General features: G+C 34.9%; 5 protein-coding genes across 6 annotated transcripts; 3 read left to right on the top strand and 2 right to left on the bottom strand.

Annotated features, from left to right (window-relative positions):
- Positions 1-23224: 23224 nt before the first annotated feature.
- LOC104825795 (growth-regulating factor 1-like) lies at positions 23225-26617 on the top strand. Its single transcript, XM_010558183.2, has 4 exons — positions 23225-23969; positions 24490-24666; positions 25293-25623; positions 25719-26617. The coding sequence occupies exons 1-4, from the start codon at positions 23525-23527 to the stop codon at positions 26383-26385; spliced, it is 1620 nt and encodes a 539-aa protein (XP_010556485.1). The 5' UTR covers positions 23225-23524; the 3' UTR covers positions 26386-26617.
- Positions 26618-32253: 5636 nt separating this feature from the next.
- LOC104825794 (phytosulfokines-like) lies at positions 32254-33029 on the top strand. Its single transcript, XM_010558182.2, has 2 exons — positions 32254-32426; positions 32693-33029. Exons 1-2 carry the CDS (start codon positions 32304-32306, stop codon positions 32816-32818), a joined length of 249 nt encoding a protein of 82 aa, XP_010556484.1. The 5' UTR covers positions 32254-32303; the 3' UTR covers positions 32819-33029.
- A 1473-nt stretch (positions 33030-34502) lies between these two features.
- Positions 34503-36350, bottom strand: LOC104825793 (protein PHLOEM PROTEIN 2-LIKE A10-like). Its single transcript, XM_010558181.1, has 2 exons — positions 36285-36350; positions 34503-36042 (listed from the first exon to the last, which is right to left on the bottom strand). Exon 2 carries the CDS (start codon positions 35980-35982, stop codon positions 34777-34779), a length of 1206 nt encoding a protein of 401 aa, XP_010556483.1. The 5' UTR covers positions 35983-36042; positions 36285-36350; the 3' UTR covers positions 34503-34776.
- A 662-nt stretch (positions 36351-37012) lies between these two features.
- LOC104825792 (protein bfr2-like) lies at positions 37013-39584 on the bottom strand. Of its 2 annotated transcripts, XR_773666.2 has the most exons (4): positions 38800-39584; positions 38068-38255; positions 37350-37968; positions 37013-37250 (listed from the first exon to the last, which is right to left on the bottom strand). XR_773666.2 is itself a non-coding variant. In XM_010558179.2 (3 exons), exons 1-3 carry the CDS (start codon positions 39485-39487, stop codon positions 37468-37470), a joined length of 1377 nt encoding a protein of 458 aa, XP_010556481.1. In that variant the 5' UTR covers positions 39488-39584; the 3' UTR covers positions 37013-37467. The 2 variants fall into 2 exon arrangements, 1 of the variants encoding a protein (XP_010556481.1); XM_010558179.2 differs by having other exon boundaries at positions 37013-37968.
- Positions 39585-47099: 7515 nt separating this feature from the next.
- On the top strand, positions 47100-53309 carry LOC104825791 (serine carboxypeptidase-like 1). Its single transcript, XM_010558178.1, has 14 exons — positions 47100-47267; positions 47379-47524; positions 47598-47674; positions 47746-47868; positions 48926-49028; positions 49256-49293; positions 49382-49483; positions 50652-50738; positions 50815-50895; positions 51017-51088; positions 51464-51585; positions 51718-51831; positions 52476-52521; positions 53134-53309. The coding sequence occupies exons 1-14, from the start codon at positions 47137-47139 to the stop codon at positions 53212-53214; spliced, it is 1323 nt and encodes a 440-aa protein (XP_010556480.1). The 5' UTR covers positions 47100-47136; the 3' UTR covers positions 53215-53309.
- The last annotated feature ends 6512 nt before the right edge of the window (positions 53310-59821 follow it).

Here is a 59821-nt window from a genome sequence, read left to right as displayed (position 1 = left end):
GCTTGAAAAATGAGCGACCGCCTGAAATCAAAATCGGCCCAAAAAGGAAAAGCCCATGTTTTGAGGAGAAGACCTAATTCTGAACATTCACAAAAAGGGGAGTTTGAGGAGAGAGAAAGGGGGGCTACACACTTTGGAGAAAAATCACCTTGGAGAGGAAGAAAGGAGGGATTTTGGAGATCAAGGAGGCTAGGAGAAGAGGAGGACCACCATTGAAGACCATCTTGAGCATTTCTTCTCCTTTTTCATGTTTCTTCATTTTGCTTTCTGTTTTGAAACCCTAGTTATGGAGTAGTGACTTTGTTGTGGGTGAGGGATCCCCACTTTTGTATGGACACCTATGCTTATCTATGATGCTTTTGAGTTTTCTTCCATTGGTTTGATGTTTTGTGCTTAATGCTATTGATTTGGTTGAAACCCTAATTGATATGACTGTAGAACACATTGATCATAGGGATATGGGAATGATGTTTGGAACCAAATGTCAAATGAGTGAGTTATTCACATTGGGAGATGGCTTAGCTTGCTTAGGGTTCATGATGGGATACATTAATGCATCTAGAGATCATTTGGATCATTGGGAAATGGGTGAATCGATTCTCTAGGTAGTGAGTTTAAGCTCGGGAGAGACAAGCTCTAGAGGAAGTGCTTGAAACCCCCAATTGGAAGATAAACCCATAGGTATTGTAGCATCACTAACCGTCCACGCGAATCTTGAGGGATCCCGAACCTACAGCGCCTTAAATCATCGTTTTATAAACCGTTAATTTTACTTGCTTTCTTGTATTCCGACACCTACTACAAACCACATTTTTACTTGACCACCTAATCTAGCTTAGAGAATAGACTAATACATCCTAGTCCTCGTGTTCGACCCCGGTACTACAACTACCGTATACTTGCGGATAGTGGTACGAATCGGGTATTAAATATAAGACTCGGTGCGTGCGCATCACTTCAGCTTGATATCTGAGTACAAATATATATATATATATATATATGAAGAAACGAAGAAATTTTCAAAGGCTCTTTTTTTTGTGAAATTGGAGCATAGTACAAAGGGGTAGGGACACAAAAACAGCAAGACCAAACTGCAAACGGGTCTTTTGTGAGAACAGGGTTCCAGAAGTAGACAAATGTTCTGTTCTGAAATCTAAAGATTTAAAAGGCCCAATGCAGATTTATACATCCATTGTGAATTAAAAGAAAAAGGAAATTTTGTTTCTAGAGAGAGAGAGAGAGAGAGATGAGATAAGCAAAATCCAAGAGAAAATCTAAGCAAAAATACATCATAGAGAGAGAAATCAAAGAGCCAATTATAGGAGGACAGGTGTCATCTCTGATTCTTATAATCAATGAATGCGTAAGAGAGAGAGAGAAGAGGAGAGAGAATGGGGTTTTTTGTTTGTATGAACAGTGAAAGGTCTTTAATTTGGTGCTCATTCCTTGTTGCTTATGGCTACTTTGGAATCTATAGCTCTGTTTCCTTCTGCACGCACAGCACCTTTTCTTCATAGCCCTTGACCCATTCCACGTCTCCATTAGAAATTTTGCTATTCTCATAAATATTTTTAATTAAAGATTTCATATCATATTTAGTGTATACTTTACTCTCGTGCACTCTCTCTCTCTATATATATACACAACATATTTGAAGTACATATACGAATCTAATGGTCTATTACACCATAATATATTATATATATAGTAGATATTTGAAAGATGTTATATAATCTCATCAATGAGAAAGGTTTAACAAATATCAAAGAGATATATGATTATCATATGTGATGATGTATTGTTTTTAATCAAAGGAAACATGTTGCGAGACAATACAAAGACTATGGTTTTGATTGCTAAATGATTTGGTTAGATTAGTTGATTGCAAATCAAATTTTGAATTTTAATCCGTTATCTATTTTATGCTATAATCTCAATATTTTCACTTTCGTAAACTAAATTCCCGAAACTCACTAAACATGGATATTATAAAAAATACTCTTACTTTACTATTTTGACTTCAACATATACCCTTCTTGAACTGTGATCATGTGACTCATGTAACGCGAAATATAGTGTGGTCACATTTTGATCTCATTGTTTATAACGTTAAATTTATGATGTTTTAATCAAATGATTAGTAAGATATATAAGATATGAATATAATGAATTAGTGTGATCACCATAAATTTAACGTTATAATCAATAAAATCAAAATGTAACCACACTATATTTTGGATCACATGGTCACAGTTGGAGAATTGTGTGTTGAAATAAAAATAGCAAAATAAAGGTATTTTTTATATAATGCCCACTAAACATGTTTTAAAATTTTATAAATTATTTGACTATCTTTTCAATTCAATTGTTTTATCTATAACTTTTTTAGTCATTGGTCGGGCTTGAATGTACAATTTTGGGAGGGGGGATTGAGTTAGTTTTGCGTGTTCCACATAAATATTACAAAATTATAAGAAACTTAAATTAAAAAGAATCCATGAAAACTGTCCTTTAAAGACAGAGTTGCATGCATCACATTAATCCCACCTTAACTCCAACCTCTCCAACCTTTGTCCTCACTCTCTCTCTAATTCATTGTCATGTCAAAATCTAAGGCCTGTGTTATGTCACTTTCGCCATAGATTCTCTCTCTATCTCTTGTTTCCTCAGTAGGGTTCTTCATTGGTTTTTTTTCCTTCACAATTTTAATTTTAATCATTTCTTTTCGATTCAAAAGGCCAAAGAATGACCCAAGACAGCTCTAAGAGTAGGAGCTTCAGTAATGCCCTGAAGCATAAAAGATGATTCCATCATCTTTGGCTTCTCTTTGGTCATACTCATACATACCTATAGCCACAAACCCTAGTATGACATAACGGACCATCACTACATATTCACATGCCTCCCTCTCCCTCTCTCTCATAAGGAATTTAATTTAATAACAGCCAAACGGAATCTAATCACAAAGTCCTAGATGATTTGAATAAAGTAATGAAACATGAACGTCATGTCACTTATGCATATGTTTTTTTTTGTAACGCCTAAATATACAAGTTTTAATTTTGAACTTAGCCCGGAATGAAGATGCAAGAGTATTATATATCCTTACAATCATGATTTGACAAATGCTAGCGAAACACATACCCATTAAGGTCGATTGTATACTTCGGTTGGAATCACATCATTCTTCGTTTGTCTTCCCCCTATCGTCAGAAATCAGACTATTAGAGACAAAAAACATAATACCACGACCCAAATATTCTATAACGAAATTTTGGTATCGACCGTATTTTATGATGTATGTATTCAAATACGCGCCTCAGGTTATCAGAGTTAGAGAGTCATCAAGGTAATAGTTGCATCTTTTCATCAAAAGACACATTCTACTGTCGCACCCTTTCAGGATGTTCATAACCTTCAATATATATATATATATATTATGTTGTACGGATAGTCGCTCGGGAGGATTTTGATTGGAGATTTTGAATAGTAGTAGATTGAGATTGTACAATTAATAAAACGTCATATATGATTACACCGAATCTCATGAAATATTTAGAAGTGTTATATGCTCTTATTGAGCTCAATTATTGTTCTACATTAATGTAGCTTGGAATTTATCAGACCCATCCAGAGGAATCCTAACGAATGGCTTTTGGGACTATAAAAACATGGTGTGTCTTCCTTTGGACAAACACATCTTAATGCCATCGGATGCTCTCATATTAAATGTCCATGAAGGCATGAAATGGGAAGAGTGTAATGGAGGTGCAAACATAAGGGCAAAAGCAAGAGTGTAAAAAAACATGCAAGTAAGTCTCTCTCTCTCTCTCTAGTTTACATTTTAGGGTTTCGTTTGTGGGAGAAAAAACACAAAAGCAAGGATTTCCATTTATAGAAACTTGAGGGTTTTTTAAGGGCAAACACTTAGCTTTTGACCTTTGTGTATATTTGGAGAAATGGAAACTCCTTCAATGTTTCTCCCCACTCTCTTATTAAATATTAATACTATTGATTTCATCCATCTCTCTTCTCGTCCACTGCACAACCATTAGTGACAAGTTGCTTTATTTTTATAATGAAATATGAATATGTATTTCATCAAGTAATGATCTTTTTGGAACCAAGAAAAAAAATCCAAGATCAAGTGGTCAAGCAAGAGATTGATCCAACTTGGATTTTTGCGTTTGATCTTTTTAGAATAGAAATATCGATTTATCATATATTTTAGGGTAAATCTCATTAAATATCTTGAATTTGTAAAATGATGGAAAACTAGTTTTTAAATTTTTCGCGTGACAAATTTATTTACAAATGTGCAAAATATATCGTTATAATTCTCAAATTTGTTAGAAAAACTTTGATGATGTTGATATACAAAATGACATTTAGAAAGTTTGTGAATTATAATAAAATATTTGTAAGTTTAAAAAATTTTAATTGGATTCGCCGTATATTTTATTATGTACGAAAATTAGAATTCTAACTAGGGTAAGTATAAAAGTCTCACGATTTATCATTATTCTTTTGTAATATCAGAACAAAACAATTGAATAAAAATACTAAATATTACCGTTATCCATAAAGATGAAGTATTTATTATCTCGTACATATTCTTACCAATTCTTGTATATGCTCAAATAAAATATTCTTTTTTTAATAAATAATACGTTATATTCCTCTTCAATTGAACAATTCAGAAGAAATGTTATCCAACGAACAGCTCCCACGTGGCATCTCGGGGTCCAAAAAACTTAATTTAACCACAAAGTTTAGTTTTACTCATATTCATATGAGTTTTGAAATATTTATTTGTATAAGGGAGGCACGGTCACGGACTAGTTCCATAACGCCGTACCATTCGGCTACGACACAGCAACTTATGGGTTATTTTTATTATTAACCGAATAATCGAATCGAATCGAATAAACTATAACCGTAATCGAAACGAATTTGGTATAAAAACTAAATGGCTGTAATTTTTCTAAATGCGAAAAACTAGAACCGAATTGAATAAAAAATATTGAAAAACCGAAAATTCATTTGAATAATTGAGTTTTATATCAATAAACAAGCGAATCCGAACCAAACCACAATAAAATCGAATCGAACCGAATCAAATCTCATATAAAAACCGAATGATTGTAATGTTTTTATAACCGATATAACTGAATTGGAATATAATCGAACCCAAACCGAAATAGTCACCCTACAAGTTAAGAAAAATGGGTTAGAGAAATACTCCACCTGTAATGACATTTACGTTGGAAGAAAGAAAAAACAAATACAAATACTGAATAATGAATACCATACGCTTGATTTTGAATAATTATTGAGGTTTTCAAAATAAAAGAGGAGTATCCAAATAGACAGTCGTCGAAGGGTCCACTTAGGTTTTGTCCTAATGCAAGGCTGGACATCACACTGATCCTTTGTCCTAACAGATTTCCACTTCCTTTATATTTTGGCCCCAACAATGATCCTTTGTGCCCAACTTTGATTCCCATCACCGAATTCTTTCTTAAACCGAATCTTAACCGAATTAAAATTGTCGTAATGGTGAGTCGAATATCAGTGGCAGATTTAGAAAGAAAAATAAATATTGAAAAAAAAACACAAAAATAAAAATTGATTGGTATACAACAACATATTTTAATTTATTTTTATAAAGAAATTAATTTTAAAATCACCAAGAAGACGAGATGTTCGCCACCCACCCAGGCCCAATTATTTTCAATTTTCATTCATATATATTTTTTCAAACAAACAAACAAACATTGTTTAACGATGATAGTCCATGGGCCTACACAGCTAGTTTACGGGAACACACTTTGGGCTTTTAGTCAATGATGGGCCCTTAATGGGCTGAACCAATAGATATTAACTCCACTTGTAATAAGATACAATCTGTATTGTTAATGGATTAGGGGTGTTAGTGAATCACATTTTTTTTTTTCTTTGTTACCACATTTTCTTTGATAGAACAATATATTATTAAATATGTAAATATATTCGGTATACTGAAGTGTTGTACATTCAGATATTTAATTATCAGGATCTACCAATCTTGATGGCAAAAACATGAATGGCCAGTTAATTAATTATACACGCACAAACGAGGGTACAACACAAAAATCCTAGTTCATTATGTGTAGAAATTAGAAAATATATATGTGCATTTTTTTTAATATGAAATGCTGGTTTATTCATCAAAAGAATGTACAAAAGTTTCTCAAACAAAGTTATAAATTTATTTAAGGTGCTAAGGTTCGTCAATTATATATATAGTGAATATCTCTAATAAGTTTTTCAACTAGATAGTTACAAATTATTCTTTTTCCCTTCTTACAAATACAAATATGTTTATGGAACAAATTCGATGGTTTTTATTTCCGTAATTTAAAAATCTATCAAACCATTTTTTTTATAAACTATGCATGTGAGGTAGGCTTTTGAATGGTCTAATCTCGTAGATATGATCTTTAGAAGACCAAGATAAACTATTTTAAAGTTATACTAATAACATAGTTAATTACATGACACTCACGCATAATCATGTTGTAATAATCTAATGGGGTCAAGGTTAGGGTTTGAAAGTACCGAAAATTACAGTTATACCCTCATTAACACACAAAGACTAGTCATAGAATGGATAAATTGGGGGTTTCAAGAAAGTTTTATTTGGTCCAACAGTCGTGCCATAGGCATGTGGACCTTAGGGTCCATCGAGATGACACAAAAATTATGGAAAGTGAAAAAAATTTAAATACAATATAAATCATGAAGTGAGAGGCAAAGCATGCATCTCTAGGTATTATGTGCAGAGCTCATCCTCGTTGGGTTTCGTGTTTCTTGTTTTCTTGTCATGTTTTGCCTTTCCAAAGACATCGTTAACCTTTGTTATTGCAACAGCTTCTTTTAATTAGATACCATGCAAACCCAATTATTATATATATATATATATATATATATATATATATATATAATGGTTGCTTTTTTAAATATAAATTAAATTTGGTGAGGTCTGAGCCAATAAATCTTCTGTGTTTGTACAGAGAAATCGCATGTTTTCCTCGTAACCCAACTACAAAAAACACTTGCCCGGTCCACTAGTTACTTTCATTATTTATTTCATGTAGGTTAAATGCTATATATGTCGATGTTAATGGCTCTTTTGTCATAAACTTTATTTTGGGTATAAATTTTACCCTACCAAAAACATGAAAATGGGTAGTGTGTATATATATATATATATGTAGAGTGTCTTCTACAAAACCTCTGGATGAAGTGGAGGCTTTTGAAGACTCTGCATAAAGCAGAAGCTTTGGAAACGCGGAGGGGCAATTCTGTAATTTGTATGGCCGAAAACATTAGGTCGCAAATTAGGGTTTCGTCATTCGACGAGTGTTGTTGAGGTTTGCTCTCTCTTTTTCTCTCTCACGGCGATTTTTCGATCCGTGAAGATCGGAACCGATTCCGGTCGGTTTTCCGGTGTGTTTATCTTCTGTAACCCTAGATCGAACACTTCCTCTTCCCGAGACGTAGGCACCGAGCGTTAGAGCTCGGTACCGAACTCGTATATCTCGTGTCTCCCTCATCTCTTCTCGATTCTTGGCTCAAACGAGGGTGAAATTCGGAGTGAGTCTGTGAGGGATCGAAGGCCGGGAACCACAACAAGTGGTATCAGAGCCCGGTTACGGGCGAGGCGCGGCGAATCGGCGGCGGAATCGCGGCCGAGGTAAGTCAAGGTTCCCTGGGTCTCGAGTCTGAGCGTTCTAATCCGTTATTCGAGTCGCTTCAGGCAAGAAACGATATCGGGGAGGCCATCGGTGACAAGATCGGCGGCCGAAGACGGCGGGAACGGCTCAGATCGGCGGCGAGAACTTCGAAGAGGCTCGGATCTAACTCGGATCGAAGATTCGGACGAGTTACGAGGTGACTCAGGTAAGTTTTCGAGTTTGCGTGAGTCGATCTAGGGTTGGGTGGGGAGAACCGGTGAAAAACCGGCGGAAATCCGGCGGAATCGGCCGTAACTCACCGAGTCACGGCTGAGTCGGATTCCAGGGCTGAGTCAACGACCGAGTTGACCGAGTTAACTCGGCGGCTAACGTTTCCGAAATTAGGGTTTTCGGTTTAGACCGGTTTAGCCGGTTTAAATTCGATTTGGTAATTAAACCCGGTTCAATTTAAAATTGAACCGGTTTAGGTCGGTCTGGTCAAACCGTTGACCAAAATTGGTCAACAGTTGACCGGTTAGGTCAAACCGGACCGGTCCAGGTCAATTGGGCCGGTTCAGGTCCGGTTTGGGGTCAATTGGACCGGTTCAGACCGGTTTGGGTCAGTCCAGGTCCGGTTTAGGTCGATTGAGTCCGGTTTGGGTCAGTTCAGGTCCGGTTTAGGTCGATTGAGTCCGGTTTGGGTCAGTCAAGGTCCGGTTTAGGTCGATTGAGTCTGGTTTAGGTCATTCTAGGTCCGGTTTAGGCCAATTGAGTCCGGTTTAGGTCAATTGAGTCTGGTTTAGGTCAATCTAGTTCCGGTTTTGGTCAATTCAGGCTAGGTTAGGCTGGTTTTAAGTCTAATTAGGGTCTGATTTGTTCGGTTCTGTCTAATTCAGACTGGTTTAGGTCAATTAAGTCCGGTAGAGGTCAATGTAGGCCGGTTTAGACTTGGTATAGGTCTGACTTAGGTCTGATTTGTCCGGTTAGGGCTAGAATTGTCCAGGTTTAGGTCAATTGGGTCCGGTTTAGGTAAATTTAGATCGGTATAGGCTGAAATAGGTCTGATTTAGGTCTGGTTTATCTGTTTAGGACTTGTATTGATCATGTTAGGGTCTGAATTCGTGGTTAGGACTAGATTAGATCTGTTTTAGGGTCTGGAGTGTACAATTAGGACTAGAACTAACTGATTTAGGGTATGATAGGGTCTGTAGTGATCGGGTTACCCTGTTAGGACTGTTTAGTATCCAATTTGGCTGGGTTTAGTGAAATTCACTAGGGTTAGACCTGTTTAGATCTCGGTTTAGCTGATGTGGGTCATAGATTCCGGTTCTTTCTGTTCAGTATAGGTCTAAATAGGTGGATTTGACTACGTTTAGTTGGGTAAGAGGTCGGGTTAGACTTAAATAGGCTGGTACAGGTCTGTAATAGACGAGTTTAGGTCTGATATAGGTTTGTAAGTGCTGTTTAGGTCTTGATTAGGTCTGGTTTAGCCAAATTTGGATTAGTCTAGCTTAGTCTAGGTCTGATCAGTAGGTAATTAAGTCAAAATAGGCTTGGTTAGGTCTGATTAGAGGTTTAGAATGTCTATAGAGACATTGTCTAGGTCTGATCAGATTAGAATCTGATTGTAGACTTAGGTATTATCTAGTTTAGGACTAGATAGGACTCCTAAGTACCAGTTTTGAGTCATAGAGTCCGGTACATTGACCGATTAGGTCTGATTAGTTGGGATTTGACTAAAACGGGTTGGTTTAGGGGTTGGTTATATCTAGGATCACTAGATATAGGTCTGTAGGGGTCGGTTTAGATCAGGGCAGGTCTGTAGGAGTAGATTTTAGGCATATATAGGGTCTGATCAGAATTAAATTAGATCAATTAGGCTTAGTTTAGGTCTGATTAGGGTGCTAAAAGTCTAATCAGGGGTTGGTAAGTCAATAGGGTTGGCTTAGGATTGTTGATTAGGACTTTTTTAGGTGACTAACTAGGACTTAGGTAACTAATCAGGGGTTGGTTAGGTCAATTAGGATTGGCTTAGGTCTGATTAGGGTTTTTCCAGTCTAGTTTGGGCTTTTGGTTGTCTAACTAGGGCTGTTAGGGTCTAGATAGCACTTGGGTAGGTCTGATTAGGACTCTGTGAGGGACCGGGTAGACTCGGGATCGTAGGACTGGTTAGGACTTTGTTGGGGGCCATGTAGACTCGGTGTTATAGGTCTGATTAGACGTAGTCAGGTCCGGTTAGCCTTAAGTTAGGTCTGGTTAGACGTAATCAGGTCTTAAAGTAGGCTGTGTTTCGAGTCTAATAGGTCGGTTAGGCAAAATTATGCCTAGGGTAAGTCCAATCAGGTTTGTGCGAGAGTCTAGGAGGTCGGTTAGGTAGTAATATACCTTGTGTTAAGTCCAATCAGGTCTGGTTTAGAGTGTGTTAGATCCGTTTAGGTAATATGTACCTAGGGAGATGTCCGGTTAGACTTGGTTTAAAGTCCGTTAGATCGGGTTTAGGTTGAGTGCCTAGGTTAAGTCCAGTTAGGTCGTGTTCTCTAGATCTTGTAGGTCTGATTAGGTAGAGACGTACCTAGGTTTAGGACCGATAGACTAGGGTTGGAGCGTGTTTAAGCACGGCTAGGTAGAAATATACCTAGGGTTAAGTCCTCTAGGATTCGGTCTCTTCCCTTAGGTCATGGTTTAGTCACTCCTAGGGTCAGTTAAGTCACTTCCAGGTAGAGTCTTTTTTAGACTCAGATTATATCATCCTAGGATACTTCTAGGGTTACCAGTTAGTCCCCGGTTAGTAGACACGGTAAGGGATAAATCATCCCTTAGGAGAAAGTCGGTGAGGTGAGCCAAGATACTCCAGCTCGGGAAACCGAGGTTATGGGAGGCCACACGATTCATTTCTCTTGGTCAATAGGACCAAAGGTTAATGCATCGGGTACTCCGGGTCTCAAATAAGAGACAAATAAGGAGTCGAGTGCTAGGAACCTCATGTTTTGTAATTCTCCAGTAGGATGTGCCTTGTAGTGAGGTCTCGGATGCAAATCCGAACCCTAGGTGTCGGTAGAGGAGAAAAGGGTAGCGGTTAGGATGATGGAGTTAGATTTTCTAACTCGGGATACCCCGAAAGGGGTATGGTGGAAGGACTAGGGGTCTCGGGCAAACCCGAGAAATCGGGTTGCAGGAGTAGGCCAAGGACCAGGTGGAGTGAGTGGTTCCGCGGGTAGGTAGGGATACTACATGGAGGATTTGTAGATCCCGGATGATGAGGTAGGGAGAGTCCGAGGTAGAAGGACGTGTTGACCTCGGAGGAGTAACCGAAGATGCTTCGGTTCTCGGTGGTAGGTCAGGAGGTGAGGACTCCACATTTAGCTGGAGCTTCCTCGGGTAGGATGCTCAAGAGATGGTGTGAGCTGGGAGGTGTCGGGATTCACCGGGGTAGAGTCGGTGTAGGTTTGGAGCGCTAGAACACTCCCTCTCGAGGTGGAGCACGTGCACTCACGTGTCTCATTCTCGGTGGAGCATCATAGATGACTAGGATCGTTTTCACGGGACAAAACCGTGAGACAATTCTAGTTGGCAGGTTAGGGTCCGTGGGTAGAAGTCACTAACTCATAGGTGGTGTAGACTCTACGGGGATCCAGGGCTAGGTTGTCTAGCAGGTTCGATAGTATGACTCAGGTTAGTCTCAGGGCAGTCGGGTTAGACTCGGGAGACGGGTAGATGTCGGGGTTAACTCTCGAGGGTGCACAGGTGAAGTTTTAGACTTCATCGGAGAGAGTTATGTAGACGGTCTAGAGAGTCATATCTATTCGAGGTCATTTCGTTAGTCTTCGGAAACGGGAGGTGTCGAGGGATACTCGGACACTCGTTTTTTGGGTAGACTAGGATTTGCGTGTTTATATTGTTTATTCACGCTGAGACGTACTTATGGTACGCTCGGTAAGAACTCTCCTAATAACGGTGTTCCAAAACGCCTTGGATCATGCCGGGAGGGAGAGTTGAATGGAAGTAAAGGGAAGTGCTAGGGTTTAGGTTTGGCGTAGTTTTCTTCGTGTTTTTACTTTTGCAGGTTTTGCAGAAGAATGTGGAGATTTGTAGAGTGTCTTCTACAAAACCTCTGGATGAAGTGGAGGCTTTTGAAGACTCTGCATAAAGCAGAAGCTTTGGAAACGCGGAGGGGCAATTCTGTAATTTGTATGGCCGAAAACATTAGGTCGCAAATTAGGGTTTCGTCATTCGACGAGTGTTGTTGAGGTTTGCTCTCTCTTTTTCTCTCTCACGGCGATTTTTCGATCCGTGAAGATCGGAACCGATTCCGGTCGGTTTTCCGGTGTGTTTATCTTCTGTAACCCTAGATCGAACACTTCCTCTTCCCGAGACGTAGGCACCGAGCGTTAGAGCTCGGTACCGAACTCGTATATCTCGTGTCTCCCTCATCTCTTCTCGATTCTTGGCTCAAACGAGGGTGAAATTCGGAGTGAGTCTGTGAGGGATCGAAGGCCGGGAACCACAACAATATATATATATATATATAGATAGATATATATAACTGATGTGAACAACTCAAGTGGTATTCTTCGGTTCAAAAGGGTTTTACACTCACCTCGTATTGAAATAATAATTTATGTGCTCATATGCTCATTCAATTTTATTTCGAAAATTTAATTAGAAACTTAGTAAAGCAAGAATTATCCGCAACATCGATGATCATGTACGTATATACATTAGCAGCACTAATATCAAGTCTCTTCAATACTATTAAGTTTTAGTTTTATTTATTTAAACTAATTCATATAAATCAATATTAATTTGATGGATGTATCTATAATAAAACAAAATCAATGTTTTCTATAATTTTAATATTGGTATCCGTGTATCCAATATTATTCTGAAATAGATCACAAAGCTGTTCTCTTTAAAAACCCACCGGTTATAGAATTTGATCATCGGGTATGTTAGTGCTGAACCATGGTCATTAAACATGCGTTCGTATTATAAAGTTTCAACAAATATTATCTAAAAAAAAAAAGATGCAACAAAAATTTCAAAACATAAAAAAAAATTACTGTGGGTAAACCCTAGAAGAGAGCATTAATTTTTTTTTTTTTGATGGGGTCTCGGGAATGTTATAGAGTGTGGTGAGAGAAATTAAATTAACCGATGGCGTGAGTCATGACTGTTTGTGCATGGATAGTTTTTTCACTAGGGTTTTCAATATTATAATCGTAACATTAGAAAATAATATATTTTTTTCAAGTTTAATAAATAAATAAAAATACGTATTTTTGGTCTGCTATGTAAGCTCGTGCTTATGAGCCTTGGTTCTCGTGAAAATAAAAACAGCTACGTTTAACAAATCCCTTGAGCCATGTGGGAGCAAAGAGCACCTTGAACTACGTGTCACAAGTTGTCAAACATATTAACCCCTCTCTCACAAGCCAAAACCCTATTTATCATCTATCTATATATATATATATTCTTTTCATGTTCAACCACCTAAATTTAATCCGTTTGTTATTTAATTAATATATTTTCATTTTTATACAACATTAAGTTTTCACCATCTATGATGCTGAAGATAGTTATTTAAATATGCAAAAAGTAATCAAATTACACCAAATATCATGTAATTATATCTAAAATAAATCTAAACTAAACATTATATAATTTCGATTACTGTATATCAAATTAACTAAATTTAAATTTAATATAAAAATAATTTAAAGAATAGAATAAAAAGAAAAATATTTCAAAAAAATATATATTTCAAATAAAAATTAAACTTAAAAGCTAATCAAATGAAATCGAACAGAAAATGATATAAAAACTAAATTGATAATTTCTTTAAATAGAAAAACCGAAATCCAAAAATGAACCTACCAAAGGAAATGTCACCTCTAATATACCGTCTTAATTTTGTCGTCGTTATCTTAGGCTTTGATTGATCTGTGTGGTAACATGTTTTACATGATTGCAGCTATTTGAACATATTTTGTATTTTCTTATGATCGATGTTTAATATAATTTGAAAAAATGATATATTCTTCTGGTTGTGAATATAATTTGGAGGATAAATCACCAAAATATATATCAACTATATAAAATAATTGGATGGTTTCAGATTATAGTTTTACATAGTTTTTTAGTAAGCAAAAATTGCAATTCAAAAGAATTTGTCTGTATCACTACAAAAATCATAACCAATTTCTTGGTTATAGTGAGAAAGTACAACATCATATGAAACAATATTGTATTTTAAAATTATTATATATTATCATACGAAGATAACACTATGATCGTCTTGATTCCCTCTTACTCAGTTATTATATATTTTTCATGTTCATACTATACTATATATTAAACAACTTAGGATTATAAGAGACAACCATATATATGAATTTCTATGGAGAATATGATGATTTATTCTTTTGCAAATGATATATATATCCAATATGATATAATGTGCTGTTGTTAGTTGTTAGCTAAAAATTTGTAAGCTGTGCACAAGTATATTAAACTCTATTTTATATATAATCGGGTTAGAGAATGTGTATTCAATTGACCTATAATGTATACACGTGAGCTTATACGGCCAAAGATGCTGAAAACATGATGTATAAACCGTTATTACATATTAATACCGTTTATATATTTTCCAAATTTAAAAATCGATGTATTTTAAAAACCATTTTTGAAATTGCTAACGAATAGAAAAATACGTGGACGAGCCTATGTTTTCATCGCATGTAGACTGATTTAATATTTGCATGGCACGAACTTCAAACGAATGAGAGGAGAGGGCCTCGACCCGAAGACAGGACGAGGCGTAGATGGGCTTTCTCTATTTTCATAATATGTATAAATAATAATAATAATAATAAATAATATTTGTTATAACATTTATTATAAATTATTTTTGTTTTGTATCGGTGTTTGACTATCAACTCTCACTTGACAAGACATGTCTTGTGTGCTAAACCATCGTAGGCTGACGTAAACTCTTCCCACTTTTGTTCTTATCATCCATCCATCACTTTCTTTTTCAAACACTAAAAAACCAAATAAATATTTATTTTTTCGTTTTTTTTATACATTTTCATGATTTTTATCTTATGAATTATGATCATGGAGAAGAGAAACCATCGAGAGCTTCTCGACGTAGATTAATACGATTTGATTGTTTGATAAATCTAATCAATATATTTTAGAAATGAATTTTCAAACAAATTTTAAAAGTAATTACGGTTATATGAAAATAAAATAAAACCACAAACTAACCGATTAGCACAAGATGTCTAAACAATACATTAGAAACATTTCATCATAGATTTTTTTTTCTTTCTTAATTTTCTCTAAATCTTCTTCGGTCGCTCTCCCTAATATGCGTTCTTATGTTACATTAAACTTTGTTGTCTTAATTTTAGTAAAAACAAATTATGGTTCTAGATCGAATTAGGGCATTTGACCTTCATATAACTTGTTGGTTGAAAATCTTTTTTTCTTTCATGCTAATGAAATGGGCAGCAAGGAAAATAACGGTTAGGAATTTGCATATTATAGACAACAATCTAAAAATTTAATAATTTTTTGTAAAAAATTTTTAAAAGTTTACTTATAAATGTAACGAATTATTATTAATGTGTTTGTTCTTGACAAAATTAAGAGGATTCAATGATAAACAAAAGACAAACAAACAAAATTTCGTTAAGAAAACATCATCAAATTGAATAATTAAAACGCCACAAGAGTAGTTCACAAATCACCAATCTCATGCAATTCATGTAACCGAATGTGTTTAAATCTGTAAATAAGATACTTATTACTCCCTCCTTTTCAGATTAGATGACGTTTAAGAAAAATAATATTTTATCCCAAATAACCTTATTTATTGTATAGATAATTGTTAAATCTATTGTATAAGTATTATTAACTAAGGATAAAATTGAAAAAATATTAAAAATTACATTAAAATCTGAAAACGTTATTTATCTAAAATGAAACAGAACAATTAGTTATTAACAAGACTATTTTGCTTATTCTTCTGTTTTCTTTGGCACGAAATATTTTCTTCTCCTTTTTTAAAATATTCAATATTTCCAATGAATTTATTAGATTACCTCAACGAAACGAGAAGATCCTTGTAATAAACTAAAAAAACACACTCGAGCATATGATTTTAAAATAATTTCGCGGAATATATTTCAATTTTATGGTTCCAAAGTTTCCTCTCGGAAACACGCATCATAGACGGAGATAGACGCAATCATGCGTTATCCTAGGCTTTTTTGTTTTGTTATATTCGTATAAATATTGTGTATACATATATATATATATACATATATATAATACAAGTATTATGTATAAAAGATTGTGTATAGTGTATCTTTTATTTTCTAAAAAAAGACAAGTTTAATAAATATGAGAGGGGTTTGGGGGACCAATTTGAGATTTCGGAATCAAATGGGTAAAGTCAAGTCCTCTAATAATTAAAGGCTCGAATGGACATAGCCGAGTTTGTCACGTGACTCTCATTTATTTATTCTATTCCTTTTTTTTTTTTATTAAATTGATTTTGTAATATATTTTCAATTTCACAGCTGTTTTTTTTTGTTTTTATAAATTCAGGTTTTTTTTTTTGTGAAAAAAGATATTACAACAATCCCCATCCCATCAATGCGAATAGTGTTATTTTTGCGTAGTCAACAGAATTTCCATGCAACTCATTTCTAAAATTTAATTTTATTTATGATTTATAATGTTAATATTAGTACATTTTTAATTCTAAAATTTTTTCGTACGTAGAGTTTCATAGATTTTTTTTTTTATAACGCAATCGTTGTTGACGCCAAAACTATAGATATGTAGTATATGGTTTCAAATTTTATAATGTGGTTGTTAATTTTGGTGAAGCAGGCATTTCCTTCTCAAAAAATAGGAAACAGCCACCAAAAAAGAATAGAGATTGTTGAATATTGTAAAATTGTATATCTAGATACCATTTAAAATGTTGGCCATGATTCCAATCAAATATTAGATTTATTCATGTCAATCAAGTGAAATAACATTTTATATTGTTTTTACGTAATGAATTTACTATAATATTTATACAATAAGCTTAATTAATAATCTTAAAATTAGGGGTCAATCGACCCGACCTTAGCCTGCACTCGTTCTGAAGGTTCTGGATCCGGGTTCATATTGACCCGATTTTTTTGGGTTTATATAACTAAATATGAAACTTAACTTTATAGATTTCAGGTTCGGTTTGGATCGGATCGGCCCAATCAAAATAATTCATAAATATATATTTTTTTCTTTTTTATTAATATTTTTAAAAAAATATCGAGTTTTTGGGTCAATTCGAATCGGACCCGAATACCGGTTTGAGAATGATATGAAAATATGAATTTTTTGGACCAAAAATCTTAAACCAGAAATCTATTATTTTTCGGATTGAATTAGACCGGACTTCAAATTTCGGATCTAAATTGACATTCTATTTAAAACTCTGATATTCACAAATTTGTACGCAACTGTATATATATCTGGTAATTCCATTAAATGTAACATAATGTATTTGAGTTATTATTATATCAGATATGCATAATAATTATTTTATTTTCAAACTTACAAACTAAAAGTGAAATACAAAATTCTCTAAAAGCTATGGATAATAACCAATAATACGATACCACGAAGATCAAATGATTCTGTCTCGAACCAAATAACTCAGGAGCAATTGATTTTTCTTTTCTTTTCTTTTTTTAATTTTTTTACTCGAAGTACAAAACTACAAATAATTTAAGAGGGAGACAAGGAACGTGTACGAGCGCGAGGACGAAGATAAGGTTAAATTGGACGCTTGGGAAGGTGCCACGTAGGCAACGGGTCCCACATTGGCGGATGAAAGTGACACAAGAGCGTGTGGGTCCCACGGAGCCTTGTGTCGGCAAATCGGGGACGAAGAGTTCTCTTCTCTTCTCTTATCTCTTTCTAGCTAAAACTGTGCCGTTTCGCATTTCCCTCATTATTTATTTACTTTGTATCCAAATTCTCTAATAAATTCACTCTTTTGTAATAATGTTTCATGGAAAAGATGGATAAAACGGATAAATTTACAACAACAAAAAACTCCACAAAATGACGAGATCAATTATTAAAATTATAAAGATATTTTTTTTAAAAACATTAGAAATGAATCTAATAACATATAAAATGTATATATACTATAAATACTTGGATTAAATTTTATCATAAAGTTTGTTTTGGATGGAAATAAGTCACCCCACAAAAGCAGACAGAGAGAGTGGATCCACTTGGGATTTTTATTTTCACCGCACCAATTTCTCGACTTGTCAACATCGTTCATCTCTCTCTAAAGTTGGTTATGTATGGTTTGTGTTTATAAAATTGGATTGAATAATATATATATATATATAATTATAATCCAATTAAGTTTCATGGGATGATTATGATTTTCTTTATAATGCGCCATTAGCTATGTAAACATGCTTTCGTATATGCCTAAACATCTCACCATGTACATGTTCCACTTCAATACAAATCACTTTTACACACAAAAAAAAAAATCCGAAGCTAAAAATAAACAATCCAAAAATCGATTTTTTTTTTGTTAGAAAGCTAACATCTTTATTAATAAAACCATAATCATCCCATATAATCTAATAGAAAGATCATAATCATAACTCATCGAATATAATATAAAAATCGAATATTAAATATAGTTTTTAAAATAAAAGAATCATTAGAAACGAACCCAAAAAACAAAATTTATACTATGATTTTCTTATGTCGATTATTATTATTATTACAAAACCCCAAATATCCGACGATGGTTAAGAAAACATGAATGTCGATGTTTTTTTTTTGTTTGTTATCCAGGAGATTCACCTGAATCTTCGGCCCAACCTACATCTTCTAGGCCCGGAAGCAGCCTTTAGAGGTTCGGCGGCAAGGGTCCAGTGAGCAACACCCTCCGAACTGAGAAAAACCCCCTCCCTCCCCATCCGTTGGTTTCGAACCGACGATCAGAACCCAGAGAGCAACACCCTTTCGCCACTTAGCCACCCACGGATGGGTGTGTGGCCGATTTTCTTATATATGCCGATTTTTTTTATATTATAGATCTATGAGTGTGTGATTGAGTGAATACATTTTTTCTTTAATAAAACAAATTGTTGGTGTATAACTGAGATACACTTCTACGATTATGAAACATACGGTACATACCCTCCCCACGTAATATATATACCGTATGTACCGTATGTTTCATATATAAAATATGTTCGAATACCATGAGTGAAAACATATTCGGTGGCATTAAATAGGTGTACCGCTTAAAGAAAATTAAAGATCCATGAAAATTTGGTTCGTAACAATACCACGAATTTATTTTCTTCGGAGTTCAGAGACCAACTATTTCAATTCATTGAGTCTGATTTTTTTTTTTTGTGTGTGTATATATTCCGTTTTAGAGTAATTATAATAACAAGACCACCTTCTCAACATTTATACTTCAGCAAAGTCTAACTGTTGAGATATACCGGATCTTAAAGAATATTACGAGATATATCATATAATTGAGATCTTATCAAATCTGGAAAATATATATTTAAGAATATTTATTATTATGTGTACTTTACTTATTCAAATGTAAGACTCTCATCTATTTATATGTTATTTTGACTATCAATATAAATATCATTCCGCAAATTTTTATATGGTATCAGAGCCTGATTTTTTTCTAATTTGTTGTTCTTTTTATAAAAATGATGATCGATAATGAGAGTGAAGATGAAGATGATGATATACTGATCCAGTGGTAATATCATTTCGAGTTTTTTTTATTAAGAATAAGAGAGTCATTTTATTTTTGTTTTTTTTTTCTCTCATAATCTCACATGTTTCTAAAGATTATTTGCATAACCGCCAATCATTTGTTTGATTTTTTTTGCATAGCCACATGTTGTCATTAAACACTTTCGCATAGCTGCCTTTCAATATCGGATGAATCAGAGTTATTCCCGAGACTTCTTTCTGCACCGCGATTGTCGTCCTTTTTTTTGTTATCATCAAACTTTTGTGCGTGGTGCCAAAGTTGCAGCGCAATCGTTTGTTTGATTTTTTTTAGTTATGATTGACACAAGTTCGCAAGGTGATATGGTTCAAACGGCATGCGTTTGATCATCTTTTCAGCAAGTTGGATGTTTCATTATCTTCCACGCTCCAACTTGAAGGGGGATGTTGAGATATACCGGATCTTGGAGAATATTACGAGATATATCGTATAATGGAGATCTTATCAAATCCGAAAAATATATATTTAGGAATATTTATTATTATGTGTACTTTACTTATTCATTCAAATGTAAGACTCTCATCTATTTATATGTTATTTTGGCTATCAATAAAAATATCATTCCGTAAATTTTTACACTAACAACAACCATAATAATTATTATTAATTTATTATTGAAGAAATTTAAATGTATATTGCGTTTTTTTGTAATCAGTAAAATTCTTAACATAATAAAAATATTGGAACTAAACAGCAAATATTATAATAAATAAATCTAATACTATGTAAATTGTATAAAATTTTCAATATTCTTTATAAATTCATGAATGAATTTTTTTAAATTACCCTTATTCTATAATCTACGAGAATTCTTTTATAATATCGATGATCATGAGTAAAATGGAATCTAAATATATTTATTAGAACTTTTGAAATAAATTAAAACGTCATTTTGCATTCGTTTTGTACTAGCAAACCAAATTTACGAAATAGGGATAAATCTCACTCTTTTGACGTGATCACTCTAAAAAAAGAAAAGATTAAAATTATAATCAACGTTCAATGTACTTAGTATAGTAAATTTTTATTACGTGTTCAATAATTAAGAGAAGTTCGATTAAATAACTAACAATATCCATATATAATTTACGTAAACTATATATGATAATCGTTGTTGATCAATCACACCCGCGAACTTCTTTTTCAATGAGGAAACAAAATATAAAAAACAAAACATTTGGAGTTAATTCATTTAAGAAAACTTATCAATATATCACAAATGAGAAAATAATTTGTTTTCGTAATTAAATTGATTAATCCTTTTGAAAATCACTAATCCGCTTTATTGTTATAATTAATAGTAAATAAACAGCACTACATTTTTAATTATTTTGACTAGATTTAATTGCATGAGAAATAGCATTGTTGCTATATATAGAAACTAAGGTACTAGAATGCACTTCCCCTTTGACCGTCGGGCCATGTTCTAAGGAGATGTATGCATTAAAAAAAATACGTGCCGTGCTTTCCAGCTTTGACAAAAATAGGCACAAAAATAAGAATAAAATTAAAGATTTGTAATAAACACAACACAATAACTCTCGTACATACACACAAAAAGTCACAGAGTGTATATATATATATATATATATATATATATATATATATATATTCATGTATAGCATAAAGTGTTTTAATATCCAATCTATTAGATTGTTCGTTGATTAATAGCATTCGGAAATAAAATATTTTTATACCCAACTTATTTTTATTATACATTTTGATATCTAGACTTTTTTTACGTTTTAATACCTCATTTGTTTTCAGTGCACGTTTTTCATACCTATTTTTGTTATAATATTATGGAATTTACTCATCATGGCATGAGAAATAACATCATCTCATCATCATCATCATCATCATCATCACTCCTCGCTATATTTAATGTTTAATATATTATTTTCAATAAATTAAGTTAGATATTTCACCAACACATAAACCGATAGTATTAAAAAATACGGTTTGGAAAGCTGTATGGTAATTTTTGTTTCATTTATTTTTCACCCTTAATTATTGATATCTTTAATTTTTTGCACTCCAATTTATTGTTAAAGGTGGCGTGAATAATTGTACTACGTAGAAGTTGACAACATAACGTTTGCTCTGTAATAAATATTTTTTGCTCTTTTATTAAATAAGCACATTTATGAATCGTTTACCATCTGATTTTTCCCCAACATCTTATATGTTATTGAATTTAATTTCTGAGTAATTGAATTTCTCCTTCTCTTGTCCAACCTTGGTTATTAATTTGCTTTACAGTTGAATATTAATTTGTAAACTATAAGGATTAGAATTCATACCATGCAAATATTATATAAGCGGTTAGAAATTAAATCAATGGTTGTACGTTTTTTTTTTTGGAGAAAAAAATATTAAAATGATAAATTATATGATACTTCATACAAAGTCCAATAACATTTGTCGCCTAGTAATATGGATTATCTTTTTAATATTATGAATTCAAATTATATTGTTGATCTTCTGTAACTTGGGATTGAGCGTATATCATGTATAGAAAACTATATGTACATATATGCGCACACAATATAAATTAGGGTGGTGTATATCTATTTGTATAATTAAGGTTGTTTAAGAGCCGCTGTTATTGGAAAAAAGTTTTTCAATAAATATATAACATAGGTAATTGATTGCTCACACTGTAACATTTTATCCATAGTCTATAAATAAATGTATGTATGCTATGATATTTTTCATGGTTTACGAAATAAATGTATGTAAGTTTTAGGAGCTTTTCTCTTTTTTATATAATTTTTTTGGCATCAAACGCATGTTATAAATATTAACTTGTATTATAGAGATCACCGGATTGATTTGGGGTAATGTTAATAAGGAAAATATCTCAATCCGCTCTCCATCTATTTTTAGGATCTCTACAAAGGAATTCGGTCTAAGTACACTCCTTTACATATAAAATTGTTCATAATTAAAAATTAAAATTATTGAAATTATGAAGAGTTAGAGTTATCCGTTATGTAACTATATGATAGACAAAACAAGATTTAAGGAACCAGGCTCTGATACTATATAAGATAAACAGAGAATTTGGAGGAATTGCATCTTGTTATTCACGAGTGTGTTTACATATATACACATGTGTAGTTGCTACAAATATGGAAACAGAATTGCAGAGAATCAGTTTGAATAACAATCAGATCTTGTTCTGTCTATCACTATATTCTTAATAAGATTAGTGTTAGTATTCTACTAAAATTAGTTTATAATTTTTGTATTTTTTTGTATATTGGCTGAATAAATGATTTAAAGGTTTTATTCTGTAAAATTTGAAAAAGTTGGTATGAAATAATTTACAATAAATATCTGAAAGCAAAAATTTCCAAAATCAAGAAGAGTTGGGACGACATGTTGGGAGAAGATCTTGAGAAAATATTGTAGTTAGAGAAAAATGTTGAAACTTTTGTCATTTGCTTACCCCAAAGAGAGGCCCTACGTATTTGGTTTTCCCACATTGCCATTCACAAAATCTACTTTTCGTCATTATATATACATACACATGTATATGTATGTGTATATTCAAATACATTATATATATAATTATATGTATGTATGTATACATGTATGTACACTAGCTTTGTCAAGTCAGTTTCCTTCCTCCCTCCCTCAAAGAGCCTCCCTTTTTAGTTTTTATTCATCTCCCCAATTATTTTCATTTCCAATTTTTTTTTTCCCACATTTCAGAAGCATACATAAGAAGTGCCCCAACGGAAAAGTCCATTCCCTGTCTGATTGCTTTTGCTCGAGAAAAAACCACACATAACAGTTGCTGCTTCACATCTTCCAAAATGTACGCTTTTGTTTTGCTTCGGCATTCACATGTCTCTTCCACAGCTTCTTCCCCAATGCTCTGCTTGTCGAGGAAAGTGGGTTTTTAGGCTAAAAGTTTTGAACTTTGATGGATTTTGGGTTGGTGGATTTGGATTCTTTGGTGGGTTCTTCTTCTTCTTCTTCTGGGTTTGGTTCTACTGTCTCAGATCCCCTGACAAAGCAGAAGCTGTACGGATCTGGTTTGTTTAGGAAGCAAGAAAGGCCTGTGAATGATGAGCATCATGATCATGGTGATGATAAGGATGATGGGTCTTTGAAGGGTTGCAAGAGAATGGCCAAGGCAGTTGGTGATGGTTTGTCCGGTTCAGACAACGGCAAGTCCATGTCTCTGTTAAGATCCAACTGTTCTCCTCTGTTCTCTGCCGCCGCCGCCGCCGCCGCCGCCGCTCCTCAGCATCACCCAGAAGACCAGATGCTGAGTTTCTCTTCCCCCAAATCAAATGCCCAAAACGCAAACTTGCTGTCTTATTTTCAGCTCTCAACAGTGTCTCCTTACAGTACTAGAAATGCAGGTTCGTCTATATGTCTATGCAAGTCATGTAGCGAGAGGCAATGCCTTCAGGAAGTGAAAAAAAAAGTTTTTTTTTTTTTAATTCTGGGCAAAGAAAACCTTGTCCTTTACGTTGGGAGTTTCATGATTCATCATATTTCAGTGTCTTACCAGATTTTTCTTTGGTTTTTTCCAGATTGGGTCCCTTTACATATAACCTAACTTTTCGCCCCCTTGATAGAGTATTTAATTCATGCCTTTTGCTGGTTTTTGGTGGTCCTTTTTCCGCGAGTCTTGGTTTTTCTTCAGCGATTATCAAAGAGAACACAATGGTTGCTTGCCAATGTCTGATTCTATAAAACTTCTTCAGTTCTTTCCCCCATTTTCCTCTTCATACCATGTTTCTTTTTTCCTCTTACAGTGAGTTCCAAGTAGCTCAGATTCTTGTTGTCTGTCTAAATTTTGGAGGCATAAAGTCTCTCTGTTTTCTGTTTCTATGGCGCTAACTTTTCTTTGTAACATGGACCAATGCTCTGTTTCAGGCTGCAACAATGGGTTCACACAGTCGCAGTGGATAGAGTTGGAGCATCAGACACTGATTTATAAGTACATGTGCGCTAACATTCCCATACCCTCTGCGCTGCTTTTGCCCATCAGAAAAGCCTTTGAATCTGCTGGTTTGTCTTGTTTAAGTGGAGGCTTGTTGAGGTCGAACGCCTGTAAGTCTTTCTCTCTTCTCTCTGTCCGTTTTGTCTCTTTCTCTTCTGTTCTTCAAGAAAAACAAAAGAGCAAGAAGTGGGTTTGGTCGTGGACTAAGCTTCTGTCCTTTTAATCACTTGCAAAAAAGTCAAGTAGCAGACACTGAGTTAGAGCCCAACTTCCGAGAGATCGAGTCTTATTGTGATTGAAGTTGACCAAAACAGTGAAACATATACAGGAGATTCACCATTACAAAACATAACATAAACAGTGGAGACAGAACACACCATAAGAAAAAGGAAATAAAGCTGAAAGCTTTCTTTTCCTTTTATGATTATAATTTCAAAATTTTCATCTCCTTTGTAGTTTAACATGACTTGGTGCAAACTCGTTGTAATAGAGTTTGTATACTATCTTCCTTAGGCGAATGTATCTCATTGTCTGAAAGCTTGTGGGTTGAAGAAGATGCTGTCTGTTCCATTAAGTATTAGAAAGTCTTAACTTATCAACAAACGATAACTCAATAGTATTCAAGTGTTCTGAACTGAGAAAACGTTTTGAAAGCTGCCCGCAACCCATTCTTGTTTTCTGTAGTTATGATGATGATGATGATGATGTATGTGTGTGTTTGATGTGGTGCATGAAGTGGGATGGGGAGGTTTCCATCTAGGATTCTCAAGCAACGCAGATCCAGAGCCAGGAAGGTGCAGAAGGACTGATGGGAAGAAGTGGAGGTGCTCGAAAGATGCGGTACCTGACCAGAAGTACTGTGAGCGGCACATGAACAGAGGTCGCCACCGTTCAAGAAAGCCTGTGGAAGGCCAAGTTCAAGGCCATTCCTCTTCTGCTGCCATGGCCAAGGCATCTGCCGCTGGTGGAGCAACTTGTGCCAGTGGCATTGCCTCCAAGAACACTACCACCTTTGCTCTATCACAGAATCAGCCCAAACATTCATCCATGAGTGATTCCATCAATGGGTTCGTCCTTCTGTTTTTTTTCCTTCTCACCATCCTCAGGGAATATGATTTGATTTGTTCCACCTATTTCCGAACTTGGGTTATCTTCATTGCAGTGTTTTCATGGGCAAGAACACCACGTCTGGCGAGAAACATCAAGAAATGAGTTCTATGCCTATGCTGTCTTCTAGGAATGCCAGTCTGAGGCCTGAAGATTCCAATTTCCTCTTCAAACATCAAAACCCTTTTGAAAAATCGTCATACAACGAGTTTGGTTTTGTTCCATCCGAGTCACTGCTCAACCCTTCTCCACATGGAGGATCATCTCGCTCAGTATACCTTTCTGATCAAGCAACCGAAGCTCCATCCCATCACCAGCTTCTCCAGTTTATGGACAACTGTCCTCAAAACCCTTCTCTTGCAGGATCCTCGGATTTCTTGTCAAGAAACCGGGGAAAAACTGCAACAACCACTCTAAGGTTGTCGTATGAATCAGACACTGTCCCAATGGGATTAGGAGTGCAAGGTGGGAGTAGCAGTAACATACCTCTTTCATGGGACAGTTCCATTGGAGGTCCACTTGGGGAGGCGTTGCACAACAGCAGCCAATCATCACCTACTGGAGTTCTGCAGAAGACAACCTTTGTGTCCATGTCCAATAGCAGCACGGGAAGCAGCCCGAGAGCAGACAGCGGTAGGGTCTATGAAGGGTCGAGCTTTTGCACCGACATGCTCGGGCCAGTTCCTAGCCTTGTCCACTGCTCTTGGTCTGTACCTCCCTAAACTAATGATGATCCAAGGGAGATGTACTATGAAAAAAAAACCATTTTGTTTGGGAGACTGGTTATGCTTTTTGTTCCTTTGTTTTTTAAAGTAGGCTTCTAACTTTTGGCTAGGTATTCACCATTCCTGTTATGTAGGAGCTCAAGGGGCACTTGGTTTCATGTTAACCATTTGCAATGTTGTAGTTGAGGATTATGTAACAGTCTCTGTTTTGGAAAAAGGATTTTGACATTTGATAAAATACAAGAGATATGTATATATCTCTAATACAAATGCCTCCACGAAAGCTAGAGCCGGATTGCTTTATGCTTTACATGTGAAGAATGCATACTGAATCTGAGGCAAAGCATCAGGGAAATGAAATCAGTTGATCAGAAAGCTGTAACATGAACTGCTGCAACATCTGATAATTCCTTCAAACTGTTAACTCACTTCCTCTTGCATGGGATGGGACATCATAATTTTCACTGTTTTCATGTAGATGTTTTTTACTCTCTTTAGGTAAAATCATATAGGTAAGGTTTCTATCAGAGATTTCAATCCATTTATACAGAAATTTACTTTCCAACTCTCCATCTCAAGACCAAGACAGAACCCATGTCACAGAGTTCACTCAATCCAAGGTTTTACAGTCGAACTAGGGCTTTAAACACCACCATTTTGATTCATTTTCAGGAGTTTGCTGGTCAGAGCGCAACGTGGAATTCAGCTATACAGACTATAAAGCAAGCTCCTTTGGATTTGTAAATCAAAACCCACAAATTGACATCAGTATTAGGAAATTAAAACAACCCAGAGATTCATTATGAAAATCTACTAAATCTTTAAGCTTTGCGCCCAAGATAACCCTGATTTCAGTCTCCACAACAACACTTGGACGTTAAGAGAGAGTCACGGCAGCATCCAAAGTAATTATAAAAAACAAGATCAGAGGAAAAATCTGCGTTATACCCAGAAGCAAACACACAGAAAGTAGGCGACTTTATCAAAAGAAACGTCGAAAAGAAAAATCTGAAAACGATTGGAAGAGATGGGTGTTGCTCATATTCTATGGGTAGATATTGAGTCTGTCAAGCCATTGTCAATGGCGTTTCCGTACGAGGAATTATCTTTGCGATCATCGCAACGAACCCAGAAAAGTGACGAATCTCTAGTTATAAAACCCAGAAACCGCAGAGAAAAGAAATCAGATTAGAAGCCATGGATCAGAAAACCGACGCAGGAGAACATGTTGGTTTCTCAGCGAAAGACATGATGAAGCTGCGGTAGGAGATAATTTGCTTAAATAGGGGAGGGTTTTGATTCGGAAAGCCCTTTGCCCTAGTTTTTACATTGAAACGTATAATTTTACTTCCTTGCACCTCGTACTTTATTGACTATTATAATTTAACCCCATATGTCTAGTAATATTTCAAAACTTTCCCTAAACTTTTAGAATTGTCAGGAAGTGCTACCCAAAGGTGGGATGGCTATTTGAATTGAATATGACCAGTTCGGTTACGTTACAATCTGGTTCGAGTTTTGTTTTTATTAATAAAAATACTAGATGAAGATCCGCGTTGAACGGGTTATTATATATTTTTTTTTATTTTTTTTATAAATTTTGTTGATATGAATATTATAAAAATGGTAGATATATATAGGAAAAATATATTAATAAAATTAAATTATTATAATCTCATTCTTATATTATTTGTATAAAAACTAAAAATAGTGAAAGAATATAATAATTATTGAAAATACTTTGTTTAGTTTGGTCGTACTCAATTTTAGACTTTATTTTTTTTTTAATAATATAGAGTTGTACATGTATATAAATATTTAAAAATAATGATGCGTTAGCAATATACTACATTATTTATTTATAAAAAGTATTAATAAATTTAATATAATAATGATATTATTTTATATATGAGTATTTTTAAATAATCTATCATTTTATATATGTCTTCATAATTATCGATCGTTGCTAAACTTTTGACTTGCAAACGATTATAGTAATTCTTATTTCATTCAATTTATTTGTGTGTTCACGGATTTTTACTACAAAATTCATTCAATTTTTTTTTTAAGAAAATACCAATAATATTTTTATAGAAAATATGTTTAAATTTATCAAAAATTCTCCCACCACTTTATTTTGTTACTCCATTTTAAAATGTCATCATTTAGTTTATCCTAATTTATTCATAGTTATAACTTTTTATTTTATATAATATTTTATTATAAATCAGTAAATATTATTTTAAATAACAATAATTTTTTTAAATAATTATATTTTGTTAAATTTCACTTATTATTTTATTTTAATTACTCATATTTTCATTTTAAATTTTTTATTTAATTTTGTAATAGTTTTTTATTCATTGAAAAGTTTTTCCTTTAAATTAATAATAATATCTTTATAAATAACTAAAAAAATATTAAATAACCCTAATCTATATATCTATATAACATAAATTTTATTATCTAAATATAATTTAAAATAATTAAATTGAAAATAAATTAAATACTAATCCAATAAAAAAGTAAATAATCGCATTAATAAATAAATCTATACATATGTGTATATATATATATTCAACACATACATATTACACATATATGTATACATATACTAAATCTATAACTTATTATATAATAGAGAAAATCGTCAAAAAAACTCTGTACTTCACATGTTGACAAAAAAATTTGTATTTTTTTATTATAAAAAACCCTCTACTTATACATTCGCCGAAATATATATATACTTTTCAGATGTCAGACAAAAAAATCCTATATTTTTTTATAACCAAACAAACCCTATACTTATACTTATTCGCCGGAATATATATGTACTTTATAAATTCTACCAAATAAGTCTCTAAACTTAATAGAACCGATTAAAATAAAAATTAAATATAATGATATTGGATTCATTCAAATTTGAAATATTCATATCCAATCTGGAATATTATTTTAATTGGTTCGATTCGATTCGATTCAGGTATATATCGGTCGGATTCGGTTCGATTATTTCGGGTTCGGTTATTTCGGATTTGAAATATTCATACCAAATATGATATATTATTTTAATCGGTTGGAGTATATATCGATTGGGTTAGATTCGGACAGATTTTTTATCGTATTTTTTTGGCGTTTGCGTTATGGGACTTATTTGCTAGAATTTATAAAGTACATGTATATTTCGGCTAATAAATATAATAATAGAAACCTTGTAAAATACAAAAAAAAGATTTAATTTGATTAGAAATTAGAAAAATTAATATAAATTTTACTCGGTTTAGAAGATAACAAAGATGATATAGTTCTGGCATAGACTAATAGTTGAAGACCACTAAACCCGTCTATATAAATGTATAAACCCGAATTATTAATATGTTTTATACTAATAATTATATTATAAATATTTTGATACGTTAGTTCTGAAACCCAATCTTTCTTCCAAATCACGTTACTCAACCTATATAGATATTTTCCCTCAGAATATGATCATTCCCTTTGTGCACCGAAAACGAATCCTATCTGGTGCGACAAATACTCATGCGGCACAGTTCTCACCCTGCCACTGCCAAAATTTTTATCATCGTCCTCTTCGTTGTTGTCGTATTCGCCGTCTCTGTCTCTCTTTCACTGGCACCTGTATTCGTTCTTCAGAATCTTCGACCAGTCAGGGACGTTTACCGTAACGAACCGACAATGGGTTTGCTTTTCCGGACGGTGGAATCGGCGTTTTTTGCCGATTTTCTAGACAATCGCGAAATAGGTATTGACTGATTAACGAAGTGGGCAATTGATCGTCCAAGTCATAGATATCGGATTAGTCGAATATATAGATGTCGTTAAAATGATGTGATTAGAGTAAATCACAAAATGTTATATATGTAAGTGTATTGTTCATATTATCGCATAGAAAAGAAATTTAATTATGAAACTTAAATTAGAATTACAAAGCATACGAAACCAAAATATGGTTATATACACACACATTTAGACAAATTTTAGAATTACAATTATTTTATGTTAAACAACCACAAAAGTATTAGGATAAACCAACACAAACAAAAGGCATTAAATAGGGAAAGACATTCCCATGGATTTTTCCGAATCTTTTGGAAGATGTAGTCGAATCAAAAACCTAGTAAACTTTCAAGTTATCCAAAAAAATTTGCAAGTTTAAACGATGACAACCTGACACTAAGCAATATCTTTTATATCAAGAGTTTGAGAACCATAAACAGAATGTGAATGTAAAATCTTCATCAATTATTTTACAAACCAACGCAACACTCATTTAAGATTATCTCTGATATAAATTTGAATGTAAACTCTTTTGGAGGAGACTCATTGCGGCGATTCTCGCTTTATCTTGCTTGTACTTCTTCTTCATCAGGAAGAGAAGGAGGCGATTCAAGCTCTATCGTTGCCACATGCTTTTACTTGTCCACTCGCTTTCAAAATCGACGAACCAATATCTTCGCCGAGTAGCAAATGAAAAATTAACGATCTAAATCAGAAAAGTAACAAAAATAAACGTTTTTATAATAAAAATAAACGTTTTCCTTTTTTAACTATAATAATCGATTGATATTTATTATTATTATTATTACATATATCACCTATTTTTATAAAATCTTTTATATTTAAAACTAGTGTTAAATAATCATATATAAATGTGTAAGAAATCTTTATTATCTAAAAAATGTATAATAAACTAATGAAGAGGTTAATAGATAAATAAGGATTTTAAAATAATAATATAGAATATGAGGTGGCTTAAAAAAATTGTCACATGGAGATGAAGTGGTTTCACCACAATCCTTTAAACATCTTTATTGATATATATAGATTTATTTTTAAAGAAATTTTATTTTTATAATGTTTTTATTCGTTTTGAATTTGATTTTTATTTTATAAAATAACAATTATCCGATATTCGACTATAATTATATATTATTCATTTTGAATTTGTTCAATTGTTTTATTATTAATTAAATTGGATATTTTATCCAAATCAATTTTTACATACAGAAACAACTTTGACAAAATTTTATTTTTAATATTTTTGTTCATAAACAATTCTCATATATATATTTTTTAAAATAGTCTCGTTCATAATACAGTATACAAAAAGTTACAAATTTAAACCTATAAAAAAACTGAATTGCAACATACAAATTGAACCCCCCCAAAAAATCCCACTCATAATATCACATATTGAATTCATCCCAATCCACAAAAATCATGAAATTATTCCTAAAATCCAAAATTCATTTATTTATATAGTTATATATATCATAAAATCATCAATAGATGTAGCTAAAAATACGTTAGAATAGCTGGAATAAATCATAAGCAAACATATTAGGGATGAGATCAGATATATATACATAATTACAGTATCTCAAAATGGAACCAAAATGTGCAAACACCAACCAAACACGTTTGGAAAAGTGTTGTAATTAAGATAATGACAAAATGGAATAATTATAAGGCAAATTTTATGATATATTTTGATAAAATACAAGAGATATGTATATATCTCTAATACAAATGCCTCCACCCAAAACTTTTTCGATCAAATATATATATATATATATATATATATTGGTAAAGGTCACTGATTCCATTCCATCAAAAATATTTTTTTCGATTAAATATTAATATTCTCTTTTTTAATCGTTTATCCCTTAATTATACGTTTTTTTTACTTCTTTTTTAGTGGCCACCGTCTCTTTCACATTAACACCACACGTGATTTTTTTGTAACGCCTCCCAAATATAATATAAGATATTATTCCTTTTTTTTTTTGTGTGTGTTCATCCAAATTCACTGTTTTATAAATATGCCTCATTTCTTACACCAAACCCACAAATCCAAAAGGAGAGAAACCATAAGATTGAAAGGGGAGAAAACAATGTCGAGAGCAAGCACTGCTGTTATAGTTGCGGCCCTTCTCCTTAGCCTCATGGCTATCTCTTCGGCTGCTCGGCCCGACCCGAGCTTCTCTGCTCAATCCGCTGCGAAAATCCGTCCCGAGGTTCCGTTTATTTTTAGCTCTTTCTATATTTTATATGAACATATGGTTTATAAAATGAAACTTGTCCATTAGTTTGGTTGTATGTATATGTAATAAATATGATTTGGACTGTTAAGACAAACTTGCGATGAAAACGGTGTGTACCCTCGGCTCTATATATCGGATAAATCAGACACATTTTATTTGAGATTATGTATATATATGGAAAAAAATTTATTTTTATTTTGTAATGTGACTAACTTACAATTGAAATTGAAATAACAAAGGGAACGGAAGGGGAGGAGAGGTGCGAAGGGGACTCGGAGGAGTGCTTGATGAAGAGAACCTTGGCGGCTCATTTGGATTACATCTACACCCAAAAACAGCCTCCACACACCAAACCCCTCCACTAAATTATGTTATAAAAGAAAAAAAAATGTTGTTTTTAATTTAGCAATCAACTGCTACAATAATAATATCAGCGGTTCGTGTATATGGAGCAAATCATTTATTTTTTTATTTTTGTCAAAGGGTTGGTGTTTCCATTACTTTCGAATCTGTATAAAATGCTTTCCATATGTTCATGACCTCGAGAAGATTTTGTATGAATTTGTTTGACGTTCATATGTTCTTTTCCTTGTTTTAATTCCGAATTCTCGAATCATCATTTGTGTATAGTTTGCACGTCAAAATAATGGTATTTTTATAATTTATATATATATATATATATATATATATATATGAGAGTTAATAGACATGTAACCATGTCGGATTTAGGATTTATTTTATTTTCTGATGATGGAGTTTAGTTGATATTTGTTGTTTTATGTAGATATTATATTGCTTGACCTAAAATTGAATTTTTTTTTATTAAAACCAATAAAAACGTTTTGTTTTTGTGTTATTTATTTTTGAGGTGATTCACTTGATAATCCGTAATTACTATTTAGACAAATAGGATTATATACTAAGATGGAATCTGGAGAATTTGAATTTTATCTCTCAGTCTATTATAATTTTAAATATTCATGGTTATATTTGGAGATCTAATACACTGAATATATTATTGGATTTAATTTAAGAAATTGTATTAATATATTAATTTTGTATGAATCAATTAATTGATGTTTTTATGAGATCGAATTTGTTTCTATTAATGCGTATCTTCATGCTTTAATGGCTCGCTCAATGGCCTGATAAGATGCATACGTTAGGTGTGACTGGATCCGGATTTGGTTCTTTACGCAATATCATATTAATTTTGGGGAAAATATGATTTCAATATTTTAAAAAGATTTTGAATTCAATCATATGCATAATTTTGATCGAATATTAGATTTTTTTTTTTCACTTATTATGAGAGTATACATAAAAAAAAAACTATGACAAAAGAAGATATAAAATAGTAAATTATTCCGAAATTCAGAAAATATAATATTATTGAGCTTCGGAGTATTGAAAACGTGTATAAATTGTAGAATTGGAATAAAACGATACGTGTCAAATTTGGATTCAATTTTTTTTTTTTGTGAGAATTAAAATTTTTGAAGTATTATAGTGCAATCTTTAGAGATTACTGATATGCGAATAATAGAGGTGGACACGGGTCGGGTACTCCCAATTTTTAGAAAACCCCGTCTCGTCTTCATCACTACGGGTTTTACAAAAACATTATCTTTAGAGATTAATGATATGCGAATAATATAAAACATTTAAATGTAAGATATGGTGCAATGTTAGATTAAAGTATATTATCACGTAACGTGTGGGAGGTGGGTCCAAGTGGAAATGTACAAACTTCAAATGTCTAAACTAGTGCGATAAAAGTTACAACAGTTGAAATCATGAAAAAATATCTACAATATTAATACATAAAATTACATATTTTGTCTAATTGTAAATATTTCTTAACTAAAAATCTTGATAATTATAATTTTTTATTGATGTGACAAACATTTGTGAAAAGCGGAATCCAACGCAAACGCAAAGTGAATTTCAATTTCGAACGCGAACGCGAACGCGAACGCGAACGCAAACGCAAACGCAACCTCTGTAATGTCCAACACAACTGTAGAATCAACACAAGCTCTCCAAAAATGCATTTAAAGTAATTTTAATAAGCAAATAAATAATTATACCCCTCTGTCCTTTGCTCATAAACAACCCATGTTCATGTAAATTGAACATATGTATCCTTCAATTCTACAGTATTTTCAGTGTATACACACACACATATGCAGTATACTGTATACAATGTATTTGGCTGTGAGTGTTTCTTCAAGAGCTAAAAATATCATCACGGAGGCAGAAGAGCACAAGTTTATGATGACAATCCCCTCTGTGATTATGCAGGAAACCCTAAAAATGTGGATTAAACTGCCATCAAAACCCTAACCCTTTCGGTGTCGAGGACGTGTAGGTAGAAGGCGATGAAAATGGTGACGATAACCGAAGATTTCGCGCCGAAATAGGCGACTATTCGGCGTCCTCTGCCGGTAATCTCATCGGAAAAAGCCCGAGAATTTCTTCTGAAACAGTCAAGGAGCTTCAGTAACAGGAATTCCGACATAGATCTTACCGTTTCGAACGTTGCCCTTCCCGTTACATCAAACACAAACTTCCTGTTGCTTGGCACTGCGAGTGTAGTCTTGACAGAATCAAACCAACCGCCGTTACCAGTTCCATTCCCGTTCTCGCGGGAGGTGTTAGAGCTCGGGCTCGTCAAAACATTGTGAGACGTCTTAACGAGAGTTTCGACAGCTCCATTGCAAACAGAGACAAGAATGTCCCTCGTGTCATCTCTGTGTTTTGGATTCGTCAGTCCAACAAAGATCTCGTCATATGTGTTTATGTCCATTGTCTTGTCAAGATAAATGGCAACGGCTGCGGTGACAAATTTCTCGATACAATGCGCTATAAGCTCCTTAGATTTGTCGCTGTAAAGTGCATTAACCCACCAGGGCACGTCTAAGGAGTTCGTGCTGAATTCCTTCCCTTTCTCCCGACCATTCGCCTCTGCTGATCCCTCAACTGATCTGCTGCTACTGTCTGAGTAAAACCCTAAAACCAGATTCCTAGCAAAGCTACCGGCAATAGCGGAAATGAATCCGCTGCCAGCGGGCGAGAAAACTCGGTCCATCACTCTCTCGGTAAAATCAGAATCCGAGGATCCATTTACTGATTCTTTCTGATCCACGGATCCAAACCTATAACCTCTAAGAACCCCTAAGGTAAACCCCTCAGAAACACTAGCTAAGGAATGCACAAACTCACCGGCTCGAGCGATTTTCGAAATCTGCTTCAAACTGTTGGGAATTTCATCCGAATCTGACCGAAGGAACTCATTCAGATCTCTGGACACAACATTTATGGTCTCTGACGAATCATAAACCAATTCAGCCACAGAAAACATAGCTCCCAAGAGCTTCATCAACCTCTTCCTCTTCCTCGAAACTGAGGGTAAATGGTAAATCCTGTAAAACCCATAACCAGAGACACCGCAAAGAGCTAGAGAGAGAAGCCATTTCCTTCTTCTCCTCGAAAAGGTGAAAGCTTTATCAACCAATTGAACATCCATGGAAAAAGGAAATCCACCAGAAGAAACCCAATTACCAGAATCGCAGGATACGCAATTAAACTACAAAAAAAAAGGGTGAAATCCAAGAATTAAAAGAATCGCAATTTAGGGTTTCGATTACCCGATTCGACGGTTCAAGAACTGGGTCTGGGACGCGCGAAGATAAGGTTGATGGATAATGGAATTTATCGGAGCATTGTTGTTTACGAAATTGAGAGAAGGGGAAAGAAGAACGAAAATGGATTTATTTTAAAAATAAATAAATAAGTAAATACAAAAAATCGGGAGGGAGAAGACGAAACCTGCGATTGGAGCTGCAAGTGGAGAAGAAGACGAAATCTGTTTCTTCGGTTGAAAATGGAAATGGCGGATTTTGATTGGCTACGAGAGAGAGGTATGGTCGGTGAAACGACGCTCATAAAACGCTGTCGTTTAGCGGATGACATAAATAGACTGGGAAACTAAAAGAAAAATCCTATATTCATAATATGATTTATTCGTACTTATTTATTTGAACACAATTTAATTCAATTGTGTTTATGAATGATCGCGGACTCAGTTATGTGTAAGACAGATTTGTTTTTAATTTTTTCCTTGAAATAGATGTAGAAGACAGATTTGTTTAAAATTATGTAACAAAATTTGTTTGAAATTTAATTCAACCTGTATTAAAATTTAATTGGAAAAAACCAAATTTATTTGAAATTATGTAACAAAATTTTCGAGCTAATGTCTATTCCAACGTTTATAACTTTGATTTAAATGATCGTTTGACAAAACATTTTATGTAACAAAACATTTATCAAGCAAATTTATTTGTTCCCAATAAACATATAAACATTCGATTTATATATCAAAACTTAATTATTGTATTAACATAAAAACATTTTTAAGGCACAAAAAACATTATGTTTATGAAGGCTAGATGTTTTACTTGGAACACTTGAAAAGTACAAAACTTTGAAACATATCACAATTTTTTATTTTTTTTTGGAGATAATTTTCCATTTTAAAATCATAACATAAATAGTTAAGACATAAGATGTGTTTTTTTTTCATTACACTTTCCTTTTCCTCACACAGAGAGCAATACATAGAATATGTATGAAAGTAATCTGATGATCAAATAATGTCCTGTACATGTTTCAAATATCATTCTCAATTAAACCCCCTCACCCCCCAAAAAACAATGATGAACAAACATAACAAAACAATCAAATTCACCAAAAACTTCCATCCACCCTTTTGGACCGACCAAGCAATCCATCCTTATGTACAAAAGTTTTTGATTGATCCATTAGACCCCATCTTCAGCCAAACCAAAAAACACAAAAGCCGGTATCAGAATCGATATCGATTATACTGACCTCGAGTATCAGACCGGAAGCAACAGCCTTTCCCCCCATTGTTCTTACAGCTCGGGATCCATCCATCCCGATGAATGATCTTGGATTGATCCCGAGGCTTTTTTATGCTGTTTTCGGGTTATGAACCTTTCGAGATCGTCTTAGATTTCAGAGCGATGCTACTGATATCGTCATCCCCTTCAAGATCGCTGAAAGAGACGTCTTCTTCATTCACCGTGAACTTAGGGCACCGGCCATAAGTGTAGTCTTCCTCTTCCGGCCAGTCATCATCGTCATCGTAACCTTCTTCGGGTGATCGGCCAATGGTCGTGTCTTTTTTGTGGGCTGGTGGTGGTTCTTCCTCAATCACAGCCTTGTCTATGAACTGTGCTTCCGTTTTTCCAGACATGTGTTTCACTGTCTGATAGTCATGTGTCATAATGGAAGGCGGTTCAAAAGCATATATTCTCGGAGAAAGAAACTCGGGAGGAGCAAAGTAGCTGGATGAGGACGGAGTAGCGACTTCGACCCGTATATCTCTACTCTCTTTTACGTTAGAAATGCTTCTCCCGAACCAATCGGTTTCCGGGTTTGTCTGTTTCTGAAGCTCCTTCATCCATAATGCTCTTGCCTCCATCACCTGCAAATAACCTTTTTTTTTAAACAGGTTTTAACAGCTAAAAATCCAATCTTTCAACGCGATTTGTCCAATCGGGAATATATTAACGCAGAATCCTACCTGAGGTGAAGATAAAATCTCTGCATCGCGCTTCTGTAGTCTTGAATGCAGAAGAACAAAATAGACTTTCCAGAAGTAACCCACGCTCATATGGCATGGACAGAGTTCTATTCTGAGGGCAGCCAACCTCGGAGCTAGACGCTCAATAGCTAGAGCGTGCCCTTGTTGAGCATCAGACATGTTGAAATCTACAATAACATAGTGAAAAACCCAAAATTGATTGAATCACAAGTATCGATCTAGAAATATTTTAAAGAATTTTAAACTAGGAAGATCTGAATCCTTCTTTTCGATCATGGTTTCCTAAGAACACAACGAAATGAGGGCTCTGGGGTTCATTCTCAGTATATGATCATCCTAAAGCCAAAACCACAATCAAGAGAGTTTTGTCCAAGAAACATAGCAAACCCATTGCAGGGTCACTGGCTCAGACCAAACTAAGCAAGGACAAACTGAAAAACCCATGTTACAAAACGTCTTAAAGATGTCAGAAAACTGATTGCAGCATAATCCAGACCCCTGTAATTACATTGCAGGGGTCACCATTTTCAAGATGCAAAGATTGCTGCATGCTGATTCAACCCAAGAGATATGCTATAAGGTTCAAAAACTTGGGAAATTAGATTAGAGAACCCCAAAACTGCGAATCTTGTGCGCTGATGTTGCATATAATCAATAGCCTAATCGCAGAAAACGAAGATGGAAATTCTGGGGTAAATTTCAAAGACGTACCGTCGAGATCTTCCTCTGGGTCAAGAGGAAAATCCAACCAGGTTTCTGGGTGCATCGCAATGTTCCTCGCGAACGCAAGCACTTCATCTGTAACACCAACCGCATCGATCTCCTCCTCTTCCTCTTCCTCTTCCTCTTCCTCCGTCTCCTCCTCCTCTTCTTCTTCTTCTTCAAATTCCCCATCATCTTCTTCATCGTCTCCTACCGATCTAAAGGGACGATAATCCAAAGCCATCTCAGTTTTCTCCGTGTTCAATCTACCGGCTCTATCTTCGATCTCCGGCAAATCACCCACCGCTCTCGATTCAGACCAATCCGGCGGCTCAGTTCGATTCAAACCCGAATCCGAAAGATCGATCGACGATCCTCCTCCTCCGAATCGGGGAGCAGCATCAGGAAGAGGCGCGAGAAAGTTCGCCACGCCCCGCCATTTGCGCGTGAGGGATTGCCCGAGTTCGGTCAGGTCATCCTTGACTCCACGCGCGTGAGCCTCCTCTTCCACGTCCTCCGGTGAAGACGACAATAAATTGGCGTTTCCCAGAGAATCTTCCCGTCTCGTTGAAGATTGCTCGTTGTCGGATACGGCGTCATTTTCGAGGTTGCCCTCTTCTTCTTCTTCATCGTCGCCATCATCGTCCTCTTCATCCAGACGAATCGAGTTCGCCAAGGATCGAGCTAACCACGACATCTTCGATTTTGTTTTTTTAAACGAATTCTCGGAGAAGGTGAAGAAAATGATTGACCAAAGAACCAACAAACAAAAAAGGTTGCAGGTTGCAAATGGCGCTATGCGTTGGTTGGGTGGGAGAATCAATCACGTACGGTGAGAACATGGCCTTATGGTATATATAGCCAATAGAAATCAAGCACGTGGACAGTGAGGCAGTTTTTAAAACTGGATCCAGTTTTGTCTTCTCTTGCAATAGGCACGTGCGATCCAAACGTTTAAACTTTTGTTTTTTTCCCACCTCAAGTGCAATGTCGTCTTTACGAAAGGATGCACTACCACCATCGTTAATCTCGGTCACTCTAAACCGATTTCGGTTTAGTTTATATAGTTTATTTTATTGGTTATATAAAAATATAAATTAAAAGTGTCAATCTTGTCGCGTCTATATAACCAAACCTGAACCTTGGCTGCTAAATTCTAGGGGTGGGCGTTTCGGAAAATGGTTTGGGTTCAGGATATGAATTGATCGGTTCGGTTCTTTCGGTTTTACAAAAATAGGTACCAATCAGTTTTTGTATTGTATTCGGTTTGGTTCGGTTTCGGTATCGGTTCGGTTCGCTTCCAGGTTTTATTAAAAAAATGATAGATTTTTTTTAAAATATTCAGATTTTTGGGACTTTTAAAGTTCGGTTTGGTTCGGTTCTGTTCCGGAAAAATTCGGTTCTCTAAAAATGGTACTGTTCTGGAATTAAGAACGGTTTCGGATCGAAAAAAATACCTTTTTTCGGTTCGGTTCGGTCCGTTTCCGAAGAACCGAACCGACATGCCTAGCCCTACTAAATTCCTTTGTATTTTTTTTTAAAAATAATATCCGGCTTTTCTATCGGTCCGAATCGGATCTGAAACCCGAATTGAACCCAACCCAAAAGTCCGATTTAAATTTAGACCCAAAATCTGACATTTTTTGGGTTAAATTCAAATCGGGCTCCGGTGCTCGAACTGAAATTGACAACCCAATATGAAATCTGTTTGAAGTCGTATTCAATCTCAACCATCGATCCAACTCGCTTCGTCTTGTGCTCTCTTTTTCTGTAGACGTTTCTAATTCACCATAGACCTCGAGGGCTCCTTTTGAGCTTTGAATAAATAATGTTATGGAAAATTTAATAATATATGCATAGATATCAAGTATAATTGTAGAAAATTCTGTTCACCTAATATAAATATCTAAATGCTAAAAAAATAGAAAAAAAAACATACATTAACACAAGAATTTATGAAAAAAAAATCTTAGATAAATATACGATTTTTAAAATTTTCAAAAAAAAAAATACAGCAACTTTTCTTAATTTCTACATTAAAACTTAAATTTTTCAATAATTTTTAAAAACCATCATATCATGGTGGTATTTAGGAATCGTTTAAAAGTTTAGGGTTCAATTTTATAGTAGTTTTTGGGAATCATTCAAAAGTTTATGATTTATTTTTATTATTTTTTTTAAAAAAAGTTTGGGATTTAATATATTGATGTGAAAATTTTAAAATCAGTATATTTAATCGAGATATTTTGTACAAATTTACATATTAATTTGTATTTTCCCAGAAGGATATTACGATAACTTTCTCAAGACGGAAATATAACCTTCGATTGCTCTCTTTTGTTGCCAATGTCTTAATTTTTGGTGTTTGAGATCTTGCAGAAAGTTCTGACATTTACTATGCGAGTTTCCAACGATAGTAATTTATGTCTTTATTATTATTATTATTATTATTAGAACTCGTATAAATGGACCGATTAAAGATGATATCATCATCGTAAGCTAAATTTTGTGTTGGATCACATGGGTCACATGGTCACAGTTGGAGAAGAGTATGTGTTAAAATCAAAATAGAAAAATAAAGGTATTTTTTATATAATTTGTAACGACCCGAGACCGTTACGAAATGATAGAGCTGTCCCCACACAACAACACAAGACCTTTTAGCGTGTTTTGTCCTCACTCGCACATATCCCGAAAAGTACTTCCTAGGAGGTCACCTATCCTAAGACTACTCCAAGACCAACACGCTTAACTTTGGAGTTCTCTCGAGATGGGCAACCGAAAAGGTAGATACATCTTGTTGATATGAGTAGCTCAATTAATTCTTTTAAGTTATCTTAGAGTGTGTAGTCCTATACCTACACAGCACTCGGATCTCTCTCATTCCGGTGCGTCCGCTTCATCCCTGTACACCCTACCCAGAAGCTCGTCATGAGCCGCCCATTGTCCATGCCTCTCGCACCGACGATCACTCCCCGCCCTCCTATGGTATCGTGGGTTGTCACAGGCCCACCAACTTCCGCCTGGTTTGTCCATGAACCACACCGTATTGGGAGAGAACCGGGCTCTGATACCATTTGTAACGACCCGAGACCGTTACAGAATGATAGAGCTGTCCCTACACAACAACACGAGACCTTTTAGCGTGCTTTGTCCTCACTCGCACACATCCCGGAAAGTACTTTCCAGGAGGTCACCCATCCTAAGACTACTCCAAGGTCAGCATGCTTAACTTTGAAGTTCTCTCGAGATGGGCAACCGAAAAGGTAGATGCATCTTGTTGCTATGAGTAGCTCAATTAATTCTTTTAAGTTATCTTAGAGCGTGTAGTCTTATACCTACACAGCCCTCGGATCTCTCTCATTCCGGTGCGTCCGCTTCATCCCTGTACCCCCTACCCAGAAGCTCGTCAGGAGCCGCCCATTGTCCATGCCTCTCGCACCGGCGATCACTCCCCGCCCTCCTACGGTATCGTGGGTTGTCACATAATGTTGAATTTGAAGACACCAACAAAGATGGAAACAAAGCATACAAGTCATGAAAGCCAAATTCACGTCATTCTCAGCCTACACTCACGAAGAGAATCATTTGGAAGATTGACAAAATCACATCAAGAAGAAATATGCCAATTATCATTTCCGGATATAATAATGTCATCAACATATATAAGTAGAAGGAAGTACCTTAGTTCACCTAAGTAGAATGTATGTTGAAGGACGAGAGAATCGAAGGATGAAACGAACCTTGTAAAATAGTGAGCACAACCTGATCGTCTTGAATCCATTTGGAGTCTGCTGCGGTCAAGGTTGCATCTTCGTTGATGTTTTTGGATTCCTTTGTGTGTTCCCAAAGGCCTTTGCTCCTTAATGTGGTCTTGGCTGATCTGGACCAGCTCAAGTAGTTTTCGCCTGTCAGAATCACTGGAATGAGTCTTTGGAATGAACCTTCCATCGTGAGATAAACACAGAGAAAGAGGTTTTTTTATGTGTATAGAAGGATAACAGAAGATCGAAGAACGTGTTTTGATCGAAGAACGTGTTTAAGCCGCAGGCTCTGATACCATGTCGTAATTTAGAGATTTGGGAGAAAGATGATTGTGAAAGAATGTGTTCTAGGGTAAAACAACGATTGTAAGATGTGAATTATTCCATAGAATGTGTAGAAGAGAAGAAGATTACATCAGGTATATACAAAAGACTAAATATGAAAAGAAAGGAAACTATACAAATCACTAACGTCTATACATATGAGGAAGGAAAGATATTAGTTATTGGCATATTTCTTCTTGATGTGATTTTGTCAATCTTCCAAATGATTCTCTTCGTGAGTGTAGGCTGAGAATGACGTGAATTTGGCTTTCATGACTTGTATGCTTTGTTTCCATCTTTGTTGGTGTCTTCAAATTCAACATTCCCCCCCAAGATTGGTTTGTGAATATCCACAAGACCAATCTTGCAAAGGGTGTTGTTATGGGTCTTGAGGTTCGTCGCTTTTGTAAAAATATCTGCAAGTTGATCATCACTTCTTGTGTAGGTAGTTGATATAATACCTTGAAGTACCTTCTCTCGTATGAAGTGACAGTCAACTTCTATGTGTTTTGTCCTCTCGTGAAAGACTGAATTTGCTGCGATATGTATTGTTGCTTGGTTATCACAGTGGAGAGGGATAGGTTGATCAATAGTAATCCCCAAGTCTTGTAATAATCCTTTAAGCCAAACTAGTTCGCATGTTGTGTTTGTCATTGCTCTATATTCTGCTTCAGCACTTGATCTCGCCACACGTTTTGTTTCTTACTCTTCCATGTTACTAAGTTTCCTCCCACGAATGTACAATAGCCCGTTGTCGACTTTCTGTCCTTTTGATCTCCTGCCCAATCCGCATCGCAATATCCAACGATTCTAGTGTGATTGTTGTTGCTCATCCAAATTCCTTTGCCCGGTGTTCTTTTTAGATTCTTTAATATCCTTTTCACCATTTTCCAACTCCTTGTAGTGGGTGCGTGCATTTGTTGACTCACCTGATTCACAGCAAATGATAAGTCAGGTCGTGTAATAGTTAAATAAATTAACTTACCTACTACTCTTATGTATTGCTCTATATCTTCGACCGGTTCCCCCTCTTGGTGATACTTGAAGCTTTCCTCAATTGGCTTCTTAGCCGGTTTGGCTCCGATTTTTTCTGTAACATCAAGAAGATCAAGTGTGTACTTCCTTTGTGATAGAAATAACCCTTTATTTGATCGAGTTATCTCTATACCAAGGAAGTACCTTAGTTCACCTAAGTCCTTAATATCGAATGTATGTTTTAGGAGGTCTTTCGTTTTCACAATTCCCGCTTTATCATTTCCGGATATAATAATGTCATCAACATATATAAGTAGAAGGAAGTACCTTAGTTCACCTAAGTAGAATGTATGTTGAAGGACGAGAGAATCGAAGGATGAAACGAACCTTGTAAAATAGTGAGCACAACCTGATCGTCTTGAATCCATTTGGAGTCTGCTGCGGTCAAGGTTGCATCTTCGTTGATGTTTTTGGATTCCTTTGTGTGTTCCCAAAGGCCTTTGCTCCTTAATGTGGTCTTGGCTGATCTGGACCAGCTCAAGTAGTTTTCGCCTGTCAGAATCACTGGAATGAGTCTTTGGAATGAACCTTCCATCGTGAGATAAACACAGAGAAAGAGGTTTTTTTATGTGTATAGAAGGATAACAGAAGATCGAAGAACGTGTTTTGATCGAAGAACGTGTTTAAGCCGCAGGCTCTGATACCATGTCGTAATTTAGAGATTTGGGAGAAAGATGATTGTGAAAGAATGTGTTCTAGGGTAAAACAACGATTGTAAGATGTGAATTATTCCATAGAATGTGTAGAAGAGAAGAAGATTACATCATAGATATACAAAAGACTAAATATGAAAAGAAAGAAAACTATACAAATCACTAACGTCTATACATATGAAGAAGGAAAGATATTAGTTATTGGCATATTTCTTCTTGATGTGATTTTGTCAATCTTCCAAATGATTCTCTTCGTGAGTATTTGGAAGATTGACAAAATCACATCAAGAAGAAATATGCCAATAACTAATATCTTTCCTTCTTCATATGTATAGACGTTAGTGATTTGTATAGTTTTCTTTCTTTTCATATTTAGTCTTTTGTATATCTATGATGTAATCTTCTTCTCTTCTACACATTCTATGGAATAATTCACATCTTACAATCGTTGTTTTACCCTAGAACACATTCTTTCACAATCATCTTTCTCCTAAATCTCTGATTTATGACACATAATGCCTTATAAAATAGTCTTTATGATACATGGTCACAATAGAATAAAGTATTAATCCGGCTTAAATGTTAAAACACCGGATCCAAAAAAAAAGTATATGGATCAACCGATGGAAGTATGAACACAATCCAAAATCTTTTTGTAGTTTTGAATGCTTATGTCAAATCATTAATCATGAATATGATTGTTCGTTTAAGTGATATGGAAATTTTGGGGACAGAAGGGGAAGTGGATAGGAGCTCGTTGGCCTGTTCCGGTTATTTGGGAAGTGTTAAGGACCTTGTGTCTGAAATGTACGATGTGGAAAATATTCACGTGGCTCACTTTCCCAACTCAAACTGAACCCTCTCACTTATGTGGAGGCTTTTACCTAATCCAAAATAAATAAAACCAGGCCGGTCCAAATAAAACCGAACAAGATTTCGTCTGATTTGACATGTTCTAATCCGAAATAGCCAAAGTACAAAAGTATCACAGGCGAAAATAAATCCAAAGACGATATATTTTGAAACCAAAAAGGAAAAAAGGAAAATTGGTATACAAATTGTACCAAGTGAAACCATCCATACTCATAGCGGTCCTATAAGCATAATTAGTGTTACATTTTAATGTGGTTCCCTATTTGTGCTTTTTTTATATATAGAAAAGTTAAACATGTATATTAATGACATCATTATGACAAAAAACAATAAATGCTTGCATTATACCAAAAGAAATTTTAATAAACAAATCAGTATATGTAATATGTATGTATAAAGATCCAAGATTGAGTGATTCAACTAGTAAGAGATGGAATAAAACCCCATTTCTAATCTAAATTCGAGTCTTTATTTAGAAAGAGGGATTCATCTGTATTTTTTCGATTTTTTGAAAGTTGTAGTTGGATAAAGATTGGAAGAACTTCCAAATTAATAAAAAATATATTTTTTATTGTTTTATATCTCAAACATTTAAGGTGATATTTTAATTTAAAAAAATTGAATTGTATACAGAAATATCACACAAATTTTGTGTAAATTGTACGTATTTTACCAACGCACTTATTAAAGCCATGATGGGGATATATAATCAACAAATTTTCGTACATCAGAATATATATTAGACTACACGATTTAAATTTTACCTTCGATCTAAAAAATAAAATACTAAATTCTTGATTGGAATTTGATAGAACGTGATTTAGGAAGAAAAAAAAATTAGCCGATAGAAATATTATGAATTGATTTTATTTAAAACTATAAAAAAATAAATTTTCGAAACAATTATTTTTATCAAGACAAACCCAAATCTCTTGAGACATTTTAACCTTTTTCATTGATACGGTCGTCACCCTCTTCCTTGTTTTGATTGGTAGTTAATTAACCAGTATTAAATTAATAAAATTTAAATATGATATAAAATACTTTAAAAATAAAATTTTTTCGAAAGGCTTTTTAAAAAAATAACACAACCACAAACTTTTCATACTATTTCATTTTTTTTTTGTATTGGCACATCGGATTTTCACTTAATTTCCCATCACAAAAGGAGAGATCCCAACAACTCCACGATCATAGAATCTATGGGTAGATAATCTATATGGGTACTTTTTCCCAAGATGATGAAAATAATGTTTTTTCCTAATACTTCACTTAGTTTTCGTAGAGGTGGGTGTTTCGTTATTCAGTTCAGGTTTGTTTCGAGAATAGTTCGATTCGATTTTTTCGATTTTACAAAAATATAGACCAATTGGCTATTACATAATATTTGGTTTGGTACGATTTTGGTTTTGGTTTGATTCGGTTCGGTTTTAGTTTTTATTAAAAAATTAGATTTTTTTAGAAATATTCGGGTTTTCGAATTTTTTAAAATCGGATTTAGTTTTGAAAAATTCGGTACCCGTACCACGGACTGCAAAAATAATAATAATAATATAAAAAGAAATAATGGTTTCTATCAATAATTTATAGACTGGGAGACTGTTGGTACCTACCCCCATCCCATCTGTGTAGAAGTTGCAGCTTATAATGTTGCTCGAAGAACATGAGAGAAACCCACCTCGATTTCCTCTCCAACAATGGCGTTTCATTGCTTCTTCTTCTTCTTCTTCGTCTTCGTCTTCGTGTTGTCTCCTCCGTTTGTTTATTGCTCAGTCACCAACTCTCTACCTGGTTTCCATGGCACTCTTCCCTTCGAACTCGAAACCGGGTTTGTGTGTTAAAAAAAACATAATCTTTACCTGATTCAGACGGAAATAGAAAGAAATATCCAAGCTTTGTGTCTGGTAATGATTGGTATTGGTTTTGTCTGGAAATTTAGGTATGTGGGTGTCGGTGAATCGGAGGAAGTACAGCTCTTTTACTACTTCATCAAGTCAGAAAGGAAACCAAGCGAAGATCCTGTCTTGGTTTGGTTAACCGGTGGGCCCGGTTGCAGTTCGTTTTCCGGTTTAGCTCTCGAAATCGGTACGTTCTTCTCTGTAATTGTCCCATCTTCTATATAAATGTAACATCGAAATGATTCGATTGTTAATTACAGGTCCTTTGAAGTTCGAGTTAACGGAGTACAATGGAACGACGCCGACGTTGTTGCCAACTCCGGATTCTTGGACCAAGGTTAACGAACATATCATATAATATGAATTTGTGATCATAATTATCATAACCGGTGATGGTTTGATCCTCAGTCTGCGAGCATAATATTCGTGGACCAACCTGCGGGCGCTGGATTTTCGTACTCGACAACTCCACGAGGTTATCAAGCAAGTGACACGCGATCGGCTCTCCTTGTTGATCAATTTGTTAGAAAGGTAAGATAATTTCTAAATTTTCAGGATTTGATTTTTATGGAAACCTAAACAATAAATAAAATCCGACTTTATATAATTCATATAAACCAACAATATACGTATATACCCAATAATTGATAGTTTTTTTTTTAATTTGATAACTAGAATGATTTTCTGGTCTTCGTCCCGACTATATCCACTTTAGGTACGAGACCAACCTTTGTATATGAACCATTTTAGTTCAGAAATTACATCTCTCCTCACCAGTGAAATCGAATCCAGGATTTTAAGGATGACTTTGTCACCTCTCAACCATTGGACCACCAACTATTGATAGTTCATTGGTTGAGATGTGACAAAATTATTTTCAAAATACTGGATTCGATTCCACTGATGGAAAAGATGTAATTTGTAGACCAAAATGGTCTATATACAAAGATTGTCTTCGGACCTAAGATAGATGTAGTTGGATCTAATATCCGGGGAACCATTCTAGTTATAAAAAAAAAACATATGTCATACAAATATATCTGAATCCATAAATCGGATAAATAATTTTTAATAACCCAAGGTAAGGCTAAAGTTTTCTCTCCTTTTGTTCACACTCTAATTATAATATTTTTATGGATAAAAAATAATGAATTATAATTTTTTTTTATAGTACCTAGAAACTCTAGTTGTATTATCTAAAGAGAAATAGGACTTTCGATAATACTTTTAGTTATACTTTAAAGCACCAAATTAATATTAAAACCCGAAAATCCAAATCTCACCGCCCACACAATTATTTAATTCTAACAATATATTCCCATTCTTGTAGCATTTTAGACTACGACATGTTATGTCCGTTCGGTTTAGTTTTATATATTATTAGGTATGATTTGGTTAGCACTTGGTTTGGTTTGGTCATAATATTCCCATTATGGTAACATTTTCACGTGTGTTTTTCTATCAGAATATAGGACCGGTTAGACCGGTTTGGTCAAATTCGGTTATTTTGGCTTGATTTGGTTATATTCAAAGAATTTGTTAGAAAACTCGCATCGATTTCAATAATTTCTTGGATTTCAATATGCAGTGGATGCTGCTCCATCCGGAGTTCATATCGAATCCGTTGTACATCGCTGGAGACTCCTACTCGGGAATGATCGTTCCTCCGACTACTCTTCGTATCTCCGACGGTATCGCCTCCTCGTCCCATTGCAAAGTTTGAAACTTTCGTCAATGTTAGGAACAATCGCTTAAAGAATCAAGAACTTTAAAAAAATTCCATATAAAATGACAAACTTTATAACTCTAAATAAAATTATGAAATATTTTACTCTTACTATATTTCGTAAAATTGATGATTTTATATAGAAGTTACAAAATTTATAAACTAATGTCAATACGGTTCTTGCAATGTTAGGGAACGATAGAGGCGTCCAACCTCGTGTGAACCTCAAGGTTCTTGAAACTCGTAAATCTCCCTAAACCCGCAAAAATAGTATTTCCTTTTGCCAAATTGTTCATTCGTATCCTTCTTTTTCCGTAGGGTTACGTTTTGGGCAATCCCCTTACCAACGAGGAGACGAATCACAACGCCGGGATTCCATACGCTCACGGAATGGGACTTATTTCCGATGAAATCTACGAGGTAACCGCCCATTTCCATGTTTATATGATATATATGTACTAATAGGGAAATGTTTTTCTATTATTGATAATGGGAAGAATACATCATAATATATAGCGAAATACAATAGAATATTCTAGGCATAATATCTAGGATAAATCATAACAATATTAATGATAATATTCTAAGAATAATATCTTCCTATATGCCCCCTCAAGATGAATCATCTATGATGAATTCAATCTTGTTACATAAAAACTGAAAACTGAAATTGTGATCGTATTAAACGAATCATCTTCCATGTGTTGGTGTAGTTCAGACTTGAGTCGGTGTTGCTTGATAACGTTTGAAGAGCTTGAGAGTTGTATTCTCAGAGGTTGATATGGCACGAAAGTGCGACGCGTATGCGTGAATTGGGTTGCACGACAATGAAGTCGACAACGCAAAAAACTGCGGTGTATATAGCGGTTAGGCCGGAGGAAAAAAAAAAGGGCGCAAAAGCGCGACGCATAATGCGTGATAGTCTAGCAGCGGGACAAGAGAAGAGAATAAAAATAAGTGACGCAAATACGTGGATCGACGATCGGAGTTTTCCAATCGAAAGAGGCTAAAAGCCATGTTTAAAGAGCTCACAACAGCTAGGGTTGACATCGATAAACGAATGTCGTCAGAGAAAAAAAAAAGTAGCACATCGGCTAGGGTTGACGTCGATAAACGAACATCGTCGTAAAGAAAAAAAATAGCACATCAGCTAGGGTTGACGGTGATGAACACCGCCGTCGGGGAAAGAAAATAGAAAAAAAAAAGAGCAAAATAAATTGAAAACGATACTCAAGGCGATGATACTATTGGATTTAGTACATCGTTGTCATCTTCATCGTCGCTTTCAGATTCGACCAACATTGTTGATGAGAAGAAAAAAAAAATCTAGAACAAAAACCAAAGCTCTGATACCATAATAGGGAAATGTTTTTCTATTATTGATAATGGGAAGAATACATCATAATATATAGCGAAATACAATAGAATATTCTAGGCATAATATCTAGGATAAATCATAACAATATTAACGATAATATTCTAAGAATAATATCTTCCTATATGTACGTGTATATATATGTATCATTGTGTTATATATATATATATATATACACACACTGACAATACGAGTTCATGGAATTCTTGGAAGTCATTGGTGAGTAGCTGCAAGGGAAATTACCACATCGTGGACCCAAGCAACAGAGAATGCGCGAGGGCTCTTGAACGGTACAATGAGGTCGGTGAACGAAAACACTGAAGAGAATAAAATATTTTTTTTATAAAAATTTAAAATATTTTTTGGATCGTTTCAGTGCATTACAGGTATAAATCTGTCAATGATCACGGACGATGCATGTGATGCTGACCTTCCTAATCCTCGGCCCAAGTGCAAGGTTCCCTCTTTCTTCGTATAATGTTTAATACTTTATATTATATCATATACACACACACACTGACACACAAATACGTATACATGCGCTGTGGCATCAACGGTGACGTGTCATGTATTTGCAGACGTATTATTACACTCTGTCAAGTTACTGGTCCAACGATGAATCTGTCCGCAGATCACTCGGCATACGAGAGGTAAAACGCATAGAGAATTGTATAATTGATCTTGGTTATATTTATAATAAGAATAGTATTAAAGTATGTGATGGGTATGTCGTTTTTTTTTTAATCCAAGAAAATTTTCTTACACAGGTATTCCGAACACATCCTATCGTTTTGGTTACTAATCGAATAGTTGAACCAGACCGAATAAGATATAATCGTAATTGAATTGAATGCGATATAAAAACCGAACGGTTACGGTTTTTCTAAACATGAAAAAATTGATCCGAATCAAATCGAACCGAATAAAAAAATGATAGCAAAAACCAATCCGAACTGAAATGAGACCGTACCACCCGAATCGAAACTGATAAAAAGATGGAATGCTTATATTATGATTGAAAACAGGGGACAATTGGGGAATGGGTGAGATGCAATGGTGACAATATTCCATATAACAACGACGTTATAAGCAGCTTTCCGTATCATGTCAATCTAAGCATGAAAGGTTATCGTTCTTTGATTTACAGGTAACACCAGAAATTAAAAACACTACTTATTCCATTTTTCCCTATCCATATTCGATTTGTAATGTTTAGGGATTTTTTTTATTTAAAAAACATTTTTTTTGTGTTATATTGGCACGTGGGAATCTCGAATAGTGGTGACCATGACATGATCGTACCGCATGTTGCAACACAAGAATGGGTTAGAGCGTTGAATTACTCCATCATTGATCATTGGAGGCCATGGATGGACCGCCACCAAGTTCAAGGGTATATATTTTTCTCACTATATATATATAACTTATTCCATTTTTCCCTATCCATATTCGATTTGTAATGTTTAGGGATTTTTTTTATTTAAAAAACATTTTTTTTGTGTTATATTGGCACGTGGGAATCTCGAATAGTGGTGACCATGACATGATCGTACCGCATGTTGCAACACAAGAATGGGTTAGAGCGTTGAATTACTCCATCATTGATCATTGGAGGCCATGGATGGACCGCCACCAAGTTCAAGGGTATATATTTTTCTCTCTATATATATATATATATATATATATATGTAAATTGTGTGTGTGTTTATAGCTTTTATTGTAATTGCAAACTTGAATCTCTTTTTTGTGTGTTGTTCATATGCCAAATTTAACAAAATGGCGTTTGCAACTTTTTTCTTCATTATTATTGAAACTAACAATTAATTTATGGAACGAATTATTAAATCTAACAAAATAACTAGAAAAAAATAATAATCTATTTTTAGGGTTTGAATTTCTGGTTTTCGGGTTTTGTGCCTGAAAAATAGACACAATTTTTCGTCATTTTTATTAACCTGTAAATGTAAATATTAGTTGTTGCATTAATTATAAAAAATATATGATTTGAAATCTAGTGTTGTGGATGGCTATGAACAGGTACACGAGGACGTACGCTAACCAAATGACATTTGCAACTATCAAAGTAAGTTATTTACCTTCCAGCCACTGCAGTTTCCCTAATAAATCAGTAACAATACGAATTTCTCGTTTATATCCATATTATTTTTAAGTTATTTACAAGAATAAATGTACATATTTACAATGATTTCCACTTTTAGATATGAAATCAAGATAATGGCAATATCAATTCTTTTGACTTAAAATCGACTATATACATCGCCATATTAATTTTTTTATCGTTCTAGTTAACTGTTATGTAGGGGTGGTCATTTAGGGTTCGGTTCGGTTATATTCGGATTCGGTTATTTGGGGTATAGAAAAATTATTGCCATTCGGTTTTTATATAAATTTCGTTCCGTTCTGTTTGGTTATTTTTCAGTTCGGTTTGATTCAGTTTCGGTAAAAAATTCATTGTTTCAAAGAAATTGTGGTTTTTTCAGTTATTTTTGTATTCGATTCGGTTTCACTTTTTTCGAGTTTGAACAAATCATAACCATTCGATTTTATGTCGAATTCGATTCGTATACGGTTTTATTCAATTCATTTCAATTCAGTTATTCAGTTAATAACCGAAATGTTCTTTTATATGGAGTTAACCTTTTTTATTAATATTTTTGTTTTTTTTTTCTGTCAGGGCGGAGGACACACGGCTGAATTTAAGCGTGGACCGTACGGTGTCATGTTTAATCGGTGGATTAACGGCGAACCTTTGTGAAAGTGTAATGCGTGACATTATATATTATATACATATATATGGGGGAATTTGTTACTCTTATTTCGTTCGGTTGATTCAAAACTAAATTTATTAAATTGCAATATTATTACGAAAATCTTCAATGGCATTGCCTTCTTTGTAATTCAGATGAATAAATAAACATTGAATATGTTGTTGGCCATTGCCGAATTCTTTATTTTTGTCAATCGATTATTTTTCGGACAGTCTGAGTAAGCTTAACAGTTTATCAAGCTTACCAAATGTCTTGCGTCCATTTGTTCAAGTTATAGGTCTTCATGAACAAACAGTGGCAGTAGGACTCTATGGACACGTGTTTGATTATAAGTGAGAATATTTCATTGTAGTCCACTCCTTCTATCTGCGAGAAGTCTTTTGCTACTAGTCTTGTTTTGTACCGAGGTTCTTCAACTCCTGAAATCCCTGGTTTCTTCTTTAGCACCCATTTGCAGTCTATAACTCTTTGCTTATCAGGTCAAGGAATCAAGATCTAAGTCTAATTCTGTTTCATGGACTTCATTTCTTCTTTCATAGCTTGCTCCCATTTGCTCCAGTCTCTGTGCTTTCTAGCTTCATCATATGTTTTTGGTTCTTCAAGTTCAACTTTACTGGATGAAGCCAGAGCAAATACTACCACATCTGATTCATCAAATATGGATGGTGGCTTTATTTCTCTTCTCTGTTTGTCTCTAGCTAGCATATATTCAGATAGGTCATCCGTGTTTCTCGACTTTGAGCTCTCTAATTCTGATCTTGTTTCAGAGTCTGCAGTGATCCCTTAGTTTTAATTTCCTCATTTAAGTTTGTAGTGTGTTTCTCTATTTTGTTCCACCTTGACCCTGAATCATTTGATCCTTCTAAAAAAACTGTAGTATGGGTAAACCTGACAGAGATGGTTTCTGTTTTTCAGTGGAGTCGATTTATTCATTTCCAAATCTTTGTAGACTTGTTGCTTGTTAAATCTTACATCTCTGCTTATCACGCACTTCTTGTCCTCCAAGAGTCAGATTTTGTACCCTTTTATGCCATCTGGGTATCCAAGGAATATGTCTTTCTCACCTCTTAGGAATGTTTTTCCTTGGTCGGTGTATACATAAGTTATACTGCCGAATCTTCTTAGGTGTGAATAACTAGGAGTTGTGTCTCACCATACTTGTTCTGGAACTTCAAAATTCATTGCGCTGAATGGAGATTTATTTATGATGTACACACATATTGCTGCAATTTCAACTCGGAAGGTCTGCGGAAGTCACATTTCTGCCAACCAACTACGTACCTTTTCCATAATAGTTTGGTTCATCCTTTCTGCAACACTGTTTTACTAGGGGGTAAAGGTGCAAGTCGTGTGTCTCTGAATCCCGTTTTTCCTGCAGAAACTGTCAAACCTATTACTGCAGAATTCTAGGCCATTGTCTGTCCTAAATGTTCAGATGTTCTTTCATGTATGTTTCTCGACTAAAGTTTTCCAAGTGTAGAATTTTTTGAAAGCCTCTTTGCTCTAAAGAAGTATATCCATATCTTGCGGGAGAAATCATCAATGAAGGAGATGGAATATTGACTTCTGGACATCGAGTTCGGGACATTTAGGGACCCCCACAAGTCTAAATGTATATAATCAAGAACTCCTTTTGACTTATGCTGACCAGTGCCGAAAACCAATCTGTGGGATTTTCTGAAAAAGCAATTCTCGCAGAACTCAAGTGCTGAAACTTCCTTCTGTGGTATAAATCCCTTTTTGACAAGTAAGTCAATATCCTTTTGACTCATATGAGCCAATCGACTGTGCCAGAGATGCGTATTGTCTTCGACTGCTTGTACATGATGAGATTCTATAGCTACTGTCTTGCCATCTAATACGTACAATCCATCTCGAAGCTAGCCTTTAAGCACCACTCTGCATCCCTTTATCACCCTCAAAGAGCCTTCCTGCGATTTGTACCAACATCCCTGAGCTTCTAATTCTCCCATTGATATTAGATTCCTCCTTAACTGCGATATGTATCTAACTTACTTGGGATCCATCATGGGTTTCAATCTATATGTTCCCAATTCCAACAACCCAACACGTTGTGTTTTTTCCCATGCTCATGAGTCCGAATTTGCAGGGTTCTAACGATGTGAATCAATCCTTTCGAGGCGTCATTGTTGGGTTTTGGAGATCCCTAAACATGCGTTCACAACGATTTCTAGAGTTCCAATCTTGGGTTTCATGCACCGAAAAAAATAAAACGCAACCCAATCAACAAATCTTACGTATAATGATAAAGGCATCGATATACTAACCTGTTTTGATCCAGAGACCTGTCACAAATGCTGAAATCAAGCGCTCTCCATAGTTAGTCCACATCACGGGCTTGTGTTTGCTAGAACGTGATCTGAAGGATGAGAAAGAAAACCGAGGGCTCCTCGGGAGAGAGAACGGCGGTGGCCACGAGCGAGAAAAGGGGAGAAAAAAATTGATTTTTCTTAATCACTTACTAATTATCTTTTCTAAACATAATTATAAAAGAGGATTAGAATTTCATTAAACTCATTCGGCCAATTGGACCTTCAACGTAACAATTAAGAGAATTAAAGCCCAGTAGCCTTATTAATTATCATATGGGCTCATTAGGCCACATAAACCCATCCAATGGTTTTCTAATCAGTTTCACAAACCGATCGTGGTTTAAACACCATATCCATCAGTCATATGGTATGAACACCCAGAATCCATGATCCATTCTTCCAGTATATTTCTTTCATTAACCGATAGTACCCTCTGTAACCTCCATATTCTGTGACTCAAATCTTGACGTTTATGGTCGAACTATGCTGACTTCTCCTCTGTTTTTCTGAGATTGATCCAAGTTTCTTTCTTTGAACGACAGTCCTTTCGATAGTGGCCTTTCTTCCCACAATACCAACAATCCCCTATTGACTTCGACTTAGATCTTGATCTGAACTTTCTATTCCCAACATGTTCCTTTTTCTCTTGTCGTCCCCTGACTGACAGCCCTTTTGTAACACCTTTTGATCCTTTTACTTCTTCAGGTGTTATAGAGGATCTTGAGTACTTTAGAACTTCCCTTATGTTGGAGTTTTAGAGATCTCTAAACATGCGTTCATAACAGTTTCTAGGGTTCCAACTTTGGGTTTCATACAACGGAATATATAGAACGAAAGCCAATCAACAGATCTTGCATATAATGATAAAGGTATCGATGTACCAACCTGTTTCGATTCAGAGACCTATCACAAACGCTTAATTCAAGCGCTCTCTATAGCTAGTCCACACTCACAGGCTTGCTTCTCCTAGAATGCGATCTGGAGGATGGGAACGAAAAAAACGAGATGCTCCCCGGGAGAGAGAAATTTCGGCCAAGAGAGAGAGCGGGAGAGAAAAAAATCTCTTTTTTTCTTTCTTAACCTTAAATTATGTTTTCTAAACATAATTATAAAGGGATTAGAGTTTTATTAAACCCATTGGGTCTTAATGGACTTTCTCTTGACAATTAAGTGATATTAGGCCTATTAGCATTATTAATAAACATATGGGCTCGTTGGGCCACCTAAAATCATCCAATGGATTTCTAACCAGTTTTGCAAACCGATCATGGTTAGAGCACCATATCCATCACCTTAACTGTTTATTAGGAGGAGGTAAAGCATTTGACATGTAGACAACTTGATATTCTTCCTCTACCTTCACTTGCAAGTTCTGAAGATCAAATAACATTCGCTGAAATACATCGAGATTTTCTTCGATTGTCTTTGATTCCTCCATCTTGAACCCAAATAGCCTCTCCATGAGATACATTCGATTGAGCAGTGATTGTTCGAGATAAAGTTTCTCGATCATGTTCCAGATTCCAAATGCCATCTTTTCTTGAACGACTTTTCTCAAAATTTGATCTGAAAGGCATAGTACGATTAGGTTTCTTGCTCTTCTACTCCTTTCAGCTCTCATCTTTCCGAGTTTCTTTCTTTCTTCTCTGTCATCTATCTTTCCAGAGTCTTGATCCTTTTGCACTGTAGTTCCTGAGGTCAATGTGCTCCCTACCACTGATGCTGCAGATGTAGCCAAAATTTTTGTTGTCATCAAACCTGACATTTTCTCAGAATCTTCTGCTACTTCCCAATTTCTCAGATCATCCTCCAAAGTATCTGGCAATCCCATTATCTCAAGACAAATCTGAACCTTTTCTTTCTACAAGACGAAATCTCCTTTCCCATCGAAACGCTCCACATCCAATCTTTGCATTTGAGCCGCTATTGTTATGCTGAATCTGAACCGAGATATGTCCAATTCCCTAAATCGAAACCCACAACCGAGCTCTAATACCACCTGTTATTGTTTCAACCTCTAGACAACTCAACTTCTCAGAATGATCCTCTCCAGAGAACTTGCGTCGAACACCCTGCAAATACAAAACAAGAACACAACGCAAACCAAGATAGATCGAAAGAGAAAGAGACACGAGGATTACAAATTCGGATTCAAGCGGTGTGCTTGTCCTACGTCTCAGTGAAGGTCTGGACAGTTTGTTACTCGAGGTTTTCAGATCGATTACAAGCGAAAAAATTTTCGTCTCCAATGGATTTCTCTCAGAGTGCAAGAAACAAATATCCCACAACTCTACTTTCTGGGTTATATAAGACCCCCAACTAACAAGGTTACTAAATTACCCAAATATCCATATTAGCAAAATACTAACCGAGCTCAGTACGACATCTCTTTTCTCCTTTGGAGAACCCTCTGCTCGAGTCTAAGGCTCTTCCAAATTCAACTCAGGTTACAGACAAATCAACATAACACCAGAATTGCTGATACAATTCCACAAATAGAATACATTAAGATGTACATACATAAAATATTGTAAACTGAATATATTCCGTACGGAGGACAAGAACCCTGTCGGAACGCTCTCGGATCTGATTTGGTCCATCGAGACGAAGTCCTTGTCTTTTAGATGAGATTCACATATTCTTGTCTTATCGGACGGATTTTCTCTGGTTTGTGAACTTCGTTTGGGATGACGATAATGTGGTATGGGAGTAGATTTTTCGTTTTAGGAACTTCGTTCGAAGGGCGAAAACTTCGTATGGTAGAGCAATCCATGCGGTGACGGAATATTCAGGATGATTATAATCCGGTCTGGAAACATCTGTACTGGATAATTCATTGTGTGATATTCTCGATAAATGATATGATTGCAGTCTCGGTTATAATATTCAATCCGGATCAGATGTTATATAGGAGAGACATGATTGTAGTTGTAGCGATGATTAGGTCGTGCCAACATCCCTGATCAGACATAGGACAGACCCAATGATCACGTACGTATAGACTACCAAATGAGTCGGAACAATATTATGTTGATGAGAAATATGGTTATTGATAACATGTATTTTGGTGATATTTTGGTATAAAATGTCTAGTGCATTTTACTCGGTTTTGCATATTTATAGGCATTCTAGAGTATATTTGGTCTCGATATTGCTTGGTTGCTTTCTTTGGTGTCAAAACATGTATTCATGCATAAAAGAGAGCAAAAAGAGTGGAAAACATGGACTACGGAATATCACAGACGAAACGGGAACATTTGGAGTTGTTATGGGGAAAAACACGAAGCCTAAAAAGTCAGATCTTGCAAGTCGAATAACTTCCACTCTACAAGTCCAAATTGTGCGTTACTACCTCATTAGAAAGCTCTCTTCAATATCTACGCATAGACACCAAGATCGCACAAATCCGACATTGGAGCAGAAAGTTATGACCAAATCTGTCAAACATGTTCGAGTTGAAGCATTCGACACGACCGTGTTGCATTACGGGAAAACTTCCTATTTTGCATCCAAACTTTCAATTTCAACAAAGGAAGAGCCTAACTGCCAAGAAAATAAATAGAGGACGTCTTGGGCTTCAGAAATCATCGAGAGATCACAGCAGAAGCCAGAGAACTCGAGAGAGAATCAAGACGGAGTTTAATCTCGGGAGCAGAGATTGAAGAATCGTCGTCGAGAGATCGCTGCGAGTCTTCTTTACCTGTTTCTATGTTTCTTCTTATTGATTTGAACTCGTTTGTTGTTATGGGTAGTGAGTAGTCGTTTCACTGTAGTTAGGGATTTAACCTTATAGGGATTTGTTTGGTTTTTATTTTCCGAGACTACGTTATCGATACTCGGCGGTTTAATTGAATTGAGTTTATTGCTTTTGATCTTCTTGGCCTGTTGATTGATTGATCTTAGATTCTGATTGACAACGAGAGTTGGAATTAGATTCGGAAAGAATTCATTGAATGAATTGATTAAGACTATTGAAAGATAGGTTAATCGGTTTAGGAGCTGTGATAGTGATCGTTAATGCATTTGATATTTTAATCTATTAGGTTAAGAGATCGATAGGCTAAATTATTGGATAGTGGATTTAGGACTTGAGAGAGCCAAATCTGATATTAGAACTTGAGATCCCCGATTAGAGTTCGATATTCGTAGATTCTCCATCCTTAGAAACAATCCCTGCGCGCTAAGGTTATCCCGAAGCTACGGTGGTTTAGTTATCTGATTTACTTAGTTTATTTATTGGCTTTATTTTCGGTATTCATCT

Source organism: Tarenaya hassleriana, unplaced genomic scaffold (assembly GCF_000463585.1).
Source record: "Tarenaya hassleriana unplaced genomic scaffold, ASM46358v1 Cleome49, whole genome shotgun sequence".
Taxonomy (NCBI): domain Eukaryota; kingdom Viridiplantae; phylum Streptophyta; class Magnoliopsida; order Brassicales; family Cleomaceae; genus Tarenaya; species Tarenaya hassleriana.
Note: the sequence above shows the minus strand (reverse complement) of the source record. Positions and strands in the feature narration are given on the sequence as shown.

Coding starts and splice junctions, on each gene's coding strand:
- LOC104825795 (XM_010558183.2), top strand. CDS start 23,525: ATGGATTTTGGGTTGGTGGATTTGGATTCTTTGGTGGGTTCTTCTTCT. Junction 23,970..24,489: donor TTACAGTACTAGAAATGCAG/GTTCGTCTATAT, acceptor GCTCTGTTTCAG/GCTGCAACAATGGGTTCACA. Junction 24,667..25,292: donor CTTGTTGAGGTCGAACGCCT/GTAAGTCTTTCT, acceptor TGGTGCATGAAG/TGGGATGGGGAGGTTTCCAT.
- LOC104825794 (XM_010558182.2), top strand. CDS start 32,304: ATGTCGAGAGCAAGCACTGCTGTTATAGTTGCGGCCCTTCTCCTTAGC. Junction 32,427..32,692: donor CTGCGAAAATCCGTCCCGAG/GTTCCGTTTATT, acceptor GAAATAACAAAG/GGAACGGAAGGGGAGGAGAG.
- LOC104825793 (XM_010558181.1), bottom strand. CDS start 35,982: ATGGATGTTCAATTGGTTGATAAAGCTTTCACCTTTTCGAGGAGAAGA.
- LOC104825792 (XM_010558179.2), bottom strand. CDS start 39,487: ATGTCGTGGTTAGCTCGATCCTTGGCGAACTCGATTCGTCTGGATGAA. Junction 38,256..38,799: donor CCCAGAGGAAGATCTCGACG/GTACGTCTTTGA, acceptor ATGTTATTGTAG/ATTTCAACATGTCTGATGCT. Junction 37,969..38,067: donor AGATTTTATCTTCACCTCAG/GTAGGATTCTGC, acceptor GGTTATTTGCAG/GTGATGGAGGCAAGAGCATT.
- LOC104825791 (XM_010558178.1), top strand. CDS start 47,137: ATGGCGTTTCATTGCTTCTTCTTCTTCTTCTTCGTCTTCGTCTTCGTG. Junction 47,268..47,378: donor CCCTTCGAACTCGAAACCGG/GTTTGTGTGTTA, acceptor CTGGAAATTTAG/GTATGTGGGTGTCGGTGAAT. Junction 51,832..52,475: donor GACCGCCACCAAGTTCAAGG/GTATATATTTTT, acceptor GGCTATGAACAG/GTACACGAGGACGTACGCTA.